The 59,244-nt window shown below is 34.0% G+C and overlaps 6 protein-coding genes and 5 non-coding genes across 20 annotated transcripts; 10 read left to right on the plus strand and 1 right to left on the minus strand.

The window, feature by feature from the left end:
- The first annotated feature begins 5,190 nt into the window (after positions 1–5,190).
- LOC130986272 (mitochondrial carrier protein CoAc2-like) lies at positions 5,191–9,100 on the plus strand. Its single transcript, XM_057909631.1, has 7 exons — positions 5,191–5,593; positions 6,964–7,049; positions 7,188–7,395; positions 7,763–7,889; positions 8,097–8,281; positions 8,362–8,484; positions 8,553–9,100. Exons 1-7 carry the CDS (start codon positions 5,450–5,452, stop codon positions 8,706–8,708), a joined length of 1,029 nt encoding a protein of 342 aa, XP_057765614.1. The 5' UTR covers positions 5,191–5,449; the 3' UTR covers positions 8,709–9,100.
- A 4,909-nt stretch (positions 9,101–14,009) lies between these two features.
- On the plus strand, positions 14,010–20,954 carry LOC130986279 (protein EFFECTOR OF TRANSCRIPTION 2-like). The gene is made up of 4 exons (XM_057909642.1): positions 14,010–16,227; positions 17,424–17,625; positions 18,369–18,740; positions 19,806–20,954. The coding sequence occupies exons 2-4, from the start codon at positions 17,512–17,514 to the stop codon at positions 20,529–20,531; spliced, it is 1,212 nt and encodes a 403-aa protein (XP_057765625.1). The 5' UTR covers positions 14,010–16,227; positions 17,424–17,511; the 3' UTR covers positions 20,532–20,954.
- A 248-nt stretch (positions 20,955–21,202) lies between these two features.
- LOC131007373 (U1 spliceosomal RNA) lies at positions 21,203–21,361 on the plus strand. Its single transcript, XR_009096075.1, has one exon. It is a non-coding gene; the product is annotated as a U1 spliceosomal RNA (small nuclear RNA).
- Positions 21,362–22,301: 940 nt separating this feature from the next.
- On the plus strand, positions 22,302–22,420 carry LOC131007461 (U5 spliceosomal RNA). Its single transcript, XR_009096160.1, has one exon. It is a non-coding gene; the product is annotated as a U5 spliceosomal RNA (small nuclear RNA).
- Positions 22,421–24,415: 1,995 nt separating this feature from the next.
- On the plus strand, positions 24,416–24,574 carry LOC131007361 (U1 spliceosomal RNA). The gene has a single exon (XR_009096064.1). It is a non-coding gene; the product is annotated as a U1 spliceosomal RNA (small nuclear RNA).
- An 887-nt stretch (positions 24,575–25,461) lies between these two features.
- Positions 25,462–25,581, plus strand: LOC131007462 (U5 spliceosomal RNA). The gene has a single exon (XR_009096161.1). It is a non-coding gene; the product is annotated as a U5 spliceosomal RNA (small nuclear RNA).
- Positions 25,582–28,086: 2,505 nt separating this feature from the next.
- On the plus strand, positions 28,087–28,206 carry LOC131007463 (U5 spliceosomal RNA). The gene has a single exon (XR_009096162.1). It is a non-coding gene; the product is annotated as a U5 spliceosomal RNA (small nuclear RNA).
- A 7,189-nt stretch (positions 28,207–35,395) lies between these two features.
- On the plus strand, positions 35,396–38,909 carry LOC130986286 (serine acetyltransferase 5-like). The gene is made up of 2 exons (XM_057909655.1): positions 35,396–35,920; positions 38,136–38,909. Exons 1-2 carry the CDS (start codon positions 35,537–35,539, stop codon positions 38,625–38,627), a joined length of 876 nt encoding a protein of 291 aa, XP_057765638.1. The 5' UTR covers positions 35,396–35,536; the 3' UTR covers positions 38,628–38,909.
- A 631-nt stretch (positions 38,910–39,540) lies between these two features.
- On the minus strand, positions 39,541–41,251 carry LOC130986296 (uncharacterized). The gene is made up of 2 exons (XM_057909668.1): positions 40,661–41,251; positions 39,541–40,583 (listed from the first exon to the last, which is right to left on the minus strand). The coding sequence occupies exons 1-2, from the start codon at positions 40,976–40,978 to the stop codon at positions 39,753–39,755; spliced, it is 1,149 nt and encodes a 382-aa protein (XP_057765651.1). The 5' UTR covers positions 40,979–41,251; the 3' UTR covers positions 39,541–39,752.
- Positions 41,252–42,730: 1,479 nt separating this feature from the next.
- Positions 42,731–47,473, plus strand: LOC130986322 (probable acyl-[acyl-carrier-protein]--UDP-N-acetylglucosamine O-acyltransferase, mitochondrial). 7 transcript variants are annotated; one of them, XR_009089236.1, is made up of 12 exons: positions 42,731–42,950; positions 43,070–43,170; positions 44,732–44,856; positions 44,935–45,043; positions 45,430–45,522; positions 45,623–45,739; positions 45,833–45,916; positions 46,325–46,429; positions 46,701–46,787; positions 46,877–47,009; positions 47,186–47,296; positions 47,388–47,473. XR_009089236.1 is itself a non-coding variant. In XM_057909721.1 (11 exons), the coding sequence occupies exons 1-10, from the start codon at positions 42,836–42,838 to the stop codon at positions 46,994–46,996; spliced, it is 1,056 nt and encodes a 351-aa protein (XP_057765704.1). In that variant the 5' UTR covers positions 42,731–42,835; the 3' UTR covers positions 46,997–47,009; positions 47,186–47,473. The 7 variants fall into 7 exon arrangements, 2 of the variants coding, with proteins under 2 accessions (XP_057765704.1, XP_057765692.1); XR_009089235.1 differs by having other exon boundaries at positions 42,732–42,950; positions 47,131–47,296; XR_009089238.1 differs by having other exon boundaries at positions 42,907–42,950; positions 43,070–43,165; positions 47,131–47,296.
- Positions 47,474–47,968: 495 nt separating this feature from the next.
- On the plus strand, positions 47,969–53,393 carry LOC130986301 (protein FAR1-RELATED SEQUENCE 2-like). Of its 4 annotated transcripts, none has more exons than XM_057909687.1 (10): positions 47,999–48,284; positions 48,369–50,571; positions 50,671–50,730; positions 50,829–50,891; positions 50,983–51,042; positions 51,124–51,195; positions 51,346–51,402; positions 51,488–51,559; positions 51,640–51,721; positions 52,824–53,393. In XM_057909687.1, exons 2-9 carry the CDS (start codon positions 48,568–48,570, stop codon positions 51,679–51,681), a joined length of 2,430 nt encoding a protein of 809 aa, XP_057765670.1. In that variant the 5' UTR covers positions 47,999–48,284; positions 48,369–48,567; the 3' UTR covers positions 51,682–51,721; positions 52,824–53,393. The 4 variants fall into 4 exon arrangements, 2 of the variants coding, with proteins under 2 accessions (XP_057765670.1, XP_057765662.1); XM_057909679.1 differs by having other exon boundaries at positions 48,003–48,284; positions 50,823–50,891; XR_009089232.1 differs by lacking the exons at positions 51,346–51,402; positions 51,488–51,559; positions 51,640–51,721; positions 52,824–53,393 and having other exon boundaries at positions 47,969–48,284; positions 50,965–51,042; positions 51,124–51,178.
- The last annotated feature ends 5,851 nt before the right edge of the window (positions 53,394–59,244 follow it).

Raw genomic sequence — 59,244 nt, forward strand, 5'->3', positions numbered from 1 at the left:
TGTTCGTAATTTTTTTTACGTCTGTTCGAAATATTTTATGCTAAATATTTTATGTTAGTAAGAAACATTCAAATAGTTTATTTTGGTGTTTGTAATTTTTTTACGCCTGTTCAAAATATTTTATGTTAATAAGAGAAATTCAAATAGTTTATTTAGGTGTTCGTAATTGTTTAAAGCATGTTCAAAATGTTTCATGTTAAAAAAACAAACAAAAAATAAATAAATCAGAATTCATAGTAGAACCGAAAACAAAAGCGATTCGTCGATTTACTTAAGAAACCCTATCTTTCGTGCATAACTTTTAGGAAGAATGGAAGCGATAAAGGGGTGATTTTAGATGAAACGATTATCAACCTATTAAATAGTATTTCAAAAAGAATCACAATTTATAAACGAACAGATCACCATTTATAAACGAACAGATCACAATTTCTAAATGAACAGATATATTCAGATTTACTACAAGCATGAATATCCCAAAATTCCAAAAAAAATCATTCAATTTGACAGGGAAAAAAAAAAGAATGCAGATTAGAGATAAAAACTAGATCTTGTGTTTCCAAATTTCTTCAACGAATTAGAGCCGAATCTGCCGCTCCACCGCCGCAGCGCCACCAATCGTCATCCAAGTATGCATAATCATCTACCAACAACAAAATTCCCCAGACAAAAAATTGCACACCAAAAGGATTCTCCCAAAATTCCCAAATTCCAGATCTAAATTTTTAGGGCTTGAGTTGATGGGGAAGAGTCGAGGGAGTCAGGGATTGCGGCGGTTCTAATTGATGTTACCCGGAGGATTAGACTCGAAAAAGGAGGTGGCGATGGTGTGGATGGTTGGGGGCTCCGGCGAGTAGTCGGGCGTCCTGCGAGTAGTCTGGGCTCCGGCGAGTAGTCTGAGACAGCGGCGATGCTTCGAGATCTGGGCCGTTTGGTCTGTTCAGGGGGAGAAGAGGGAGCGACTCAGGGAGAATCAGAGGTGGTGGTGATGGTGGTTCGTCGCGGCGGCGATGATAGTTGATGGTCGCTACTTCAGACCGATGGAGAAGGGGGCGGCGTCGATTCTCGCCGCTCGCCATTGAAATAGAGAGGGAGATGAGGTTTTTGATGGGGGAGTGATTTTCCGTTCAAAATCTGTAAATGAGAGAGAAAGAGAGAGAGAGAGAGAGGTTTGTAGAGGAGAGGCCGCAGAAAATGTGGGAGTGATTTCCGTCCTTTCAGTTTTTAGCCAATAGATAGTTACTTTAATGCCCTGTTCTAATTAAAATTAATATTTCAAAATTTGGTTTAATACATTAAAAGCTGGAAACTAAATTAATCTCAACCGCATGATTAAGTGGTTTGAATGATGGAGATTAATTCTTTATTCTCTATACTTAGGGTCATTCTTTGTTTAACTTGACCCTAGGGAGAGATTCAAGAAAGAACCACTAAATTAAAAAAAAAAACGGAGAACCATTTTTAGTCATTCGATCATCAAGATCTACGCTGGATGCATTAGATTTGATGGTTCTCACATTCTCACAAATAATGTAGTTCTCTCTAGAACCACAAATAATGAGAGAAGATCCATAGAGAAAGCTAAGTAATTTGAGAAGAGAGAATGATTATAATCCCTTAGAATGATTATAATCCCTTAGATTAGTTTAATCCCACGGTCCTTATTAATTCTTCTATCATTGACCGATTTTTTCATTAAGGGTAATTAAGTAATTTTTGTGTTTTTAATGTAACCGTCTATGCTTAATTTAAGATTGACCGAATCTCTTTCCTTCATTAGTTATAGTTTTGAAGATATCTTCCATTAATTTTTAATTATTTATTTCTTAATTAGTTTTTTTCCTTTAGGTTTGGGTTTCAGTTTCTTCAAACCTATACGTTCAGAATAGTAAGTTAAATATTTTATATCAATAAGAAAAATTCGAATATTTTATTTAAATGTTCATAATTTTTTTATGGCTGTTCGAAATATTTTATATTAAATATTTTATATCAACAATAAAAATTCAAATATTTTATTAAGGTGTTCGTGCTTTTTTTATGCTTATTCGAAATATTTTTTATAAGCAAGACCAAATTCGAATAATTTATTTAAATGTTCAGAATTTTTTTATGCTTGTTCAAAATGTTTCATATTAAATATTTTACAATTATGAATCAGATATCAATAATATCATTCTGGATTATAATATATATATATATATATATATATATATATATATATATATATGGAGAGGTTCAAATAAGAACCACTAAATAAAATTAGAACGGAGAACCATTTTAAGCCATTCGATCATCAAGATCTACGGTGGATGCATCATCTTGGTGAATGAATGCAGATCCTGGGTTCGAATCCTGAAGGGAACAAAAATTTTATTATTTTCGGATGCATTAAATTTAATAGCGAATGCATTAATTTATATAGCTTATGTTCTCACGATAAGTGTGGTTCTCATTATAACTGCACCATATATATATATATATATATATATATATATATATAAGGAGAAATCATAACCATTAAAATCTAATCTTGTACGACTGAGATTAATTTCCTATGGGGCGTTACATTCGTTTTTTGTGTACCTATAATTCATACATAATTTTCGCTGGAGGGTATAATTGGGTAGTGTAATTTATTCTCTTTCTATCTTAATTATCTGTTTCCGAAATTAAAGCCATATTTTTTGGGAATAAAAATGTCATCATTGACGTGAAGAATGGGAAAAGATCTCATTGCATATTCAAAGATAATTCTGGAGAAAATCATTTCAGATTCTCTATATCTTTGGAATTCCATCTGATAATTATTACTCGACAAGAAATAACACCTAATCTAATAATTCATACTGTACATACAAATATACTTGCCTAATAATTCATACAGTACATACAATGATACAAATATACTTCTCTGATAATTCATACCATATAATTCATACAATACATTCAAAAATACTTGCCTAATAATTCATACGAATATAATTCATACAGTCGATAATTCATACAATATATTCAAAAATACTTGCCTGCCTAATAATTCATACGCATATAATTCATACAGATGATAATTCATACAATACATTATAATTGCTTAATAATTCATTGCACGTCGACATGTGTCAATTTCAAAGAATGAGTACATGCAAACTCGTTCGTAATTCTATTAATTTGTTTGGTTTTTTTTGGATGATTCCAGTAGAATTTTAAAATGTATAGAAGGTGTTCAATTATTGTGTTTATTTCCAGTTTCCTAATTAACGTGTTTAATATGTGATTTATGAATTGAGAAAAAAAAAGATACACATTTGAATGTAATCCCCACAATTTAGGAAAATATATTTATTAAAACTATAAAATTACTTGTTTACCCAATACACATATGAACCGAAAAATTGCTAGAGAAATCATTAACTAAATCAGGCCATTAATTGATTAAGATCTAATGGCCTAGATTAGTTCTTATTTTATAGTCTAACTTTAGTTTTTATTTTAGCCTTATATATATATATATATATATATATAGGAATTGGTTCAATTGAGATTTATATATATTTTGAGATTTTGAGATAAATGAACATATAAGTACATTTTGATGAACTTGTCAATTAATTTTTATGAACGCGCGTTGGTCTGGGGTTCAATCCCTACAAGTGGCGTGTTTTTTAAATAAATTAAATAGATTCATATGTTCATCAGTTATATTGGTTATGTTCAAAGAATTTATTGATATATATATATACATCCAATCTTGACCATACATTTTTTGATATGTGGCGCATCAAAATTATGACATGTGGCAAGAAGCTTCCAAAGCCTTCTGGAATATGAAAGATCATGATTTTAATTCGCGAGATGAAGAATATTGATTTGCTGCAATTCGTAAGGGTGCAGAAGAAATGAGTAAGAGGGCATGCGAGTCACCAAATTTGTATATGGATTATTGTTCAAGAAAAGAATATTTATCGAAGGGTGAAAGCCCGTTATATACTGATAGAAAAAGAGCCTAAGGTAGTTTAAGGCACAATTTGTGGATTGCATATTTTACCTCTGTTATATATTTATTATTATATTTATAAAATATAAATTTATTTTGATATACATTTATTTGTCATCCAAATCTATAAAGAATACTTTATATCCATAGCTATTGATAAGACTTATAAATAAATATATCCATCCAATAAATTATCTAATAAAAATAATAAATTAATAGATTTTTTTAAATAATAGATTATCAATTAAAATAATATTAATTACACGTACAACGTATAAAAATGAACAATGATTTTCTTTCAAATCGAACTCTTATCTGGAATCTTTTTATTACATATCTAGGGAGCGTTTACTTTACATAATTTTTTTTGATAAATTAACCAGTATGAAATAAAGAAATTTAAAGATCGCGTCACAGGGAACTCGAACTCAAGACCTTTGGTCTTAGACATTAACCCCTTTGAGTATTTTTTATCTTCAATAATAGGATTTCTTCAATCTCATTTTTTTGATAGGATAAGAATCAAGCAAAATTAGTTCAAGTAATAGAAATAATCAAGGACTTTGGAATATTTCAAAGTTTCAATTCATTAATATAAATAAATGATTAATTTTACTATTTCTATCTATCAAAGCTAATTCTCGAAAGTAAACCCCCCCCAAAATACTAAACATATAATTAAGCCTAAATATATTTCATATCATGATTTTATCTTATCTATCGAAAAATGCCTAATCATTGTCTTTTGGGATTCCAAGATAGGATTGGCAAAAGAAAATCAAACCAATATATACTAATACTATTATTGTGCAATCAAAATCAAATTCCTTACATCCCTCTTCCATTAACTTTTTACATCGCATACATTACACATGAAAAACAAGTCTTTGAAAAAATCGTGATTGACTCATTCGCTTCGCTTGTAGGGGGAGAAAAATATTTTATTCACAAAACTAGACTTATACTTACAAAAGTAAGACCTCATAAAGAATTTATTATATACTCGTAATATCTAGTGAAAACTGACAAAACTAAAACATTGAAAACAAAAATAATTAAGTTGATGAGCGCCAAGGTTTAACATTAATCCGACTCCGACGTGTAAAAAATGCGCAGAACATTTATGACTTGTTGAAAAGTGAAAAAAATAAGCACACATTTGTTGCTAAACAAATCAAGCATCGCATCTGTCTCGTTGGATAACACCTAATAAAAATTCCCTTTTCTATTAAATTCCGAATATTTCTTTAATGAATCCAACCAAGATTGAAACTCTGTCCTAAAGAAACGTATATATATTCAGTTTCGGTTGCGTTGCGTATTAACCGCTGATTCTTTTCCCAGAAAACTCCACAACTCAGTTAGCACCTTCTATTTCTTCAAGGTATCTAAAGAGAGAGATAGGTTTGTATTGGGGAGCAAGTCAAAGGGTGTTGTGTTGTGTTGTGGGCAATGGGAGAAGAGAGAGATGGTGGGGTGAATGGATTAATAGATGGGATGCCTGTTTTTGTGAAGGAGCTAATTGCTGGTGGTGTGGCTGGTGGATTTGCCAAGACCGTTGTTGCCCCTCTCGAACGCGTCAAGATCTTGTTCCAGGTTTGTTTCCTTCATCATCATCATCAACGATGCTTTCTTGCTTCTTCTCATTCTTTAACTCAATTTTCTCACTTTCAACTTTATGCCCCTTTTTACTCTCATGTGGAGATTGGATCAAGGCTGTGTTTGAGAGATATAATTTTTGGAAATACTTCAATCTCAGCAAATTTGTTAACCCAATTTCTGCCGTGGAATTAGGGTGTTGAGAGCATTGGTGAATCTTGCTGCCAAAAATTACAGTTCAAATATGTGCAGAGCCTGATTAGTACCTACCAAGTTATTATTCAGAATAAATTGTATGAAGAATATCAAATATTTTTATTGCTTCCACATACATAGAGTGGGTAACTCTTGATTTGAAGGGCTGGTTTGCATTATTCAGAGGTTGATGAACTTTTATGAGCTTTGCTTGGATGCTGCATTTGTTTTCAAAGTCTATTTGTTACGCTGTAATAGGTGGTTGCCCCATGATTACATGAACTTTACCTCTTTGGGCCTTAACTAACAGTGTTTACTTCTTAAATAATGAATTTTAGCAGTGTGTTTCTTGTTCAGTGTTTCTCTTTTATTCGATATATAGTCCACTCCTCGTTCAGTCTCTCCGTAACTTGCTGAGAGAAAAACTTGGCTTCTTAGATTTTTCCCTGTCTCCACGGATGGCATACATGTCTCCTCTCAATTATCGGACGGACCACAGAAGCATCTGCATTGTCCTTGGCCATTTAGGTCGATCGTTAGATTTTCCTAGTACAGCTTCTCTCCTACTAACATTGTGCCTAGCCCCTAGCCCTATTATGTCCATCAAAATTTTGTCCAAGAAGTTCATGTGCCTGAAAAAACATATAGTAGCATTTATGCAGATTGGCGGTGTTGCTCTTTCTCTGTCTCTTTTATTTTGTTACTCTTCTCCTTGAATACAAAATGAATAGCTCACTTCCATTTTTGATGCATGGAAAATAGGCTGTGTTCAGTCAATATGACTAAGGAAAGGTTAATTTACTGCTTTACAGAATTTCTAGGTTAGCATGCAAATTCATCCTAGGCCTCATTCAATATTCTTCACTCATTGCTACCTCAGATGACTGGAAGAAGGTTTAGTGAATCTTGCCTGCACTTGTGCCCAAACTTTTGATACATCATTCCTATGACGAGCATCTCATGCTGTATATTTTAGTGGACTTTTAGAATTTGTTATGAGCTTGTATATCATCGTCATGAAAATTTGGCAAGTCTGGTAGCTTCTTGTGGGCCGGGTTAACTATATTGGTTCCAAGTTTATCGGGCTGGTTCTTGCTCTCTCGGGAAAAGTAACACAGAAATATGTGATGGGGGAAAGAAAATAACATTTGTCTATTTCATATTTTACCCAGACCAGAAGAGCTGAGTTCCATAGTCTTGGTTTATTGGGATCCTTCTCAAAAATTGCGAAAACAGAAGGGGTGCTTGGTTTTTATAGGTAGAACTTTATCTTTATTGTTTCATCTATAACTTATCTAATAGTGTTTTCTTTCTTTCTTTTTTATTCCTTCTTTGTGTTCTCCTTTAATTGTCTTGTTACTCTCACTAAACATGTGTCATCATATTTTGTTATTAGAGGGAATGGAGCTAGTGTCGCACGCATTGTTCCTTATGCGGCACTGCATTATATGGCCTATGAAGAATATCGAAGATGGATCATCTTGGGTTTTCCCGATTTTGGGAGAGGCCCTGTCCTTGATCTTGTAGCTGGATCATTTGCAGGAGGAACAGCTGTGCTCTTTACTTATCCTCTCGATTTAGTTCGGACAAAACTGGCTTATCAGGCAAGTTCCTTGAAACTCGTCTCTTTCTTTTATAGAACCTAAATAGAAAAGATTGCATAATTAGGGAAGATGGAGCAAAGTTACTTTTTGAAAAAGGCTTTCAACCAACCCTGATTTCATAATTGTGCCCATAGACAGCCAAATCCCATAAAAGAATTTCACACCCTTCTGTTTGAATATATAAATAATTCGAAAATGGTAGACCAAAAGGGTCGAGGGATGGCGAAAACAACGACCCTGCTACTTCCGTACAAGGGCTTTATCATCAATCTTTGGTTGAATATTTGCTTGTTATTCAAACTTGAACATATACTTCATTTAAAAGAATCCCTTTTTGTTAACAACGAGTGCATATAGAATGGTGCAGGTTGTTGAATCCTCAAAAATCGCTGTACAGAGGCATGCTCAGAAAGATATATTCTACAATGGAATTCGGGATTGCTTCTCCAAGATATACAAAGAGGCTGGCATGAGAGGCCTCTATAGAGGTGTTGGTATGTTTCCTATGATCGAATAGCTTAAATTTTAAAAGCATAAAAACTCGTGTGAGTCTGTTTTATTGGTCAAATTCGTAAGACGGGACAAACTCTGGATCCAAATCCATATCAAATGGCTTAGATAGTATTTGAATCTGGATTTTGACATATAAGATAAGATAGTCTCACACAAGAGCCCCCATTTTAATTGTCTTTCCTTTTCAGCTCCGTCTCTCTATGGAATCTTTCCTTACGCTGGACTGAAATTCTATTTCTACGAGGAAATGAAAAGGCACGTCCCCGAAGATCACAAGAAGGACATCACGGTTAAGCTCGTGTGTGGCTCAGTTGCAGGCTTACTCGGACAAACATTCACATACCCTCTTGATGTTGTCAGGCGGCAAATGCAGGTAATGTACATTCATCTAACTGATCAGAGTCAGACTTCCGTGTTTTTTAAATCCAACGGCTAAGATTTGTCGGGTGGCAGGTCCAACGGTTGATAATATCCGACAGCAGTCCTATGAAAGGGACTGTTGAATCTCTTGTCACGATTGCCCGGACGCAAGGGTGGAAGCAGTTATTCTCTGGGCTCAGCATCAACTACCTCAAGGTGAGAGCTAGTGTACCTCTTTCGTGACTTTCGACTCATTTTAAAACCCGAGAGTCTCCCATTTTCAGGTCGTGCCTTCAGTCGCAATCGGATTTACTGTTTATGATGTTGTGAAAGCATCACTGCGAGTTCCGTTGAGAGACGAGGGAGTTGCATCGGAGCAAAGGCATAGTCAGCCATCATCGCTGCCTTCGTCGCCTTCATTATCTCAAACTCAACAGTAGTTCTCTCATTCTTTGCTAAGGTATTGTTGAATGCCAGCTCCAACATATAGGATCATTTAGATAAGTACACATTCATAGTGTATTACTTCAAGATGTAGTATATGCATTTATTTACATTCTAATAAATCATCATGAGATGAGAAGATGTTCAATCTCATAATGAGAGAGGTATGAGCATAATCACTCTTGATCATCATATTCTATACGTAAATCCCAAGTAGTTTAGGTTGCGAATTTGCCCGTTTCTATGTTGATAAACCTTTTATCGAACTCGAGCTCAGCTCATGCATATGCTTTTGAGTCCTATTTTAAATCTCGAAATGTAAGAGCATCCACATGCAGAGTCCCTTGCTGCTCTATGAAAAGCTACCCCCTCCACAATAGGGGCTTTATGAGGAAGTTCTAAAGATTTTTTATTTTATTTTTAAAAAAATGAATTTTAAATCAAATAGATATAAAATTTTAAAATAAAAAATTACATTAGAAATTGAAAATTTATATCAATTGCATCTAGAGCTCGATAGGACCGAATCATATGACCAAATACGCTTGATCAAATCTTGTTCGAGTCTCAAGTGGATTTGTTTATCGCGGATGCTTGTATCTCGAGCCAAATATGTTCAAAATTCAGGCATAACTCCTTGCATAGCTTCATGAGTGTAGTTTGACACTCCGTTGTTCCCCTCATCTCCCCATTCCATAGCATATCCCTTATCATCGATTATCATGTTGTGCAAAATAATGCACCTAAACATGACATCGTTGAGTTGCTCTTTATGCCAGAGCTGAGCAGAACTTTTGATAATAGCCCAGCGTGATTGAAGAACGCCAAAAGCTCGTTCTATGTCTTTACTTTAAGCTTCTTGCATCAATTTAAACTTTTTCTTATTTTCGTCAGTTGGAAATGGAGGATTCTTCACAAACGTTGACCAATCTGAGTAGATGTCATCGGTTTAGTAGTGCCCCATACTGTAACGAGATATGTTTACCTTGCATTGCACCGGCGAAGCCCTTCCTGCAAGAACATTGTTAAACAATCGTCACATACCCTCAATCGTGTCCTAAATTTGGAAAAAAAATTCATCAATATCAATCTCTGGAGCATCGTGAGTACAGACGTTGGTAGAAGAAGACATATTTTTTAAAGCAATATGGAGTAGGAGAAGAGAATAAAATGAATTTGGTATGAAAAATGAATGAAATGAGTTGATATTTATAGAGAGATTTTGGATTGAAAATAAACAAAAAAAATTAATTGTTCAACGACATTCTTGAATTAGAAAAAAAATAAAGAAATCAAAAGGTGAGATAGTAGAATTTTAAAAAATAAATAAATTATATAGCGCGTGCATAGCACACGCCTTGTATAAAAGTCTTCAAGCCAGCTCTAATTTTCGAGCCGCCTACTCGAACAACCAGGCTCGGCAGTGGGGCGGGACTCGAGCTCCTTAGTCGAGTCCGCTATGGATTCTCTAACGAGATAATTTACAAAGCTCAAATCATTGGGTTTCACTTAACACACGATATAGATATTTATAAATTTAATTATTAAATTTTTCCAGGGTTAGATAAATAAATAATTATTTAACTGCTATTGGTTAAAAATACCAGTCTATATTTTTTTATTAAAAATTGAATAAAACAATTATGATCATATTAAATAAAGTGAAATTATTTATACATGTCTAAATTACATTTAGAAATAAATATTTTAAAAGATTGTATAGTTGTAAACTCGAACCTAAGATCTTTTAAGTTACACGTAATTGCATTTGACCTAAACCATCTTTATTTATCAGAGTCTGCAATTCATGAGTTATTTTCTGGTGTTAAGTTTATATGGTGAATTTGTTGTCTCCTAAAGGATTCAAACCAATGTTTGAATAACTATTCATGCATTACAAGCGGTTTATTCATAGATTTATATGACTTATCGGTAGATTTATACTGGTTTATTCGCTATTTTCCTTTTACACAACAAATTTGAATACATTAATATCGAAGATTTGAATATCTGACGTTCCATATTCATTCTCATTTCTCACCACATTTGATTGTTCTCACTAAACCCCTTTTAGAATACAAGCTACAAACTCATGAATTCGCTATAGAATACGTATGAATTCAAAAATTAACATCATGTAAATTTTTGAATTTAAAAAAAAAATAAAACTCTTGCTCATATGTGATTCAAACATAAAACCTTGAATTCATCCAACAATGTTGTATATCTTTTAGGGGAGGGCTAAAATAAAAACACTTTTTAAAATATAAAATATAAACAATTTTCATCCCTTAGATCATTAAGATCTACGGTTGATTCGTAGCCCCGTTGAATGAATTTGTGGTCCTGAGTTCGAATCCCAAAAGTAGCAAAAATTTATTTTTCACAATTTGTAACCCTGTTGGATGAATTCATACATGTTCTACATAAAAGTCATACATTGAAAAATATTTTTATTTTTATTTTAAGAAGTGTTTTCACGGTAGTCCTTCCCTATATATATATATATATATATATATATATATATATATATGGGAGAGTTCAATGGAGACCACTCCCTTAGACAAAGAATAAAGACCAAATCTTGTGCGTAGATTTTGCTTAATCTAACGGACAAAAAAATTATAGATTTTTCTTGTATTTAAATCTGTAAAGGTCAAATAAGTAAATGCATAATATTCTGTAACTGATATCGTCCATAATTAAATTCATTCAACACTATTTTATATTTGGCAAGATATACTAAATCCCTAAAAATTAGTTAAATATTGTGTATCAGCCGTTTTTGTATATGTTCAGTCACTCCTAACAAATGAACATACTAATATTCGTCGATATGTTCGTATAAAAATAAATGAACATACTAATGTTCATCGATATGTTCGTATAAAAATAAATGAACATATTAATGTTCATCGATATGTTCGTCGAAATAGATCAGGTCCCAGAATGGGAAGAGATGACTTTTCAGGATTTGTTTAACGGGATGAATTCGGTCAATTTGTTTTTTACACATTTGACCATTTTTCGATTAAATAAATGCTAATCACCAATTTTTAATTACATGAAAAATTAAATTCGGATGCAATCTAGATCGTTAATTGGGATTCAATGAATGGCCTTGATTTGGTCTTTATTCTCTATCTGGGGGCGCGCTCCAATGAGACCCCCTATTTTTCGTGAGACATTGAGTACAATGAATAAGACATATATATTGATGCACAAGGGCCACAAGACAGTATATACTGATGAATAACGAAATTTAAAAAACTGGTAATGAATAAGACATATAAACTGATGAACAAGACAATATATATGTAATATCCTGAATTTTTCTTATTAGAATTTTAGAATAATTGAGTTTAGCATTAAGTCAATTCGCACCCCAGAGAAAAAAAAAATCCAACAATTATTAATTAAAGTTTTAATACAAATTTATCTTTGATATTTATGATTGACATTTGAGTTAAATTTTATTATATGCTACTATGGTGTATAAGCAATCATTTTTATGAGATGACTCAAAGATTTATGATTTTATTGGAGTTTTGAATTGGACTTAAAATTTTATTTAAATCAAATTCAATCTATGGGCCTTACTTAATTAAGGTATAAATCAAGGGGTGATTCTATTCATAGCCCTTATTTTACTCTTTATAACTCCCTATTTAATTATTAATTAAAAATAATTAAAATTTTACTACTTTGCCTTATGCTTCATAGCCCCTAAATTGAATTTATTCACCCTACGCCAACCCTCAACTTCACCGCCGCGGGAGTCCTTCCAACAACAACAATCAACTAGAAGAACCACAAGAAGAGCCGTTTACTTGAACAATCCAACCCCTCCTCTGATGGCTACTCTGTGATTTTTTAGGGCCGTTTACTTGAAGGCTCGGATAGCGTCATAGTATTAATCTTGAAAATCTCCAATACTACAAGCATAATCATAGAATTAAACCACTACAGCAAATATGATCATAGGGATAGGATTGCAAAGTATGTGATAAACTCAATCCCGTAGCCGACACACCACATTTTTTCCAAAGCAAGCTTGGGCTCGTTGTTCCCAAATCTAGTGACATTCGCCAAGGAAATTCCGGATCTCAATCGCAGTGCCGCTACTGGTGATGGATGCATTTTTACCAAATTTTGCATTGATCGCAGTGCCACTACTGTTGAAAAGATGCAACCTAAAACTACTCGGATTTTTTCAAGTAAATTAATTTAATTTGGGGGCTATGAAATATAAGATAAATTAGTAACATTTTAAATATTTTTAATTATTAATTAAATAGGGGGCTATGAAGAGTAAAATGAGAGCTATAAATAGAATCACCCTAAATCAAGTTCTTTTATGTGGGCCAGATTCCTAATTCAGATGCCCAGTTGTATTACTACTATTCCAGATATTTTCATTTTTACTGATTTAATTATTGGTTGGAGAGTGCATCCACTTCCCCATTTTCCTACTATTTCAAGATGATTCATCATCGTTTCTAATCACCCTCACAGATCTTACTCCAATTCGATTTCACTATGAAACTTCTTCACAATTTTCCAGCAATGTTATAACAGACGCAATTCTCTTGCCATCAAATCCCAGCTTATTTTCTTCATTTCCAATTTGAAGAACAACTTTCGCAATCCCTTCAGAATTTCTTGCAAAGTCGAATACCATCACAAACATCAATTTACAGCAACCCACTCCCACCCATAATCTGGAGAAATCAATTTATTTCACAAGAGGAAGAGGTAAACCAACTCACACATCCATTCAATAATCAATAATCTACTTCAAGAACCATCATTTTTTTTTGCAGAGGACCTTGAGACATAATGCAACGGATGACGAATTGACTTTGAGCACATATATTATATATATATATATATATATATATATATATATATATATATATATATAATCTATCCACATTTATGTAGACAGATGCATTTTTTTGCAATTGAGCTAATTAATTGATGTAACAAAAGAAGCTACTCCCTCCGTCCCATTAAAGTTGGCAACATTTCTATTTTGGGCGTCCCATTAAAATTGGCCACTTTCTAAAAATGGCAAAAGTTTACTTTAATTAAGTCAACACTTACTCACTAATTTAGTCAACAATTGTAGGCCACTTTCTAAAAATGCCAAAATTACTTTAATTAAGTCAACAATTACTCATTAATTTGGTCAACAATTGTAGGCCACACTCTATTAAAACATATAACACTCAATTTTCTTAATCTCCGTGCCGAAACGAATGTTGCCAACTTTAGCGGGACGGAGGGAGTATTTTTGTGTGTGTGTGTGTGTGCTGCTGCTGTGTGCGTGAGTTTTAGAAGCTGTTGTTGTTGTTGCGAGTCGGGCAGGTTGGGGTCGAGGGAGAACAGAGGAGGCAGGCCTTCAGCGGCTTTGCTGCTGCTGTCGGCAGCGGCGTTGTGGCCGCGACGCCGATGGATGGCGGCGGGTTCTCGCCGAGAGAGAGGGGTGAAGATTAGGAGGGAGGATCGGCGGCGGAAGCGGCAGCGGCCGATGCTCCTGCTGGCCGTCTGCCAGAAATAGAGAGAGAAAGGGGAGGCGGCTGGACGGCGGGTCTGTTCGGCGGCCTCGGCCCTTGAGGTCCACCGGTGGTAGCCGATGCCTGCGGCCGTTCGTCTGTCAAGGAAAGGGGCGGGGCGGCGATGAGTTGGAGAGTCAGATGAGGGAGGCGGCGATGGGTACGGTCCGGCTGACCGTAGCTGTCAGCTGAAGGAGGGAGGCGGTGGCTAGCTCGCCGGAAATCGAAGAGGAGAGAGAAGCTAGGGATTTTTGGGGGTTTTCGTGATTTTTAAGGGGAAAAGGAAGAGCGAGAAGAGGGAGTGGTCGTGGTGGCCGTATCAACGGCGAGAAGAGGGTAGGCGGTGGTAGATTGAAGGGAGAGATGAGGCAGATGATGAGAGGTGTGCATCTGCAGAAAGAAAGAAAGAAAGGAGAGAGAGAGAACGAAGAGGAGAGAGAGAGAGAGAGGGATTGGGCTAAAGTTTCTGGGCCGTTTTTGTTCTTATAAGTTGAGATGGGATTAATTTTTAGTTGGGCTCATGGTTTGGGCTATCAATTAGATAATTGGGCTGCATCTTTATTTGTTGGATTTGCCCATTTAAATTATTAATTGAACCAATTACTTAAGTTAATTTGGATTGTGATTTAATTAATTAAATTCCTCATTATTTATTTTTCTACAAGTGTTATTGTATGCATATAATTATTTAATTACATGTTTTAATTTATATACTAAAGTCTTACAAATTTTTGTAAGAAAAATATTTTCCAGATGATTTAATGCTCAAGTTGAGTTTTTAAATAAAAAGTCAAATAAGGATATTGTTGAAGCCCGTAGCCAAAAACAAAATGATTTTCAAGTTTTATGTTGAATTCTTTTGAAAATCCGGGTAATGCGAATCTAGTTAGAAAGTGATGACGAATTATGAATAAGGTTAAGGTTTACTTTAGAACTACGAGCTTAAGTTGAGAACTTATCTTGTAGGACTTACAGAAGAGGATACTTAGGATTTTGATCAACTCGGTTTAATTGTTTAGATTATCAGCAATCAAGTGAGACTTTATTTATGAAATGTATGTTTGAGCTAATAAGCTCGTTTTTATGAAATGTTAAAGTTGATGGTTCATGCTTAAAATGTTTTTGTTCTCTATTGGTTATTGCTTCTACCAGAACATTGTTGGCTTCGCCAACCAGAACTTTGTTAGCTCTGCTAACCAGAATTGTGTACGTACACCAGAACTTGTTGGCTTGAGAGATCGATGACGACTGGTTGTAGATACCGCCCAATAGATGAGCCAAGAAAATATGAGCTCAGATTATTTTTAGTATGCATGGAATGACACGTTTTAAATTTTTTTTGTGTTATATTGATTAAATCATGAATTATCTTTTCAGTAAATAGCTTTCAAAATGTTTTTAAATGGCTCAACCCACTGAGTACACTAGTATTCGGTCCTGCAAATGTTTTCAAAACCTTTTGCAGATTGAGCAGCTGGTGGTGAAGTGCGAGGCTGAGAAAAGGTTGTTTCTGTGATATTGAAGAACGCCATGTTTTACTTCCACTAAAATAAATTCACTTGGTGAATACAATCTGATGCGCAACTATGTTGATACTTTTGGATTGATTTAATTTGAATTCCATTTTCCATCATTTTCCCTAGCGATTGATATCTCGCATATATTATATGCCTAGTAGGAAATGTTGTTTTTAGTATAACGTCGTACTTGTTGTCTTTTAAATACAACATATTTTTTTATTAATGAAATGTTGACCGACGCTAAGGGTGCATTACCCATTTAATTAAGTAAAGCCTAATATTCCTGTCACATAGCCCATTTCTTATTCTCCCGGAAAATCAGAGCTGTTACAAATGGTATTAGAGCAAAAGTTCTTGACTCTGAGACCTCTAGTTCTTTGATGTCTAAGCTACACAGCAACCTCAGCTCGCCTTCACACCACTCTCAAGTAAGAAAGGTACGCAATTTTAACCAATTTTACTTAAAATGCATACAAGTGTTCAAAGTGATTTCAAAAGCAAAAGTTCTTGTTAAAGGAAAAGATTTTAGTTTATTGTACAACTCAATACACATAAAGATGTTATTTCGAGCTTTAGCTCGAATAGCCAGAAAGATTTGTCATATATTTATATGACCAGAAGTTTTGTCATATTTTTATGACCAGATTGATTTGTCATATATATATATATATATTTATATGACCAGAAAGATTGTCATATTTTTATGATCAGTATTTGAGCTTTGACTCAGAAACAATTATAGTTTACAGCCAGAACAGTCAGTAAAATTGTCACAATGATTTTATGTCTTTATGACCAGTAGCTATTAGTAGGTAGGCCTAGTTTGTCTCCTTAGCTATCAGTTCATAAAGGTGTAATTTTCTTGCAGATAGAGAAATACACTAGATAGTAGCATGAGAATCTTATGAGATAGACTCCTAGCATGAAGTGCTATAGGAGAATCAAGAAAAACTTAGTGCTCAATGGAAGCACGTATAGCTTAGAATGCTTGAATAAAAAGATAGAACGAAGCAAGACAAACATAGAAAGACATCATATGAAGAGACAGAACATAGAAGTGCACAATTTAGAAAGATGAATCATGAAAAGACAAAAGAGAAGAACGAGACATAAATGAACGAGTCGAAAATAAGTGAAACAACGCATGAATGGTTTCACGCATTCTACAAGTATGGAAGACTCAAGGACTTCACAAGAACATGTATCAATCAGAAAAGAAAGGTGGAAGGGAGCTACAACAACCTCGCCAAAAGCTAACAAAAAATTTGAAGCTACAAGAAAGAGAAATACCCCACTATATAGTAGGGTTACTTGATATATATTCTAAGCGTAAACCTTTTGTTGTAAAATAATAATCATTTTCAAGCGTTAGATCATCAAGATCTACGGTTGATTCATCATCCTGCTGGATGAATTCATGGTCCTGAGTTCGAATTCCAAAGGTAACAAAAATTTATTTTTTGCAATTTATACATTTATACATAGAATTCATACGTGTTTTACATGGAGTTCATACATTTTTTCTAATTCTTATTTCTTAGTTTACAAATAAAAATGCATGAATAATTTTTCATCTACCCACCATAATTTACTTTCCAAGTAGTATTTGATTTGATGAAGAGCGGGTTCGCAGGGGCTGATTTGTCTTTCAAATTGGAAAACTATAAAAAGGGGCCCGAAAGCAACGGTCAGCTCCGGTGATAGGCTGAGGAGCGAGCTGAATGGGACTGGGAGCGCGCAGCTCCGCTTCCGACACCTCTTCAACCACCACCACACGGCTCAAGAGAGAGGATTTCCGGCGCACCAAACACGACTCTGCTTTCTCCCAATGGAAGGTCCTCTTCTTTCCTCAACACACACTTATCGCCTGCTTCCTATCTCTTTCAATGTGTTTACTGCTTGTTTCTGAGCTGTGAAAAAACTCTGCTATCTTTCTCTTGGAGTAAAAGAATTAACACAAATGGCTTCTGTTAAGTCGCGATTTGTGCTCTTGATGAATTAATTGGTCTGGTTTCTCTGATAGTAACATGTTGACCGGACAGAAAAGGGGGAATTTCTCCTATGGGGCTTGAGGAGTTTGAGTTTAGCTGCATTGAATTTAGTAGAGGGCTTAGATTTATTTTGGTGAACACTCAAAATACTAAGAGGCTGATAATTCGTAGTTTATTTCTAAAGTATTTGTGTTTGCTTGAGAAAGAAGTTTTCCCGATCTATCCTGCTTTTTGATTGAAGGATTCATGATGTTGAGGAAGTAATTGAACTGAATTATAATTGACAGTATTTTCAAAAGTAGACACTTATAACCATTGCAAGAGAATGAAGAGATCACTATTAGTGTTTGTTCTGTTAGGTCCTATTGAGGGCTGTGATTTACTTGTATCAGCATCAGCGAGGTGCGAATGGAAAATAAAAGGATGTTCTGAATGAGATGGACCAACAAAGTTTCTAATTTTCGAAGCGATAGTTGAATGAGTTTAGGTTCAGCAAATAACATAGTTTTCGGTTTTGGAAAATAAAAGGATGCTCCGAATGAGATTGACCAACAAAGTTTCTAATTTTGATGCTGATGTATGACCAGATCCTAATAGGAGCCTTTGATTGGGAAGATTATTCGATGGGAAAAGAAGGAGTAGAAAGGTATAGGACAGAAAACCTCCCAAACTGGACTTCATGTCCAGGAGTTTATGAGCTTGGGATTGCTACATCACGCCCACAATCTGGAAGGGAAACCAGAAAGCTGGACTCAAGTTCTGTCATTCCCGTTTATCTTGGACAGGCCGATAATCTTAGGAACCGACTGCAGCAGTATGGCCGTGATGGTGCCCATTTGGAAAATGGATATACAAGTAGCAAAACTGTTAGTTGTCAAAGTATTTCTTCTCATAAGGGACCTGGATTATTTACAGATATATTCTCAAGAGGGCTGCCAATCGTTTATAGATGTGCTCCTGTAAGTACTATATCTATGAGACTTCTAATTTATTGATTGCTTCATTTAGTGTAATTGTTCATTTGCATTCCAACAGGCGCAGTTGCATGAATGAGTGATAAGTGACTGAAAATTGAAAAAATAAGACTGGATACACATTTTCTACAAGAATAAAGCAATAAAAGAAGTTTTTTTTTTTTAATTCCTATGCCCTATTTACTTTTTAGGTCCAAATGACTGCAGCATCCCTTATCTCCCCTTAGCAGAAAATTGAAAAACTCGCACCGACTGTATTATGATTATGTGTATTAAGAGTATGCTCTTCATCTTAATCTCTCATAAGCTTTCTTATTCAGCACACAGATAAAGAAAATTGTGATCCATTCCCCAAAATCAGTAGAAGTTTTCTGCTACAAGAAAATTTTGGTGCATCTCTTTACTATAAAGAAAAGAGAAGAAAAGAAAAGAAAAGAAAAGAAAGGTATTTTTTTAACTAAATTAACTGAATCTATTCCCAAGTTTTGTGGTACCTGAAACTCGGGATGGCAAGCTGGCTGATTCAAAATCTTAGAGGTACTTAAAATTGTCAAAATGATGCAATCTGCATATGTTTACTTGTACTGATACTTGGTCCTTCTCCAGAAAAGCATAGGAGTGTGTTGTGTGTGATTCAAAAGTGTTAATCCAAATTCAGTCCTTGGTTAACACATCACTTGTGATGATGCTAGTTTGTCTTATTATAGGACTCAGTCCATTTAACCAATTATCATCTTATGGCAATAAAGATATCTTATCTTATCTTTTTTTTTTTTTTTTTTTTTTTTTTGATCGGGCAAAGTCATGTTAGATGTTAGTAATTAGTTCCCTCCATCCACTCCAAGAACCACCTTATCTCTCCATTTACCAAATCCACCTTATATCTCCAATCTCCAATTCGCTCCCAAGAGGGATCGAACCCGGGTCACTTCACTTAAGTGAGGACCCGGTGGCCAGTGGGCTAAGCCCCCTGGTTATAAAGATATCTTATCTCATCATGCAGGATCTAATTTTTCAACGTTAGTCTCATTTCTTCAATTATTTTCACAGATAAAAAGTAAGAATGATGCAGAGATAACTGAGAAACAGCTGCTTGACAAATTTGATTATGCATGGAATAAAGGCAGCAATGTTTCACGCCGCCAAGATGATATCCACAAAAAACTTGAACGTCTTGAAAAAACGTCCAAGTTTTCTCTTCTTGCAAAAGAGTTTCTTTTCTCCAACAAGAGGGAAGTGGGCATTAAAATCAGAAACGGCTCTAATATGAATGGAACTGGTAATAGTACAATATTCTCTAGAATACATGGAGTTAGGAGGTTGCAGGAAACACCAATGCACTCTGGTTATGGTGATTGTGGTGATAATATTTGTGGAGTTGCCACTGGCCATGGATCTGTTTGCACTTCACCACCTGTTGCAGGAAGAAAACGATGTGCTGTGCACAAAGGACTGAGAGTCAACGGCTACAATTCAAAGTTGGCTACAGAAGGAAAACTCCCTCTTGCTGCCAACCCAAAATCTGGTGTAGAAACTTATCAAGAGTATTCTGATAATCAAGATCAGAAACAGAGATATATCACAGAGAACCATCATCCTTGTGAGCAAACCTCCGGCAAAAATTTTAACCTCACTTGTGGAATTATCTTGGAAGACGGCTCTCCTTGTAAAAGAAGTCCTGTTCGAGGAAATAAAAGGTGTTTGGAGCATAAAGGAAGGAGGATCCGCAGATCCAACCTAAGCTTCCAAACGAAGAATTATGAGAACATTGCATAATGATCAGTCGACTGAGCTAACCAATGCAAATTCTTCGACTCCCAAGCTCTGGTAGACAGCTGATTGTAAGCAAGATTGATGACATTACATACCAGGTTGATGCAGGAATGGAAAGGTTCGTATTGAGAAAGAAGATATGAAGGCGAAGGGTCCACCTTTGAGGTTTCCTATGCCATATTCGTGTGTGTTTTTACTGAAGATGATCCTAGAAACTGTATATGAAGATGAGAGAGAGCCATTCGAAGCTGCAAAATAAAATAAGCACTTAAACTGGTTTCGTATTGTGCAACATTTGCCCATTCTGACAATAGCTATGGCTAATTTGAAGGGTGTTGTCATGTATTATGAATGAGTAAATACCACAATATGTTGTATTTAATTGTAACAAATTTGTTGTATTAGAAAAAGAATAAGGTTTGTTTCTGTCTCTCTGTTTATGGCGGAGCACCGAGGATGTTAACCCTCAATACTCTAAAAATCAACCTGAATCCAAAATGATATCAAAATCGATCCAAATCGAAATAAATTAATGTCGTTATAGACGTATACACTTCAAATAAATTTGAAACAAAAAATTATGTAAAGCAAATGTCAAAAATGCAAAGGAGAAAGAAGCAATTTTTTTTAATAAAGTGTATATCCCACATAGGTATCCAAGTAGATGGAGCATGGAACTTACCTGGACGGGGTCGATGGGTGATCTAGAAGGCTCATGGCTTAGGTTTGTAACCTCCATTGCATTTAGGAGGGTGCTTGCCTAAAGTCGATCCAAGTGGTCGAGTTTACGTCATAATTTGTGGTAGAGGGGCTTGCGTTCGCGCAGCCCCTAACTAATTCAATGCAAATTTATAGGAACATGATATTTGACTTGTTGAAACTATCAAAGTATCACATAAATGTATCGAATATATTTCTTTTAATAGAAATGTTTATGATGTTAGATTAAAATACCTCTTAAAAATAGTGCAAGGACCTCATGATTTTATTAAAAAATAAAGGATTAATTGCATATAAATTATTGAACTTTCAACAAATTTTCATTTTGCACGTGAACTTTAAATACCTCTATTAAGATACATTAATCAACTATACATTACAATCAGTTCTATTTTTCCACATAGTTGTATTTATGCTACGCAAGCATATTCATGCCATAACAACACGATGAAAAATGGACAAATATGCAAAATGAGAAGAGATTAATAGTTGAGTAATTTTAATAAAGATTTTAAAGTTTGTAATAAAAATTTGTTGAAAGTTCAATAATTTATATACAATTAACCCAAAAATAAAAATAGTGTAAGAACCTACTGAAATAAATATTGAAAGGTATAAGAACTTAAAGATGTATTTTGCCAATATGAAAATAGTGATACATATATTTATAAGATTATACGTTTTGTTAAAATTGAACTAAAACATTACATCGCGAAGCCAACATATTGGATTTCAGGAGTCAATCAAAATAAATCAGTGATGGAACTAGAGAAAGAAAATGGAAAAAGTAAATAGCTAAAAACGATATACAGAAACTCTTTTAAAGGACTAGAATGTCATGTTATTTTAATATCTTTCTTGCAGGTATACATTCACTTAAAAAGTGTTAGTACCAAAATTTTTGTTAGAGCAAATCGTGAAAGAAAATGCAGGCAGTCATTTAATTAAATTAATGAAGAAGACGCAGACACATCCCACATCGCAGACACACCCAAACAAAATGCTACGCCAGTATTAATAAATATGGAAAATTTGCAAAGTTTTAAAATACGCAGCTGCGCGTTGAGCACATAGCGAACTATTCTTTCGCCTTTTACTAAAGAATACCGTGTGCTCGTCGCAATTCAAGCAGCATACGCTACTTTTTGAAGGGTGTTTTTTTATTGGAAAACCCCAAAAAATTAAGTCAATTTTTGTAGGATACTTAATCAGCTATTTGATGTCGTTTTTCATTGGCCAACCTCAATTATTTGATACAATTTATAGGTTTTTTAGTGTGTGTTTTCTTCGTTGAAAAACATAACAATTTCAGTCGAACTGATTAATGATCTTTTCTATTCTAATCTCTTTTCCTTTTGTGTCAATTATTTTATTTTATTTTATTTTGATGATAAAATTGAAAACAAGATTGAACAATCAATGATGTTTCAAAAGCTCTAACTGATAAATTTTAAAAATTGAGATATTAACAAAAACGAGACTATGAAGAATTGGAATAAAAAATGATAACCCAATTTTATAATCTGTGTTGGTTCTATTTCAAGTACATTTTAGATGAACTACATTTCAACTAAGATGTTATTTTTTCTTCTGTCTCTCCCTTTCCAGCGGAGCATTGAAGATGATAACCCTCATGTTGCGTTGGTTTACCCTTTTTCCTAACTTACTAACTCTTTAACATGCACATAATTCATGCATTTAGACACATAATTATATAATAATCAAGTAAGGTCTGTGTTCAAGTTTAACTCATACTCAACGCTTTAGCCAGTTTTTTGGCAAATTTTTCAAAATGACTACTGTTTTAATTCAATTTTTTTTTAAAAATTCATTATAATTCGTAGAATGCTTGAAAAAAATACAGAAAATAGCTTTCTGAAAACTTTGAGACATCTCCAATTTGAATGACTCTATCAACTGCTATGGTTCAGAAGATATACTCATTTGAAAATGGCATCTTGAAATTGGACAGTTTCAAGTTGACTACTTTGAACTTGTAGAAAACAAGGCTAAGCTCAATGAAAATGGCTGAAAATCTCCAGATACCTAGTATACATACATGCGTATCTACGGTTAAAATTTCACAGGGAGATCCGTTCATTTGATCCCTCAATTCAAAGAGTAAACTTGGGCTCTCATCCTTTTTTTTTAAACTTGGTAGTTTCAAGTTGTCTAATTTGAGTTGTTTGAAATTAATGTATCAAACCATAATGGAAATTGATGAAATTTGGCGGTCGTAAACTATACATATAATCAAATACACTTGGTCAAAATTTGGCGCCGATGTTCGTTCAAATAGTGGCTCATGTTTTCTGAAAAATAGGACATAATGTTCTCTCAACTCTTACAGGCCAAAACATCATACTCAAAATACTCAGGAGTTTTCTTAGCAATAATCTATAGAAATTAAAATAGAAAATTATGATTTGATAGAAAAAAGCAAATCATGTTTTCATTACAATAATGACTAAAAAATCAAGAAATAAAAGGTGTTTGGAGCATAAAGGAAGGAGGATCCACATATCCAACCCAAGCTTCCAAGTGAAGAATTATGAGAACATTGCATAATGATGAGTCTATTGAGCTAACCAATGCAAATTCTTCAACTCCCAAGCTCTGGTGGACAACTGAAATTGTAAGCAAGGTTGATAACATGAGTGTTTCCGGCGGAGCATTGAGGATGATAACGATCTCAAAATCGAATCAAATTAAGTTTGGAAATCGGAAAAACTGCTGGCAGAGATCAAATTCAGAATGTGGGGGTGGAAAATGGCATATGGTTTTCTGATGCAAAGTTGATAGATTAACTCTGCAATAGAGGCACTCAAGTGTTTAGGACCCTTTTCAAGCCTCTGCTTTTGATTTTCTCTCATTTTGTAAACGCTTCTGGGCAAAGGATACCGAAGCCTATAGTTAATACTATATGATTTTTTTCCTGATAAAAAAAAAAAAATAAGTGTATATTAATGTGGTTATAGACGTATACACTTCGAATAAATTTTGAAACAAAAAATTATGTAAAGTAAATGTCAAAAATGCAAAGGAGGCAAAGGAGAAGGAAGCGATTAATTTTTTGAATAAACAAAGTGTATATCCCACATAGGTATCCAAGTAGATGGAGCATGGAAGTAGCGTGTGGATAAATGGAAGAAATAAAATCAAATCCCATACTTACCTGGACGGGGTCGATGGTTGATCTAGAAGGCTCATGGCCTAGGTTTGTAACCTCCATTGCACTTAGGAGGGTGCTTGCCTAAAGTCGACCCAAGTGGTCGAACTTATGTCATAATTTGTGGTAGAGGGGGTTTGCGTGCGCGCAGCCCCTGCCTAATTCAATGCAAATTTATAGGGATATTTGAATTCAATGCAAATTTATAGGGATATTTGATTTGTTGAAACTGTTGATGTATCTAATTCAATGCAATTCAGACTGCCACAGTGGCATTTCCAACGCCAGCTTAAGAAAAAATTGGTCACGGAATAAATTTGAGACAAAAACGAAAGATTATGTATTTAAAAGTAGAAAAATAAAATTAAGTGCAAAAATCAATTTCGTGTAAACGTTATGGATTTACAGACAATTACCCATTTATTAAATAAGTATCATTTTTTATTTTTACATCTAAATATTTATGTTAGGTATTGGATTATAAATACGGATAAGTGAAATGATGAGTATAACTTTCTAATATTGAATCAAAATACATTTCACAAATTTTTGAAAAAAATATTTTATTATACTAAATTTCATAAGCAAGGTAATGAAGTTGAAAATCAAATAACAAAAAAAAATTCACATAATCAAGCGAACACATTTTTTTTGGGTCAGCCCTATAGGGTTTCGGATCGATCCTATCGAGTGTCGGACTATTTGGTTACGGGGCTAATCGAGTTATAATTTTCATCGATTGAAAATTTTCAACCCTAATCCTCTTAGTGTAGCGAGTTAATTGAGTCAGCTCATATATTTCGAGCTGAATTGACATCTCTACTTACAAATAAATAAACATTCAATTAAAAAGTAGATTAGTGCCAAAATTTTCGTTAAAGCAAATAGTGAAAGAAAATCCAGGCAGTCATTAATTAAAATAATGAAGAAGACAGAGCAAACACCTTTTACTCTTAGGATGAGTCCCACATCGCAGACAAACCCAAACAAAATGCTACGCCAATATTAATAAATATGGAAAATTTGCGAAGTGTTAAAATACGCAGCTGCGCGTTGAGCACATAGCGAACTATTCTTTCGCCTTTTACTAAAGAAGACCGTGTGCTCGTCGCAATTCAAGCAGCATACGCCACTTTTTGAAGGGTGTTTTCGTTTTGGAAAACCCCAACAAATTAAGTCAATTTTTATTGTATTATTGGAAAACCCCAACAAATTAAGTCAATTTTTATTGTATACATAATCTTAATCAGCTGTTTGAGGATGTTCTTCGTTTCACTCAACTATTTGAATAACTATTTGAATCAATTTATATGATTTCTGGAGGGTGTTTCCTTCGTTGAAAAACTTAACAATTTTGAGTCAAACTGATTATTGATACTCCTTCTGTCCCTAAAATAACTTCCTCTTTTTCCATTTTGGGACGTCCCCCAAATAACTTCCTCTTTCTTTCCTTTCATTTTTGGAAACCTACCCCACCACTAATAATACTTTATTTATTCTTACTTTTCACCACTCTCAATACTAATTATAACACTTTTCACAATTTCCAATAATAATTATATCACTTTTTCTCCATTATCAATACACTTTACAACTTTTTATTAAAACCCGTGCCGTCCCCAAAGAGGAAGCCATTTCAGGGACGGAGGGAGTATTTTCTATTCTAAATATTGACAATATTTTCATTTTGTGTCAGTTATTTACTTTATTTTGATGATAAAATTAATAACACGATTGAACAATCATTGATGTTGATAACTTTTAAAGATTAAGATATTAACGAAAACAAGACTATGAAAAATTGGAATAGAAAATGATAACCCAATTTTATAATCTGTGTTGGTTGTATTGCAAATACATTTTAGATGAACAAAATTTCAACTAAAATAATACTCCATCCATACTCATAAAATGTATCCAATTTGTCATTTTTGTCCGTACTCATAAAATGTATTCAATATATTTTTAGTAAATTTTCCACTACAATAAAGTAGGACACTTACTCCACTCACAACACATTCATCTACTTTATTAAAACTCGTGTTATTTACAAATAATTACTTTTTATAAGGATGAAGGGAGTATTATTTTTTCTTCTGTCTCTCCCTTTTCGGCGGAGCATTGAAGATGATAACCCCTCATGTGTACTCTATAAATCAAACTGAATCCAAAATGATCGCAAAATTGAATCAAATTCTGTAATTTGATTCGGTTTATCGGTTTCAGTTCAATTTACTCTCCCCTATCATCTCAACTAACCGGCAAATAAGTGAAAAATTTCAATAAAAAAGGAAAAAGAAAAAAAATCACTATAGAAACTAGCGAGTTAGACTGTGCATATTAAAATCATTATAGACATGTTCACTTTAGAGAAATTTGAACCAAAAAATTATGAAAAGTAAATGTCACATTTCCAACAAACGCAAGTTTAAATTGAATTTTTGGTATTGAGTAAGAACCAAAGAAGTGAATAATAAACATGAAGTGAGGGAAGAAGTTCTTAGGGATAACAAGTAACCAACTTTTGTGAAAAAAGTTTAGTATATATCTCCCACATAGACATCCAAGTGGAAGGAGCATGGAAGTAGTGGTTTGCAATCTCCATTGCACTTAGGAAAGATGCTTGCCTAAAGTCAACTAAGTGGTCGAGCTTACGTCATAATTTGTGATTGTGGAGAATTGTGTTCACGTTGTATCTACCAAATTTATTGCAATTTTATAAAAGTATGAAAAAAAAAATTATGAACCGAAAACATGCATTTTGTTAATGGAGTTAATTGTCTATAAAATATGTGAACTATATCTAAATCATTTATGTTTAGTCAAAACTATTTTCTTTGCTAATAAATATATGAACTTTTAATTTTTTAAAATCAACCCCAATTAGAATTCTGTCACATTTAGTCTTACATGAAAACCGAAATTAACAACGTGACATTTTGTAAACTAGCTAGTTTTATGACGCGGACGGAGGGAGTATCATCTCTTTTCGACTTTCTCTCTCTAACTAAAATTTCTCTTTCTAGCTTATAAGCTCAATTATCCAAACACTTTGACAACTTATAAAATCTTAAGAAACTACATTTTATAAGGTCTTGAAACATCTTATAAGCTCCAAGAGCTTATAAACTCCAAATACTTATAAGTTATAAGTTCTTTAAAATAAGCTTAGCCAAGCACTATATTAATATAAATATTTTTAAGATTACATGTTTAATAAAATTGAACTAAAGCATTACATAGCGAAGCCAACATATTGGATTTCAGGAGTCGATCAAAATAAATCGCTGATGCAACTTAGAAAGAGAAATGGAAGAAGTATACACTTGTAAAACGATAAGATTTTCTTTTTAAAAGAACTAGGGGTGTGATGTTAATAATATATGGTTTTTAATATCCTTCTTGCAGTATACCACTTTAGAGTTCAAATGAAAAGTTGATTATTATTAAAAATATAGTTTCCAACTTAGAAAGATAAACTTGATTCGAAATTGTCAAATGCCAACTTTTAATTGAAGCAAATAGTGAAAAAATCGAAGCATTCATTAAATTATGGAGAAGGCAGCAAAGACCTTTTTCTCGAAGAGAATCCCACCCACATCGCCCAGAGACCAAAGAATGCTACGGAAGGGTTTATAAATACTGCAGATTTGCGAATTCTAAAACACGCAGCTGCGCAATGGGCACATAGCGAACTATTCTTTCGCCTTTTACTAAAGAATACCGTGTTCTCATTGCAATTCAAGCACCATACATCACTTTTTGGGAGTATTTTCTTTATTGGAAAACCCTAACAATTCGAATCAATTTTTGTGTGGTTAATATTACTTATTTTAATTTCAACTTTTGAAGTTTACCATTTATGTTTGATCTTTTCAATATTAAATCATTGATTTAAACTTTTCCGTCATCATTGTGTTAAATAAATCATCGTTTTCTTCTTTTCTCATATTTTATTTTATTTTCAAATTGCAATTGCAACATTGACCATGATTCAAGATACATTTGAAGAATGAAAAATTCGTAATGTACAATGTCAGTACAAAACAAATAGAAGTGGTTGCATATATAAAATTCGTAAAGTACAATGTCAATACAAAACAAATAGAAGAAGTGGTTGCATATATAGATAGGAGTAGTGATTTTCGGACACTGCAGTGTCCGGACACTGCATGAAAAACCGGTTTTTTTAAAATTTTTTGATTGAGCCGATTTTTTGCTAATTTATGGTTTTACTAAAATATCCTTTCCTTAAATTTCTCAACTACTTTTAACCTTTTCCTAAATATATTTTATTTACATTTTTATTTTCTGTAAATTTCGTTCTTTTTTTTTTGCCATTTTTTTTTCGAAAAATATTTTTTATTTTTAAATTGTTTTTTTTATTTTTTTTTATCGTTTTTTTATTTTTCTTTTAAAATATTCTTTCCATAAGTTTCTCAACTACTTTTAATCTTTTCCTAAATATATTTTATTTACATTTTTATTTTACCTAAATTTCATTTTTTTTTTGCCATTTTTTTTCGAAAAATATATTTTATTTTTAAATTGTTTTTTTATTTTTTTATCATTTTATTAATTTTCTTTTAAAATATTATTTCCTTAAATTTCTCAACTACTTTTAAAATTTATATTTTTTTCGAAATTAATATTTTAGTTGTTTTAAGAGTAAATTTTTATTTTTTTCCAAAATTATGTTTTATTAATTTGTTTCCAGATTTATTATTATTATTATTATTATTATTATTATTATTATTATTATTATTATTATTATTATTATTATTATTATTTATTTTTCGAAATTAAATATTTTTTTCGAAATTTATTTTTTTCCGAAATTAATATTTTAGTTGTTTTAAGAGTAAATTATTTTTTTTTTCCAAAATTATGTTTTATTAATTTGTTTCCAGATATTTTTATTATTATTATTTATTTTTCGAATTTTTTTTTTGAAATTTATTTTTTTCCGAAATTAATATTTTAGTTGTTTTAAGAGTAATTTTTTTTTTTTTTCCAAAATTATGTTTTATTAATTTGTTTCCAAATATTTAGGGATTCTCTTAAAAATAATCATAGATTTGTTTCCAGATATTTTTATTATTATTAATATTTATTTTTCGAAATTACATTTTTTTTAAATTAATATTTTAGTTGTGTTAAGAGTAAATTGTTTTTTTTTTCCAAAATTATGTTTTATTAATTTGTTTCCACATATTTAGAGATTATACTAAAATAATCCTAGATTTTCATTCTCCAAAGATTAATCCTATATTTGATTCCAGTAATTTAGATATTCTCCTAAAATAATCCTAGATTTATTTCCACATATAATTTATTTTGCGAATGTTATGTTAATTTTTTTATTTTTACTAATTTAGAGATTCCTTTCAAAATAATTCTAGATTTGTTTTCATTTATGTATTTTATTCGAATATTTTTTTAAAAATAACATATTGAAGATGATTTTTTTAAAAAAAAAACGAAATACAATAACAAAAAAATAAAATTGGAAGAAATTGTTTTTTTAAAAAAACCGAAATAAAAGCAAAAGTTGCGAAATTTATGTTAATTATTTTTATTATTACTAATTTTAAAGACTCCCTTCAAAATAATCCTATATTTGTTTTCATTTATATATTGTCTTTGATTTTTTGTTTTTTTAAAGAACATCTGGAAGATTATTTTTTTAAAAAATGAAATATAATAAAAAAAGAACATTTGGAAGAAGATTTAAAAAAAAAAAAACCGAAATAAAAAGAAAAAGGTGTGTTTGCGGGATTTTAACCTGAGACCTCAATAATATATGAGTAATACTTTGTCACCTTGTCCAGTAGTGACAAACGCATTAGTTATGCGTTAGAAATAAATTAAAATGAATCATACTATGGGGCATCGATTGAAAAATTAAATAATATATACTTAGATTAAATATATTATAATAATTGAAATAATACGAATAAAGTTTACTTAATTAATTGAAATAAATTAATGAACTTGAACAAAAGAAATTGTGAATACGTTGGGATATTGGTCGGAAAAGTATATAACATATCATTGAAGATAATGCATTGTAATATAGTATTGATGTCGATTTGATAATAAGATAATGAACTACTATAGTGTAAATAATGATGTCGAAATAATTATACTAAATGAAATAATGTTGAACTAATTGATTGAATGAAATTAGTGAAGTCAATAACTATATGACATATATATGAAGACAATGTATTATATTTTAGTATTAAACGCGATATAATTATAAGAAATAATTATACTCAACGTTCATCAATTTGAATTTATTAATTCAAATAAATTAGTGAAGTGGATAAAAATAAAAAATAAAACAATTAATCATACGATGGGATTTTGATCGGAAAGTATGTAACATATACTTTATTTGATTATATTATAATAAAGTACTGTAATAGATATCACAATAACTAAATAAATCACTATTGTGTGATTAATGAAGTCGAAATAAGTGTATTCATGAAATAAAGTTGAATTATTTAGTGAATTTGAAAAAAAAATGAAATAAATTGAATTGTATAAGATATATATGTAATGAAGGAAATTTTATTAAAAATGAAAGAATATATATGTTGGCCAATTAAATGAAGACATATAATATTAAATATATTATAAATGAAGGAATACGTATGTGGGCAATATAAATGATGGAAATTATAAAATTAAATATTATATAAATGAAGGAATATTTATATTGTATAAACAATTGAAGTTGTTTTGCCAAAAATAAAATTGCCTATAATATATTATATTTTAAGTAATGTATATTTTGTCAAAACAATTGAATATGTTTTAGCCTAAAAAACATAAAATTGCATAAAATATATTATAAATGAATAAATATATTACTCAATGGAATTACGTTGTGTAATTAAAAATCTTACTTAAACAAAATGAATCATACGATGAGACATCGCTCGGGAAACTATATAACATATACTTGAAGAAAATGTATCATAATATAGTATTGATGTCAATTTGATAATAAGAAAATGAACTACTATAGTTTAAATAATGATGTCGAAATAATTATACTCAATGAAATAAAGTTGAACTAATTGATTAAACTAAATTAGTTACATTTTTTAAAATAAAATGAATCATATGATGGGAAATAGATCGAAAAAATAAATATATGATGGCATTTTGCAATGTATTGAAATTAATTATTGAATTTGGAAAAAATAAAAAAATTTATACGATTGGATTTCGCTTGCAAGACCATTTAACATATACTCCCTCCGTCCCACGAATCTTGACACGTTTTTCTTTTTGGGCTGTCTCACGAATCTTGACACGTTTCCTTTTATTTTATCAATTTTATACTTTATTAATTACACATTTAAAACACTAATCGACAATATAGTTAAATTATATTAACAACTAATATTTTTATAATCAACATAAGAATTAAATTGAATGTATGAAAAAGCTAAAATGAGCTAAAATAAACATAAGTACACGACATTAGAAGGTAAGTTAATTTCCAACCATGACTTATTGCGGCTGCCACCGCCGGGCAAGGTGGCAAAGTATCATATACATTAGACGAAGGTTAGAGGTTCGATTCCCCCTTTTCCCTTAGAGGGGGCGATTTTTTTTATGGCAACAAATCGCTAATTTTTTTTTAAAAAAAACCGAACAGGCATTTTCACAAACACATGGTGTGAAATATATATGATTATTTTTAAGAGAATCCCTAAATATTTGGAAACAAATTAATAAAACATAATATTGGAAAAAAAATAATTTACTCTTAAAACAACTAAAATACTAAATTCCCAAAAAAATATTTAATTTCGAAAAATAATAATAATAATAATAATAATAATAATAATAATAATAATAATAATAAAAAAATCTGGAAACAAATTAATAAAACATAATTTTGGAAAAAAATAAAAATTTACTCTTAAAACAACTAAAATATTAATTTCGAAAAAAATATAAATTTTAAAAGTAGTTAAGAAATTTAAGGAAACAATGTTTTAAAAGAAAAATAATAAAATGATAAAAAAATAAAAAAAAAACAATTTAAAAATAAAATATATTTTTCGAAAAAAAATGGCAAAAAAAAATGAAATTTAGGTAAAATAAAAATGTAAATAAAATATATTTAGGAAAAGATTAAAAGTAGTTGAGAAATTTAAGGAAAGAATATTTTAAAAGAGAAATAAAAAAATGATAAAAAAATAAAAAAACAATTTTAAAATAAAAATAAAAATCGAAAAAAAATGGCAAAAAAAAAATGAAATTTAGGTAAAATAAAAATGTAAATAAAATATATTTAGGAAAAGATTAAAAGTAGTTGAGAAATTTAAGGAAATAATATTTTAAAAGAAAAATAAAAAACAATTTAAAAATAAAAATAAAATTCGAAAAAAAAATGGCAAAAAAAACGAAATTTACAGAAAATAAAAATGTAAATAAAATATATTTAGGAAAAGATTAAAAGTAGTTGAGAAATTTAAGGAAAGGATATTTTAGTAAAATCATAAATTAGCAAAAAACCGGCTCAATCAAAAAACCTTAAAAAAACCGGTTTTTCATGCAGTGTCCGGACACTGCAGTGTCCGAAAATCTTTATTGTATAGATAGATAGATTAAACTAGGCATTATACAAAAGTGTTGTAAAATTGGACAAATTGGCGAGAAAATTGGTTGATATGTTCAATTAGACAAAAAAAAAAAAAAACACACACACACACACACGCTCAAATTACTGCTATTTGGATCAACAGAGTCGAGTCCACTCAGATCTGAAAGAGGTGGTCTTGGGTATACCCGCGTGTACCGTACAACTGAGTTGCACCTTCACTTAGATTTTGATTTGTACCATAATTTGAACTCATATCCTGATCTAAACCATATAAATAATACTACATCTGTCCGCGATATCGTTTCCACATTGTGGACGACGCGAGTTTTAAGAAAAGTGGTGGATAATATAGTAATGGATATTGTAGTGAGTGGAGTTTGGGCCCCACCATAAAAGTGAAAATATAAGGTAAGAGAATAAAGTATTATGTGGACCCTATAACTATGGAAGTGGAAACGATATCGTGGACGAACCGCAATGGTAAATGTGAAAACGATATCACGGACAGAGGGAGTACTATTTTGGGTACGGATCAACCCGGTTGTACGGCACACCCGAATGTACTCAAGATTTTGTGTATCTGAAATATGAGATCCGATGACAAACCAAGAAAAGATGAAGAAGCATAACTATGGAGATTACTCTGCAAAGCAGATCAATTCATATCACCGATAGAGTCAAGACTACACTTGATGGAAACCCTCTGGATTAACGTCATCAAATACCAATTCAAGTTCAAGTCATCAAATCAAATCCAAGGAGATCAAGAAGGCGAACTTCCCTCCAAAAATTTCAAGAAACATATCAAATTCAAGTTCAAGTCATCAAGTCAAATCTAAGGAGATCAAGAAGACGTATTTCCCTCCAAAAGCTGGTGAATCATGATTGAACGGATGGTATTTTAATTGGTGAAATATGGTTGGATTATGGATTTTACCTAGTGTAGATTGTGGAAGTTGAGATAATAAAGTCGAATTGTTGATAGAAGAGTAAACTTGCTGTTGTATTAGAGAGCACGTAGTTATACATAGCAGGAGTGCATGGGGTATTTATAGAGTACATTTGGGGGGTAGAATAGTAATTTCATCCTAGAAGTCATGCTCCCCGCGTGGTCAGGGGTACGATGGTAATTTCGTCTGTCTTTGCTCATTCCTCTGTACATGAACGATTCCTCTGCTCTGGCCCTCCCCGGGTGAAGCGGTCACAATTTACCGTTGACTATCCTGTGAGTAAGTCATCCCTCTGACTTCAGCGATTCCTCTGACCGAGCCCGTTCCTCTGACCCGAGCCCACCGAGCGATGCCTCTGTCCCAGTTCATTTCTCTACTCTGCATACATTACTCCTCATCAGATCTCAAGTAGCATTTGAAGAGGATAATCAGAAGATCAAGTGGAGATTCGCAACCCGCAACAAATTCATCTCTATCCATATATTTTGGATTTGTACACATTTTTGTATTTCATTAAATTGAATACATTTAAAATTTGTGTTTATAGGAAGATCTTTTTAAAAGCAGTTTATAGTAAGACATTGAAACAAGTATATTTTCTAAATAAATCGTGTGTTACAACGTGGACTTCCGACTATTTATAGATTATATAACATAAGGGGAATTCTAGTAATTCCCGCTCTGATTACGGGAGGGTAATTCCGTCATTTTTAGTTTCTTCTTTCTTTATGCTCAAGGGTAGAATCGTCTTATCGACTTTAAGGCATCTTCCACGTCAGCCGATAAGTTGAGGGTTAGAGGTAACAGTTCCTGCAAAAAGGTGGAAAGGGACTGCCTACCATTCGGTTACACAACCATCTCCTAGGTGCGCTCTTTTGCAGGCGCAAAAGTACACTTCGTCCTTATTCTTTAGATCTGCCGCCCCTCGAGATCTTTTTCTCTCTTCTCTGCAACTGATGGTCCTTCGCCAGAGGCTCGAACATGCTCCTCCTTTGACTATGAAAATACTCATCCTCTGTTGATTGTCACCTTTATTCTGTTCTTTGACTTGAATTACTCTCGCCTGGTCAGCTCAGCTCTGCAGAGTTGCCGTTAGTCCTCATTTTCTCCTCCGAAGATGATTTCCCTTGTTCATTAATTCCAGTAGTTGGACTACCTTCATCTTGAAAATACGGAGGTTTAAATACCATCCTCATCACATAGTTATTTATTTTTTGAAATTATGAATCCTTTTTTCGTTTGAATGAACATACATGGATACGAAATGAAAAATTTATACAACTATAATTTTACTTTTTAAAGCATATTAATATAAAATTCTTAAATTCGTGTGAAAATTGAAAGGGACAAACAAAATTAATAATTGTCGCTTCAAAAAAACAAAATTACGAAGTTATGTGAGAATCCTTAAGAAAAATGACGACCAATCCTTTTCTCTTTAACCGATTAATTTCAATATCCAATCACAATACCACATTATTTCCCGACATTTTCAACGGCGAACCCTAAAACACAACCCCAAAACGACGCCGTGGCAATGCCTACTGGGGAAATCTGCCACCCCTCACCGCCGCCGATGCCTCCGGGTTCGGAGGGAGAGGAGGAATGGCTGTGGGGACATATCAAAGCCGAGGCTCGTATAGACGCCGAAGCCGAGCCGGCTCTGGCCAGCTATCTCTACTCCACAATCCTCTCTCACTCCTCCTTGGAGCGCTCTCTCTCCTTCCACTTGGGCAACAAGCTCTGCTCCTCTACTCTGCTCTCCACGCTTCTCTATGACCTCTTCCTCAACATCTTCTCCACCGACTCCTCCCTCCGCTCCGCCACGGTCGCCGACCTCCGTGCCGCCCGCTTCCGTGACCCCGCCTGTATTTCCTTCTCTCACTGCCTTCTCAATTACAAGGGATTCCTCGCTTGCCAGGTATCGATACTTTCTATATAAGCACTTAACCTGTTTGATTGTTTGTCTGGCCCTAAATTGGTTGTCAATAGCAACTTCCAGCTGATAGGAATCGCCTTACTTGATTTCTTTGCTTAAAGATATTGAGTTGTGAGATTTGAAAGTTTGGTCTTGGTTAGTTACTGGATAATTTGTGGTGCTTTTGCAATGCATTAATGTCTAATTTTTGCTCTTTTATTTTTTTCCTTCCCCTAATTTATTTGAAGCTTATCCTGTTAGCTAAGTGGATAATAGTCGATGAGGCCTTTGCAAAGGTGGAGATATTTCAATGAGTGCTTGTGGGTAATGATTTTCCAATATGTGATGTGTGTTGTTTGAGTTTTCACTGAATTGGTGATCTTTGCGATTCTCATTGTGATTCGTACCTGATAAAACTAAATATAAAAGTCGATGGTAATCAGGGCATTTAGTTTGAAGTTTCAGTCTGTAGGCCTTGCAGTTGAGAAATATTGAATTGCTGAAGGTGTCCAAAATATATGTTCTGATCTCATGATTTTCATGAGCCCGTACTGTACTTCAGTGTTCGCCTTTGGTCCTTTAAGACCTTGTTCAGTGGCGTTCTAGTGCTGCTAGCCTGCTACACTAGTTATGATGGTTTCCATTAGTTCTGATGCATGTTTCCTTAGAGAAGTGGTAGTATTAGGATTTCATCCCTCAGTATCGAGCAAAGAGTCACTCTGCTTGCTATTACTGTGGACGATGTGAAATCCTTCCTTTTGTATAATATCTGAAATTTGAAAGAAATCTGCTTGATTGTACTCTGTTTCTGTGTTTGAGTAAGATTTGAACGGTTTGATCATCCAATTTTTCTTGTTCTTTGCATGTAATATCTTTCTAGTCTATGCTTTTGCCCTTGTAGTAATTGATTCTGAGCTTTCTTCTCTTTGGAAACCCTCTTGGACAACAATTTGGAAGAGAAATGAACTTGGGTGTCATGTAGCTTGGCACTTGGGTCAATATGCTGGACGAAAACACGTTGTTTGATCTTCTACTTTCTCCATAGGCATTCTATTCATCTCTCAAGTTTATTTCGTTGGGCTTTCTAGTAATTGACTCTGACCTTCAATAGATCTTTTTGAACACCTTTTGGACATTTAGATAATTAGTATATTATGCTGTTATTGGAAGCTAATTGATTGGTTTAAAAAATTTAAACCAAGCCATCTTTTTCAAACCATAAAGCAAACTAAACCACATAAATACAGTTTGGTCAGGTTTGATTTACGGTTTAAACCAAATTGTGTCCATCATTGTTCACTCCTATGAATGTTTGGAACTTTGGAATATATATATGCATGTATAATTATGGACAACACTTTGAAGTATCATATAAACAGTGTATTAGTATGCTCGCGTCTGCTCTGTGGATAGAGTTCTGTGTATGTAATCATGTGTTGCATGAGTTTGATATACTATTTTATTATTTGACCATTTTGTCATGAGTTTTTTAAATTTGATTACTGAAAGTATCATGAAAGAATTTGAATGAATAACTGGGGATGGCAAACTTGAATGACGAAATACTTTCCAATGATGGATTATATGAATTAGGGGAGTTGGTTATAATTTGTATTAGATAATTCTGTAAACATTAGATCCATGAGCTTTTCTTCTCATGTAAATTGACCTCAATTCTCTGGTACGCAATTCTCAAATGGGTTGGAAAACATTCGGTACTTCCACGCAAAGCAAAGGATCATCTGGAGGCTTTCAGAAATTTGGGGGAAAAGGAGGACACTTCTTTCTTGAATACTATCTGGCTCTGTTTTGTCTGGTGCGTGTGGAAGTGGAGAAACGTTTGCAAGTTTCAGCAGGAAGAATGGAAGGCTGAAAGAGTTCTGGCAGAAATCAAAACAAGAACGTGGGGGTGGGCCTCGGCTTTTTCCAAGCAGCCGAACTCAAGGGACTTCAGGAGTTGGTTTTCAGATGCGAAAATCTAGTTTTCTTGCCTTTCTCATCTGTCCTCTTGTTTCTTTGTTTTGGTGGTGAGGGACACCTTCTCTCTCCTTTGGTGGAGTGAGTTGCTGTACGTGTTTTCGGTTTTGGGCATCTCTGGTGCCGGCTCCTTTTTCGTTTTTATAATATTGCTTTTTTCCCGATCAAAAAAAAGATCCATGAGCTTTTCTGAAGATGTGCTCAAATAACTTATCTGAAGTGGTTATATTTGTGCATTCAGGCTCACCGAGTGGCTCACAAGCTATGGACTCAATCTCGAAAGCCTCTAGCACTTGCACTTCAAGCTCGAATTTCAGATGTCTTTGCTGTTGATATCCACCCGGGTGCAAAAGTTGGAAAAGGCATCCTATTTGATCATGCAACGGGAGTTGTAGTAGGCGAGACTGCTGTAATTGGAAACAATGTTTCCATCCTCCACCATGTAACATTAGGAGGAACTGGCAAGTCGAGTGGGGACCGACACCCTAAGATTGGCGATGGAGTCCTGATTGGTGCTGGGGCGACTATACTAGGGAATGTGAAAATCGGGGAGGGGGCAAAGATTGGCGCAGGGTCAGTGGTGTTGATAGATGTGCCGCCAAGAACAACAGCGGTGGGTAATCCAGCCCGATTAGTTGGTGGCAAGGAACAGCCAACGAAGCACGAGGAGATCCCTGGGGAGTCGATGGATCATACATCGTTTATGTCTGAGTGGTCAGACTATATAATATGATTCCAACCAGTAATATTTAGGATGATTAGCTTGATAGATGGCTGAGAGGACTGTTACAAGGTAACTGCATATCTTAGTAATGAGCCCTCATTGTTTGTTTCTGTTATATTTAATTTGATTATGGTATGAGTTGGAATAAATGAGAGGGGGTGTGAAGCCGCATTGCTCATTTACCTCACAACAAGCTGTTGATTGTACATACTACGTAGTACAAAATTACAGATCATTTTAGCCCATATATTTGTTAAGTTTACTGTCTACATGTTTAGTGATCTTGCACTATCCTTAGTTATTTGTCATATAAAAAGCCTTTCGTACATTTTGTTTATTTATTACGTCGTCTCTAATGTTGCATGATCAATGATTAAAGGGTATTTATTGAGTTTCCATTGCTATAAAGAATGTGTATTGAGATTTTGTACAAATTCCCTCTGTACTAACCTAGAAAGCAAGAAATTTTATTATTTGTATAAAAAAGAGAAATAAAGTGAATATGTAAAGTTCCTAAGGGGACACCAAGCGGTGCGACCTCCTGTGTGTGAACAGTGAGGTCCCGGGTTCAAACCCCACTGCTTCCCCTCCCCAACTCCCCCAAGTCAAAAAAGAAAAAAAAAGTGAATATGTAAATGTTTGAACTGAACCGGACCAAACGAAGGTGTCATTTGACTAAGGTTTAGAATTAAATTCTTGTAAAATCCAGTGTTGATGCATGTATTTGCTTTTCAACCAAAGAAAATGACTCATGGAGATCTGGATGCCAAAAGTAATACTTTTTGTATGTTGTAATGGAAGACACCAATTTAGATATCTCACAATTTTTACGGACGGGAACAATGATCCATTAATTCTTTAGGAAAATGTAAAATTGGACAAATAAAAATGATAATATACTAATCATTTTTGTAATCCATTGTAAAGAAGGAAATTTTATCCGGTTTCGACAAGGCCAAAGCTGAATGGAGCTTTAGAATGCAACATGCAACGTTAATTTATGAGCATTCAAGAATCGCTATGATCTAATTGCTTTAAAAAAAGAATATATGGGTATATGATGTAACAAAAATAGAGCTACGTCTAATGGATTAATCTACAAAAGCGTGTGAGTGTGATTGTATTCTCCTTAACTTAAGCCTTCCCTTTTGGTTTAAATTCGGTGGGAGGCATAAAGAAATCTGGTTTCAATCCGTAGACGTTGAAATCCACCTCTTCAAGCTTCCACGTCTCCTGCATCTCTCGTTTGTGGTTTGCAGACTCCTCCCCGTATCTGAAAACGGTGAAGAAGGTCTTGCCGCCGTGGGCGATGTTGACGCCTTCGACGAGCTTGTATTCCTCGATGACAGACTCAGTGCTGGTTTCCCAGAAAACGTCTCCGTCTTCCTTGCAGGTCTTGACAGAGAGCAGCCGGGAATCCTCGAGCTTAACGAGGAGGCCCGATCGCTGGCTGAAGTAGCCCCAGATGGTGTGGTGGATGATCTCGTGCTTGGGCCCGCTCTGCGCCTCCAGCGTGCTCTGGTTGGTGTCGATCTTGAGAATGAAGCAATCCTCGTCGTTGATGATCTTCTCGCCGATGCAGACGGCGTCGATGAAGAGATTGGCGGCGGCGCGGGGGTCGAGGCCCTGGAGGAAGCGGCGGAGGAGGCGGGGCGGGCCCTTGGAGATGGGCCTGTGCTGGTTGGAGGACTGGCGCCAGGAGAGGGCGCCGTTGCTGCCGGAGATGACCTTGGAGCCGGAGATGAGCATCTCGAGGCACCACTTGTCGGGATTCTTCTGCCAGAGGACGAAGCCGCCGGCCTGCTCGTTGCTCTTGGTCTTGACGGACTCGTCGCCCTGGTGGAACTCCGACGCGCTGATCTTCACCTGCCCCACCACGCACATGCTGCTCAGGGCGTTCAGCGCCGCCTGCCCGCCCATCGCCGCTATGTACTGCTGCACGATGTACTTGGCAGTCGACGCCTCCTGCATGCACCCATCACATTAGCTACAAGACTACATTCTACATCATCATTAGAAGAAGAAGAAAGAAGACGACTGACAATGGAAGCGTGCTTGACGGCGCGCTCGATGGAGCGGTCCACCTGGATCTGGAAGGGGAGGATGGGGCAGCCCACGATGCTGAGGATGAAGCTCATCTCGTTGTAGCGCCCCACGATGAGCGGCGACGACCACTTGTCCGCCGTCTGGGCCTTCATCCAGGCGGCCATGGCCTGCCACCGCTGCGCCCCGTTGCTGCCCAGCGTCGCGAACATCTCCTCCGGGATCGGCACCTCCAGCACCGTCTCCAGCGTGTCCTCCCGCTCGAAATTCGGGCACATCTTCCTCATCACCAATTTCTGTTTGTTTTTCGACGTCATTTTTCTCACCACTATCTCTTCTCATCAATCTCAAGATGATGATGATCAACAAAATCTATTGCAATGCGATGCGATGATGAACAGGAACCAGTTTTTCCTTTTCTTTCTTCTTTTGTTTTTTAATTTGTTTGTTTGTTTGAAAGGAGTTTAGGTGGGCTGGCGTGGTCGTCGGAGTCGTGTGGGCACGATCAAATGTATATTTATTTTCACTTGGATTCATTTCTGATTTCTCGAATGTTATTCGATATAAGTTTAATTTGTGTTTCGAAAAATTTGAACATCTTTCCCTAAAAAAAAAAAGAAAAATTTGAACATCTATATGTGTGCCCTACAGCTTTTGAAATGAGAAAATTTTATAAAAACACTATTAACAAGGACCGAATTGTATGTGATACTTGTGGTTCCATTCTTGATCCAATAATTATTTTAACTAGAATACATTTTTTGTTGTGATTCTATTCACCGTCCATATTTTTCTTTCTATAACCCACACATTAATTAACGAAAAAGTTAATGTATTTAATAAATCCGTTTAAAAATAGTAATGGTAAAGAATGTGAAACTAAAAAATATTTAATAAAATAAAAATAAATAACATTTCATAATCAATTTATTTTATACGATAAGTATAAGAGTTAATAATAACCGCTTTCTTTATAAATGATCGAAGGAGAATACATAATAAAGTGAGAATTAATGATTAGCCTAGTACATTTAAGACTCGTTTGATACGGGTGATTGAGGTGTATAATATATCAATGACATCCTAATATTTTATTTTGTAAAAAATAAACAAAACATACAGTCCTTTATAAATTAATCCCACAATATTATTATTAACTTTATATAATATTAATACATCATATTTAACACCATATTATATTTTACAGATTTTTTAATGTATTTTATCAAACATGATATATAGTATTCCCTTAGTTCCATTACAATTCATTACAAATTTTTCAGATTTCATAATAGGATGTCTCTTTACAAATGTCTCATTTTTTTAGCAAATAATTAAGAAATTAATTAATTAATGGATCCATCACTTACTCTCTCTATACCTATTTTTATAAATTTAAAATTTTTTTTCTCCATCAACTCACTTTATCTATTAATTATATATTTTTTAATTTTTGTGTTAAAAAATAATAAGACATTTATAATAAAATAGAAGGACTAAAAGATATTCAATTAAATTTATCAGAATTTATCCCATACCGTGTATTAAACGAGAATAAATAAATTGAACGGCTCATATTATTACTATTGTGTTGCATGCGTTCTTTAAAAAAAGGTCAAGTTTGTAATTTGCTTTTGGGGTTATGGCAAAAAAATACACAAATTTTGAAAAAAATTGTAATTTTCACCTGACTTTCAATTAATCCAAAAAATACATGAATTTATATTTTTGTTGGAATTTTCACCTAAGTTTGACTTTCAACGAAATTAGAACTTAATTGACAGTCGAAATTAAATCAAATATATTAATTTTTCCCTTCTTAGACCTTCGAGCTTTTAAATACTCCTCATCATCCGAAATTGGACCAACATTAGGTAAATTTTCGACTACCAACTAAGCTCTAATTTCGCCGAAAGTCAATTTTAAGTGAAAATTGCAATAAAAATAAAAATTTATTTATTTTTTTGCTTAATTGAAAATTCATGTGAAAATTATAATTTTTTCCAAAGTTGGTGTCTTTTTTTACTATAATTCCTTTGCTTTTTACCAAAATCGAATTTTCTTCTCAAGTACAACTTTGACTCGCCTTTCTTTTGATTCTGGAGCTACTCCCAAAGATGCAAAGGCGACGCGAGTTCATAAATTCTGCTATTCTTCAACTATTAAACCTATGAATGCCGCAAAATCCCCAAGTTTTGGTAACGATGCTTTTGCTTCTCGGAATTCGAAGGCCATTCTCCTTTGCAGTTCAACGACTCCACCTCCGATGCTTCTCCACTTCACTCCCCTGTATTGCTTACACCTCTCCTTTTCTCTTGCATTTATGTAACATACATATAATAGACATGCTTACATAAATGTATATGTATCTCATACACCTATCAATGGTGGTGCTACATCGTTAACAGATGTTAAGGAGGAGGAGAAAATGAGTTGTATGGAAACAGGGGGCAAGTCTAGTTTTATTCATCCATCTGCCGTTGTTCATCCGGATGCCATATTAGGTCAGGTATTGACATGAATTTCCCAGTACTGATAAAGGATTGTAGCCAAGCTCTTTATTGTAACATGTGTTGTGAAATTAATGTGAATATAATTCTCGGCTGCAATACCCGCTGCAAATTGAGTCAATAAATGAAAATGAGATAACTTTATTACTTGTGCGCAAGATGAAGCTTGCAAATCTTTGTAATAAACTGAGTTGTCGAAGAATCGATCAGGTTTTACAACAGACCTTCTCTGAGGAATTAGGTAATTGGAAATAAAATCGTGGAGCTTTTCTCTGCAAGGGGGTTATTGGCAAACAATTCCTCAAAAAGCCATTGATAAGGCTAGTCTTCCTTGTGCCGATGAGTTTGAAACAGAGGACATCTGATATTGAGATACTAACTTTAGGGACGATTTCAGCAACTTAGATAAGCATGTGAATGAAATTCAATCAAAATAGCTCGGTTGCCAGCCATCAGTATTTATCCTATCAAAAAGAGAAAAATCAAGAGAAGATATGGGTCATGATTTTTTTATTTATGAAGTTGGCTTGTAGTAATTGATTTGGCCAAATGACTTATTTAATATTTTTAACTATTGAACTGATATTAAGGCCCTCTATACCTGTTTTAGTGAGTGGATCTTACCATTGGCAGTTGCAACAGAGGTTGAGTTTTTTGCTTGTAGTGTCTGGTGTGATTCCTAATGACTGAATTTGGTTAATTGCATATTGATGTTTTGATGTTTCCAAGAGATGGGTTAGCTATTAAGCATCTATGACTCATTACGTACATTTAACTGCTAAGCATCTCTGCATAACAAGCTTCAAGTTATAGAAGGTAAATGGGGAGGAGGAAGTGCTGTTTCTCAAGTAAAGTTATGTCATGCTCACATGCCACTACAAATATGGATTTGTAATAGTATAATCTAAGCATCCACTCTTTTGGTGACCTCTGAGACTCAACCCAGCCCCTATATATCCTTGAAAGAGGAAGAAAAGATGGGTTGATGCTCAAAAGACTTGTCCACTTATAGGCCGGCTGCTAAACATAGAAAGCTACAATGGGTATTAGGAGGAGAGATTATAGAATGATGTAGGGGAAGATGGACAGTTAAAAGAGGAGTTTGAAGTCCCATCTGTTGATTAAACGAGGCGTGATTTGGTTCCTCTGGGCTCTGGGTAATATTTCCTTCTCTCTGTATTATTCTTTTCTTTTTTAGTTGTAATAGTAGAGACTTAGACCCAGAGAAGAGTGTGCTTTACCAGAGACACGACTCTAAGTCAGGGAAAAGCACCAGCCGTTTGGTGTGCGGTACTATGCTAAATACTGTTAACTAGTTTGGTTATATTATAGGTTTCGACATTGAGACACTCATTTTCTACTATTGAAGTTATTGTGCTATTAAAAAAGATTAACTAATTTTTGAAAAATATTGTGTGTCAAGTGCTGGTATATAACTTCTGAGTATACTGAACCAGTATGGATTTAGTTTACCACTCGTAATGTGCCTATTCTGTACTGTTAAGCTCATTTTCTGAATTCTAAGATATTGTATATTGATGAAGTCTCATCTAAATGCAGGGTGTTTCTGTTGGTCCTTTTTGCACAGTTGGACCTTCTGCGAAGTTAGGGAACGGTTGTCAGTTATACCCGGGGAGCCATGTCTGTGGACATACAAAGATAGGGGATGGCTGCACTTTGATGATGTAAGATATTTTTATCTCACATATAAGACTGGTTTGAATTTGTCTTTAAAGCTGAAAATCTACCTACTGTGTCTATAGGGGCGCTGTAGTTGGTGATGATCTTCCTGGTAGTACTGTTATTGGAAATAACAATTTAATTGGGCATCATGTTGTGGTAGGCACTAAATGTCAAGATTTGAAATATAAGGTACGTTGCAAAACCATGACATTTTTCTTTGCAGCCAAGCATAGCTATAAGGAAAAGGAATAAAAAAAAGGTACTTGATAGTGTCAAAACTCTGGCTCTCACACTTTGATAAGTGTAAATAATTGTTAATGTTGATTTTGGAACTGCAAAGAAATGTGACATGCTTGATGGCGTGGTAGCAATTTCAGCATGCTCTGTATTTTTATGATTCCTAAAGAACTCGTTGATTTAGTATCAGCTATTTTACTGAGAAATGCTTAAATAGAACTGGGACTGGAATTGATAAAAAAAAAAGTAGATAGTTGTATATCCTTTCACTGTGGAATATAGTGAAGATACTAATTTTATATCAAATATGCATAGTCAAAATTAAACCATTTATTTAGCCAGGGAATGAATGTTTCCTTGAGATTGGGGACAACAATGAGATCAGAGAATATGTATCTATCCATAGATCCTCACGCCCAGATGAAAGAACAGTAAGTAACATGATTTTTTGCTCATTATTTTACATTGCTTTGGGACCTGAAGTGTATCATTAGTCAAATATCATATACCTCACAATACTTTCATCAACAGATCATCGGCTCTAACAATCTCATAATGGGATCTTGTCACATTGCACATGACTGCAAAATGGGTAACCATAACATTTTCGCAAATAACACTCTGTTGGCAGGCCATGTAAATGTGGAGGTGGAGCTCTAGTTCTACACCTCTCACTTGGATTCTTAGATTCTATTATTTCGTTGTTGTAATGACAAGGTTGTAAAATTTGTTAAATTGCAGAATTATACTCACACAGCAGGGGCCACCGTTATACATCAGTTTTGTCATATTGGTTCTTTTTCTTTCATTGGTGGTGGGTCAGTGGTAAGGACTTATGCTCAGAATATTCTTGATTTTAGTGATAATTTTCTTTTTAATGAGCAGTGAAGCATGCAATAAAATGAACTTCCTTGTTGATGTGCAGTTCTCTTATCTTCTTGTTGAATCTTGACTAAGAGGGTCTGTGGCTGAGCTCATAAGCTCTTTAAAAAAAGAGCTTATGATAATAGCACTTGACATTTCTCTTTGTACAGTGGTTGCTTATGACACATTATTTTTATAACTATATTTTGGCATTGATTTTGGAGAGCTGAAACTTAGAACGTTTGAAAATTCCGATTGTTTAATTGGCTTCCATTGAATACATGCCATGCCAGAACTGATGGTGTTTGATGATATATGATTGTTTGCTCACACCTCATTTTTATTTGATCTCTTTGACGTACCTTGAAGGTTTCTCAAGATGTACCCAAATACACAATGGTCTCTGGTGAACGAGCTGAGCTGCGTGGATTAAATCTCGAAGGCCTAAGGCGCCGTGGGTTTTCAGTTGGGGAGGTTGGTTTTCGGTCAGTTCATAATGCACTTATTGCATGTGATAGTTTAGTTATTCTCTAATGTGATTTCCATTAAGTGAATTAAATTTTATAGATCTTCATCTTCCTCCTTTCTAACTACTGTTCCCTGAAATTGTCGGATCCAGAATCAGTTTTTATCTGATCTTTAGGACTTTACGAGAAAATCCAACTAAGTTTTTGTGCACTCGATACTGATTTCCTATGTTTTATCATCGAGTATGACCATGAAAATTTGACCTGATATATCCCAGATAAAGAGCCTGAGAGCAGCTTATCGCAAAATATTTATGCCTGGTGAAGGAAGTTCTCATAGCATTGAAGACCGGCTTGTCGAATTGGTATTTCTCGAGCTCTTTGCTTATTTGTCCACCTGCTGGATTTAATCCAATGACGATTTTCCTCCTAAACGGTTTTCCCCCCTTCTCAGGAGAAGGATGATGAATTGGGTCAAGTGGCAGCCGTCTGTTTGATGGTAGAATCCATTCGGGATTCTTTTGCAGAGGATCGCCGTGGTATTTGCAAGTTTAGGTCACGGATTGGATCTTAATATTGAGTGCCGGGTAATTTCTTGTTATCTGGTATAAAACCATTTGCATCGTCATTATCACAGATATCAAGTTTTACTACATTGCCTGTTTTTATATCACAAGAATATATCTGGTTTTTGCCTTTTTGGTGCAGATATCATCAATCGAGCCATAATTTTGAAAACCTGAGGCTTTTCTTTGTATAACAGCATTTCAGTGTGTATCATCAGTCGAGACATTCAGGAAGCTTGGGCAAAACTAGTCTGAGCATGAAAATTTTGCATCCACCAAATGAATCCCCAACAAACATAATGAAAAAGGTTTGTTTTGTAGTTTTGTTGAGTGATGACTAAATATCTTTGCAATGAAATCTCGCATGTTACAAAAAACTTGTTTGTTTGATCATTTCAGGGATTTCTGTTGATTAAACGTTCACAAATTGTATTGATGAATTTGGGTGATGACATATTACAATGTGGGTATGATTAGAAAGCTATCATGGTAGTGTCTGAAATCTCATACGAATCCAAGTCGAGATTTTTCATCCATTTAACCCAACTTATGACATCATGGTATACATACAGCTCATAGTTTTATAATCAACTTTCCACTCATGCATATATTGTATGATATCGTTAGGTTGTTTGCCAAAAATAGATGGATGTCTACGCCAACCGATAATGAAATGTCAATTTGATCAATTTTATATAGTCCCAGAGTTCCTTTTAAACCAAAAAAACAAAAAACAAAAACAAAACTGTTTATTTGAGCTAAAATTTACTTATGTCTGGAAGAAACTAACCATATAGTTATATTTCCATTCTTAACTTAATGGTAATTTTTGTTTATCTCAAGTAAAATCCACCTTGTATTTTTCTACAACCCATTCCTCGAAATGGATTCATTAACGTCAACTTTAGTCAAACATTTCTTTGTATGATCGAAGAGGACAGAAGAACTTGCGTGACTTATTTAAATTAATTGAATCTATATAACAATGATTAAAGTATAAAAATATCAGTTAAATATCAAATTAAAAATTCTATATTTTCGATTAGCTACAAAAAAATTAGTATTATGAATCGATAAATTAGTTGAAATAAGATTCAGTCATCGACTCCCAAGTGTAGACGAAGTGGATGCCTGAGTTCTACTGCCAAATTAATTAGGGCTCAAACGGAATTAGTGCAAAATATCGAGGTCAAAATACAAGAAACCGTAAAACCTTCATCTCGATGACTATGACTATGAGCGAAGACTGGGCCTCCTCAGCTTCGCTACTGCAAGCGACAGTGAGAATTGAGAAATGTAAGTACAATATTATGCTTTTCCTTTTTTCCCCCCTTTTTTTGGGTCCCTTATTGGTGACGGAAATTATTTACGTAAATGCAGTTTGATTTTGGTTCTATATTGCTTGATTGCCTCCAAGAATGTTCCTTTTTTACTTGGCCTATACAATGAAAAGGTTTCCTGCTTTGGTTCGGAAGCGGGATAAGCAAAGATGGATTTCTTGAATTTTGTTTAATCCAGTTATACCAGGTACTTTTTGGAGGAAAATATTTGTGATATAGTTCTGATTAGATGTTTGCCTATGGAGATTGATTTAGAATTGCCATCGTTGGACATAAGAAATAATGATGGTGGTATTGGTAATGAAGAAATTGTGGCTGATAATGAAATTATGGGAGATGAAGATGGAGTGAATTTGAAAGTCTTGAGTGATAATAGAGGTAGGGTAGAGAGTTACATGCCTCAAAATGGTATGGAATTCGAGACGAAGGAAGCTGCCTATTCTTTCTATAGGGAGTATGCTCGGTCAGTTGGATTTGGCATCACGATAAAAGCTAGTCGAAGGTCCAAAAAATCTGGCAAGTTTATTGATATAAAGATTGCTTGTTCTAGGTTTGGGAGCAGGCCTCAGTCCAGCACGAGTATTAGTCAAAGGCCGTGTGCCAAGACAGACTGCAAAGCTAGCATGCATATCAAGAAAAGGTCAGAGGGGAAGTGGTTTGTGTACAATTTTGTGGAGGGGCATAATCATGAATTTATGCCTAACGATTTCTATAACACTATAAGGGGAAGGAAGAATAAGGAGGCCGATGCTGCCTGCCACAGGAAAGGGCTGCAGCTGGTTTTAGACGAGAGTGATGTAGAGTTGTTGCTAGATTATTTCATGCATATGCAAGCTGAGGCTCCGGGGTTTTACTATGTGATAGATTTTGATGCTGAAGCACGTATGAGAAATGTGTTTTGGGTTGATCAGAAAGGTAGGCATGATTATGCATCTTTCAGTGATGTGATCTTCTTTGATGCTCATTACATCAGAACAAAGTATAGAATTCCTTTTGTACCTATTGTCGGGGTGAACAATCATTTTCAGTTCATTTTGCTTGGATGTGCCTTGATTGGAGATGAAACGAAGTCTAGCTTTACTTGGTTGATGCGCACTTGGCTTAGAGCAGTTGCTGCACATAGTCCGAAAGTGGTCATCACTGATAACGACAGGTCATTTATAGAAGCTGCACATGATGTTTTCCCTAATGCTTCCCATTGCTTTTGCCCTTGGCACGTCTTCACTGAAGTTGGTCAAAATCTAAGTGGGAAATTTGACGAATCCGAACTTCTTTTGATGAAATTCAAGAAATGCACATATAGATCCCGGACTACCGAAGAATTTGATAAGAGATGGCACAAAATGGTCAAGCAATTTGATCTTGGAGATGATAAGTGGGTGCAATTATTGTATGATGATCGCAGAAAATGGGTTCCTACTTATATGAGAGAGGTTTTTCTTGGTGGATTTTGTACAGTTGAGAGATCACAAAGTGTAGTGTCTTTCTTTGACAAGTACCTGCAAAAGGAAACTACATTTCACGAATTCATCGATCAATACAAATTATTTTTGCGTGAGTGTTGTGAACAAGAAGTTAAGGCAGAGGTTGAAACTCGCAGCAGTAGACCAATATTGATTTCTCATTCACCTTTTGAGAAGCAAATGTCTAAACTTTACACAAATGATATATTTAAAAAGTTTCAAGCTGAAGTTTCAGGAACACTTTCATGCACTCCTGAAAAAGAAGGTGAAGATGAGGAAACCATTGTTTATAGGGTTTATGATCTTGAAAGGAAACAGAGCTTCACTGTCTCCTGGAGTAAAGGAATATATGGCATCTATTGTTTGTGCCGTTTGTTTGAATATAGCGGATTTCTCTGCAGACACTCCTTATCAGTTCTCCAACTATCAAGCATTTCCACTATTCCGTCAAACTATATACTGAAGCGATGGACACGAGCTGCAAAGATTATAGATATACCTCAAGCATCAGCCAGTACAAATTTTAGGGTTCAGCGCCTTAATGATATTTGTAAACTTTCTATTAAAGTAGGCGAGGAAGGTTCAATATCAGAAGAAGCTTATAAAGTTGCATATCATGCTCTAGAAGAAGCAATGGAACATTGTGCGCGCTTGAACTATTCTGCAAAGAGCATCCTGGAGACCACCAAGACTGCTGCTCATGGTCTTTTAGATGTTGGACAGAATAAAGACAAAAGCATTGCAAAGGCATCAAAGACAAAAGTTCCAAAGAAACGGAAGGTTAAATTTTGTCATGGTTTTCTGCAGGCACTGTGGCATGTTTAATGCAAAATTTTGGCTAGTGAGTTCCTGTCATAATGTCGATCATTTCATTGCTAGGTACGAGCTGAGCCTGAAACAGTGTTGTCTACTGGGATGGAAGAAAGCAGCCTGGACGTGGTTTGTTCTATTTTTGAGATCCTAATTTGTACATGTGTGTTGAGACCATGCAGGCTACTATACGTTTATGCAACACTACACCATTTTTGTAGGAGCAGCTGAACCGACAATCACATAGACTTCATGATTCTTACATTTCTCAGCAGGATTTTCAAGGGGTGGTATGTTGGATCTATATCTTCAAAACCAATCTCCTACTTTCCCTTTTCTTTTCCTAACTTCAAGGAACCATAGTGAACCTTAAAACTGCAGGAACCTGAGTTAAGAAATCCCATAGTCAATGGTTACAGTGGTGCAGAGCATGGCGGACCGGTACTATAGATCTGGTTTCTGCTTTTTCATATTAGTATGTAGATTCTTGTACTAGTAGCTAAATGGCCGTTATGTTGACAGGGACACTTGAGTTCACTATCGTCTCTGCAAGATTGCTACTACAATGACCAATCGCTTATGCAGGGTGTTCTGGTACAATGATTGAATCATTATGACCTTAAGTATCTATTACTATAAGTTGTTTGGTTAATATCCTTGGCATTCAGATGTATTTCTATGGGAAGCACAGCTCCTTTTGAGTAAACCTTAAACTTTTTTTTTTTTCCCCCTTTTCCAATCTAGGGTAATTTTTCAGCACGTGTCAGCCATCATGCTACCCAACAGAATCTGCATGCTCTGGTATATGATTGAACGGATATAAGTCGTTGGAGAAACATAATGCGTTCTTATGTATCAGCACCAACTCTTGAAACTATATTTGCAGTTGCAGGGTCAGTTTAGCTTCAGGCCCCTGTCCCTGGAAGGATGTTCTCAACTACGGGATAGCTTGCAAAATGTAATATTTGTATCAGAAAACTTCTTTATGCTTTTCTATAAGCTTATCTATTATGATTTTGTTCTCACTGGCTACTGCAGGAAAATTCTGTTAGTATGATGTCAAAGCATTTGCACGATTAACATATTTGGAGGTTTGGTGATCTGCTGCTCCAGTTACAAGGTAATTCTGCTTTTGATGAATTTTCTCTTCCAAACATGTTTTTTTTTTGTGTAGGCTACTTTTGACATAGACCAAAATTTTCGTATTAATGCATTATGCTCTGCAATGTTTTCCTTAGTTTTTTGGTGGCATATGCCGCTTATGCGAACTTAGTTTTTTGATGCTATAAATCTATTTCATTTTAACATCGCTTGGAAATTTTGTATTTTAGGAACTAATTCATCAAGGTGAATTTATATTCAAGAGAAACACTGCGCTTGTTTTTTTATTTCTCACAAGTATAATAGGTAACGGAATAGTTCTTAGATTCCTGTAAAATGCAAAATGTAGGAAACTATATGGTTGCATCGTTGTTGAAGGATTTGATATGAGGGGAGGATTGGGAAAGGAATATAAAGTAAATATACTTTTACCAGGACTGCTCCAAAATTAGTTCAACTTGAGTCATGGACATAAAATCGATTCTAGAAGGAGAACATAGTCCAACAAACCATTGATGGATTTGTTTGTGGATTTCAAATTTATCTTCGAATCCTTCGATCAGAAAGCAGCCTTATTATTCTTTCTTTAATCCTTACTGCTCATTGGCTGCATGCATACTGGAAACATTGTAATTGTGTCTATAATGATGTTTTGCACCTGCTTGTATGGATAAGACATTTACTTCCAGAAATTATATTATGCGTAAACAAATGTTTGTAACCATTTTTGCATGACTATATAATTCTTATTTGAATGGTGCCAGTCAATTGGAGATCAAGATAGGATAATATGCTTGTTCCCTCATTTCTTCTTTGAACAATATATATTGCACAGATATGCAAAAACATTAAACTTGAAGGTATGATCTAGCACGAATCAACAGTTATGTTTGTAGCCGAGTAATAAGAAAATATTCAACTAATGTCACACTTAAAGAAGTGGTGGCTCGTTCGACAATACTAGATGTGCTACAAAATAATTATCTGTCTTATCAGTGCTTTCTAGTTTTGGATACTCATTGGTTGAACTTTGTGCTTATTTCGAGTTACAATCTTTGAAACATTTGACATGTAACTAATTGTATCCCTGTTTGCTTCTTTGCTCCCTGTGCTTGTTAAAGTTTTGGGAGGTGAAGAGCTTTGTTATGCACAAATGGAGTTGTTGAAACTTTATGGAGCAACACTTTGCAAATGCCTGTTTTGCCCCTTGTTAGACGACATGATATATGGCTCATTTTCTTGGTGGATACTGCTTGGTGTGTCTATGTGAGATTGAGCTTTAGGGATGGTAGGGATGAAGACGGGCACATCATATATATCGTGCGGCAATTGAGAGCGCATGCCAAATAGGGTAAGTTCTTTATGTCCATTCTCAATTGTACTGTGCTACACCAAAATGATTTATAATATCAGATGCAATTCCATTCCTTGTAGAAATTAAGTATTAAGTTGGTTGGTTTATTAACTTTATTTTCTTGAAAGTTAACATTGTCAGGATCCAATTTAATTGCTAGTTTCTGAAAATTACAAGGTTGTGAGAGTGGATGCAGAATATCGTTTCACTGGTAAATAGAGAATATCAATTATTTTGAGGTCTTCTTTGACTGATTTATCAGAATATTGAATTCTAAAGTATGATCATCATATGTAATATAAATTCCATTTTGAGTCTCATTTAGAATATTGACCCACATGGACGACCTATCTTTTCTGTTGAATTCATACATGCATATACATATGGAAATATATATATCTCTCTCTTTTTTTGAATAGGGAATATATATATCTGACTATAAAAAAGTTTGAAGTAAATGTTTCCATGAATATTTGTTCACAGAAACCATTAGACCAACCTCATTAGTCAGTATGACTAAAAATCAATGTTGAGAATCGGTGAGTTTCAAAAGAATGCAGATCAACTTAAAAAATATTAATCAGCATAAAAAAAATGCATGATTATATATATAATAATGCATTGTATATAAAAAATGCATGAAATACAGTATATCACGATCTATCTGATCCTGGCCCTATCAATATATATGTATTTACATCTTTTTTCTTCACTATATTGCTTACAAGTACTTATAAAACATACGTGTTTTTTATGTTTAGGACGAATTACTATGTACTTTTTTAAATTTTCTCTTGTAATGTGTTCACACTCTAGAACACATGAAATCCTTACCACAAAAAAAAATTAATAAATACGAAATCCTAACGGTACTTTACTATTAAGTATGATGTGAGAGTGTATTGCCAAAAAGGAAACAGGATATAATTGAGAGCGCATGATTAAGAAATGTGTATAAAGTAGATAAAGTGGGTTGGTGGAAATTATTTAAATATTAAGTATAGAGAGAGAGTGTATTGCCAAAAAAGGAAACAAGACATTTCGTTTGGAACAGCCCAAAAAGGAAAACAGAACATTTCGTTTGGGACGGAGGGAATACAATGTATGTATCTCAGTAAAACATACTCTCTTTGTCCCTCAAATAACTCCCTAGTAGGAAACAACACAAGTTTTAAGGAAAAGTTGTTAAAGTGTGTTGGTAACGGAGAAAAAATGTTATAATTAGCATTAAAAGTGGTGAAAATGTCTTATAATTAGTATTGGAAATGTGAAAGGTTGAAAAATAAGAATAAATAAAGTATTATTAGTGGTGGAGTAATGTCCAAAATGGATAGAAAGTTATTTGGGGATGTCTCAGAAAGGAAATATATGAAGTTATTTGGGGACGGAAGGAATATGAATTAGGCCATTTATACTACTCCATATGTACCAACTAACTTGATCAATATTCCTTTTCGGACCGTCCCAACTAAGTTGATCAATTTCCTTATATGGAATGACCTTTTCACTTTATTCAATTTATTATCAAACACACTTAAAACACTAAACACTAACTTCGTAAATCTCGTGTTGAAAAGAAGTTGATCATGTTAGTTAGGACGGAGAGAATCTCTTTCAACAGGAACAAGAACATTGCTTTATAGGAGACATACAAAATCACTATTGGTTACTAATACTCTCTCCGTCCATGAAAAAACTTCCTAGGAAGGAGTGACACGAGTTTTAAGAAAAAATATTGTTGAGTGTATTGAGAGTGGTTAAAAGGTAGTTGAGTGTGTTGGGAGTGGTGAAAATGTGTTATAATTAATATTGGGAGTTGCGAAAAGTGAAAAGTAAGAGGATTATAAGTGGTGAGGTATAGTCCAAAAATAGGTAGGAAGTTCTTTTGTGGACGTCCCAAAAAGAAAAGATAGGAAGTTCTTTCGTGGATGGAGGGAGTATCTTTTTTAGCATTTCCAAATACGAGAATTAATACGCCGCTCATTAATTATTTATGAGTACCGCTGACATTCAGTCCATATCAACATTAAAAAAAGGGTTAATTGCATATAATATCACGAACTTTGCCCGAAATTCATTTTTTCCACGATCTTTAAAAATTTTGTTTTTTATCAAATACTTTGGCATTTGTTCAATTTCCCCATGTTTTTTTTTCGATGACCAGAAAAATGACATAGCAATGATGTGAATTTAATTTTAGACGTAACAATGACGTTGAATAATATTAAATAATAATAAAAAGCCATAATTTCTTTTAATTTCTCATTTTTTTAAGCTAAAGGAAATTAAATATTGCTTTTGCTGTTAGAAAAAAATGATTGCTTTCCTTTCCTCCATCTCTGTCGAATGGTTCATCTCCATACCAATGTGGAAGTCTTCGTGTTGAAGTCTTCCAAACCAGTGGTGCCGATTGCTCGCTCATTGATCACTATTTTTATTAGCAACAAAATCGCAACTCACACAACGCAATTGTAGTAACAAATAGTAAATAGAGTATCGTCTCCACAGGAACTGATAACCGCAATAACCCTAGCTACTCCCTAAACAAACTATCACAGTAGACAGACAAACATAATATGAAGAAGATTTAACTTAAGCTAAATTCAAATAGCAGCAAATAAAATTCAAGAGGAAAAATTGAAATAATGAAAACGACTGATCCTAGGGTAGTAAATTCATTAACTAAATCCACATAATCAATGTATTAATCATATTAACCAGTTTAATTCAGTTATGATGAGAGACCACTTAATTAATCAATTACTCTCGCTAGAGCAGTAACGATCGTAGATTAGTAAATTTTCCATCTCCGATAGGCCTCAAGAAAATCTACTAACTCCCAAAAGCACATAAGAATAGCTCTCTATGATCCACCTATCTCTGCTAGGTCTCAAGGTTAAGATCATAACATACATCCCTGAATCCGCTAAATAGTTATCTTCGCTAGGTCTCAAACCGAATAGCTAAACATGCAAACTATTGGCCAGATAATTCACAAGAATTCAAGCACCAGGAATTATGAATCATAAACTGGAAGACAAATAAGTATTAACAAATTAATCACATGAATTTAATTAACTATTTACAAACCCTAGAATCAGATTAAAAACCTAGCCAGACATAATGAAATAAAACAGAAACATAATTAAAAAGAACGCAATTGTAAAAACTGAATTAAATAAAACTGGAATCTTCAATCTTCGCAGAAATTCAATCCAAGCTCTAAAACTGGAAAACAATAACAATCTAAAGCTATGAAACTGAAAAACTAAAGTTGGGAACCCTAAATAGGTCAAAAGAAGACCTATATAAAGTGTCATTGTAAAATACAGAGTTTGAAACCCAGAAGAACTCTAAAAAATGGAAAAACTCGCAAAATCGCCTGACTCGGCGACCGCCGAGTGAATCGCCGTTTTTGTGCTAAAAAAACCCCAAAAAACGGCGCTCGCCGTTTCTCCAGAGCGAAGCATGAAAATGAGACAGAAAAATTGGTGATCAACTCGGCAGGCGCCGTTTTGGTCGCTGTTTTCCTTCACAAAAAGAGATGAAATCGGCGACCTAACTCCCGGTCGCCGTTTCTGGACTGCTGCGCGCGGCGTTTTTGTTTTAGTCATATCTTCCTCGTCTGAACTCCGATTTGTAATTCGTTTATGCTCACTAACTCATCTCGAGACGAACTACAACTTCTATTTGAGAACATATTTCCAAATTCGATCTCAAGATTCCTGTAAAATCCATCAAAGTTCGAGCAAATATCATATTTCACAAGATAAATCAATATACGCACAAAACAACTACTCAAACACTCAATTTCCTATAAAAGTAACATCATATGAACATTAAAAACCATGGAAATATGAGTGTTATCACTCATATAGCTCATAATTAATCTTCGTATTTCCAGCCTTCCAAAACAGTGCGCCGATTGCTGGCACTGATTGTTGGCGTCGGTGCTTCGCCCATTGTTGGCGCTGATTGTTGGTTGATGCTTCACCGGACAATACGCCGATTGCTGGCCGGTGCTTCGCCGAGCAAAACGAGAAAGAAGAAGAAGAGGGAAAGTGGAAGAAAATGGACGTTGTTTGTTTTTTTTTTAATGTGGACGCTACTTTAAATTTAGGAACTAGGGTTTTAATGTTTACACAGAACGCAACGTTTCATTTACCGGAATGGTGTGTGCCAGCGAGCCACATCAGCGCCATGTCAATTCCGATTTGAAGGAAAAAATCATGGGAAAATTGAACAAATGTCAAAATATTTGATAAAATATAGAATTTTTAAAGATCGTGGAGAAAATGAATTTCGGGCAAAGTTCGTGATATTATATGTAATTAATCCTTAAAAAAATCTTTTTAATTATGTTTTATTCTAATATCTCATAAATTGTTATAAGTAAATAATCAAACTGTTATTACATAAAATCAAAACTCAATTTCTTTTTCCTCTTCAACATTAAAGAGATTAATACAAAAAAACAAATCGGACTTTAACTTGTATATTTGATGATTTCGATAACAAATTATGAAGTATTAATATAAACATAGTATTAAAAAAAATTGACGTGTGCTTATTGAAGATAGTTACAAATAATGGATCACCTACAAATACGTATACATATATGTGCGTGTACTACACAACACACGTGTGGGTGTACGTTATGCCGATTTTTGAACACTTAATTCGCACAAAACACATTGTGGCTAAATCACACAGATTATCCAATCCTTAAAAAATAGGTTTTGCACTACAAAAAGAACTGGGAAGTTAGGAAAAGATGTTTCTTTTTAGGCAATTGTCGAAACTAGTGGAAGTACTTTTCGGTACGATAAAGATAATCTTTCGATAAAGATTTAAAAAGAGATTAATGAAGTATCAACTATTTGCTTTAAGAAGTTAATCATTTACAAAGGAAGCACTACTCAAAAAGTAAATGAAAATTTGCTTCTGCTAATTCCAAACTTAAACTATATACATGCTGATTAATTATTCTATTTAATTTAAGAGAACGTATATGTAATATTCATTAGTTTAATTCTTGCACAGTATCATCTATTGTTAATTATTTCCTTTCTTCTTCTATTAAACCCTCAAAGTTAAGTAAAAGGTTATGCTTATAATAGTTTTTTCAGTGGATTAATATATTGGTTAGCACTTTATATGAGTGGGTTTGTGTATAATTAAATGTTAACTAATTTATTATATGATCAGGTGCAAATAATAAGAGAAAAATAAGATACTTATATGATGACTTAAATTAGTAATCAAAATTAGACGAGGAAGCACAACTTAATTGGTTCAATTTATGTGAAAGGGGGAGCATGTGTGTATGTTAAAAGGGTTAATAAACAATTTTGTTCATTATTGTTCTCTTCATGAATTATGCCAAAGGTACCCCATCTAAGATTAGGCAAAAAGAAAGGACAAGATATGCTATTAAATTTACTAGATTGAGATATTGATAAGTTGTGCGGTTGTCCTGTTTTCAATTTCAGCAACGAAGACAGCACGTTTTAATGCCTAGCTCTTTCCAGAATAAATTCAATTTTATGACTTTCTCAGTCTTGGGCTGAACAAATTAACAAGCTAAGAAATTTATTTCTATATATATTGTCGTGAAAAATATAATATCATGCATTTTTATTTGGTCAACGTTGAATAGAATTGAAGAAAATAACTAAGGTTCTCCCGAGAAGTATTTTGGTCAAAAATTCAAAGTTTTGATCATCAATATTGTTCCCTTTTGAAGAAAGAATTCTTAATCAAGATTATTGGACTTAACATAAAACAAATCTTATCGATCAACCTTCCCCAGATACATGCACACACCATTATATTCTAAAGTCTTTGTCAATTGTCAGCATCTTGAGTTGAGAAAGCTAATTATCAATTAATCAGATTATCTTTAATATTTGAAATTAAAGTAAGCAAAAATTTATGGCTTCATTAGTGTATAAATTAACGATTGTAAACAACACATCCTCGGACTATTTAGTGATAAAAGTGGATAATCCCAAGGATAAAATCTCGGATTCAATCTCACAACATCTCATTTGGTTCGAGCTAATGTGGTTTGTAGATTATTACGCAAGAACAAAAGTTATTGAACATGAGCATAACTTTACCTGGGCGCGTTCGATTGTCGAGATTGAATTAGCCTAAAATAAAGTTGGCCCGAGATTAATTTTGTT

This window comes from Salvia miltiorrhiza, chromosome 1 (genome assembly GCF_028751815.1).
Source record: "Salvia miltiorrhiza cultivar Shanhuang (shh) chromosome 1, IMPLAD_Smil_shh, whole genome shotgun sequence".
Classification (NCBI taxonomy): domain Eukaryota; kingdom Viridiplantae; phylum Streptophyta; class Magnoliopsida; order Lamiales; family Lamiaceae; genus Salvia; species Salvia miltiorrhiza.

What these genes read in the sequence shown, in the direction of transcription:
- LOC130986322 (XM_057909721.1), top strand. Translation starts at nt 42,836, where the DNA reads ATGCCGCAAAATCCCCAAGTTTTGGTAACGATGCTTTTGCTTCTCGGA. An exon ending in CAGGCCATGTAAATGTGGAG is followed by an intron (nt 45,740 to 45,832) that starts GTGGAGCTCTAG and finishes GTTAAATTGCAG; the next exon opens with AATTATACTCACACAGCAGG. An exon ending in AAGACCGGCTTGTCGAATTG is followed by an intron (nt 46,788 to 46,876) that starts GTATTTCTCGAG and finishes CCCCCTTCTCAG; the next exon opens with GAGAAGGATGATGAATTGGG.
- LOC130986296 (XM_057909668.1), bottom strand. Translation starts at nt 40,978, where the DNA reads ATGACGTCGAAAAACAAACAGAAATTGGTGATGAGGAAGATGTGCCCG. An exon ending in CCGTCAAGCACGCTTCCATT is followed by an intron (nt 40,584 to 40,660) that starts GTCAGTCGTCTT and finishes GGGTGCATGCAG; the next exon opens with GAGGCGTCGACTGCCAAGTA.
- LOC130986286 (XM_057909655.1), top strand. Translation starts at nt 35,537, where the DNA reads ATGCCTACTGGGGAAATCTGCCACCCCTCACCGCCGCCGATGCCTCCG. An exon ending in AGGGATTCCTCGCTTGCCAG is followed by an intron (nt 35,921 to 38,135) that starts GTATCGATACTT and finishes TTGTGCATTCAG; the next exon opens with GCTCACCGAGTGGCTCACAA.
- LOC130986272 (XM_057909631.1), top strand. Translation starts at nt 5,450, where the DNA reads ATGGGAGAAGAGAGAGATGGTGGGGTGAATGGATTAATAGATGGGATG. An exon ending in AGGCCTCTATAGAGGTGTTG is followed by an intron (nt 7,890 to 8,096) that starts GTATGTTTCCTA and finishes TTTCCTTTTCAG; the next exon opens with CTCCGTCTCTCTATGGAATC. An exon ending in TTGTCAGGCGGCAAATGCAG is followed by an intron (nt 8,282 to 8,361) that starts GTAATGTACATT and finishes GTCGGGTGGCAG; the next exon opens with GTCCAACGGTTGATAATATC.
- LOC130986301 (XM_057909679.1), top strand. Translation starts at nt 48,568, where the DNA reads ATGGAGATTGATTTAGAATTGCCATCGTTGGACATAAGAAATAATGAT. An exon ending in AAGAAAGCAGCCTGGACGTG is followed by an intron (nt 50,731 to 50,822) that starts GTTTGTTCTATT and finishes CCATTTTTGTAG; the next exon opens with GAGCAGCTGAACCGACAATC. An exon ending in GTGCAGAGCATGGCGGACCG is followed by an intron (nt 51,043 to 51,123) that starts GTACTATAGATC and finishes TTATGTTGACAG; the next exon opens with GGACACTTGAGTTCACTATC.
- LOC130986279 (XM_057909642.1), top strand. Translation starts at nt 17,512, where the DNA reads ATGGGACTGGGAGCGCGCAGCTCCGCTTCCGACACCTCTTCAACCACC. An exon ending in CTGCTTTCTCCCAATGGAAG is followed by an intron (nt 17,626 to 18,368) that starts GTCCTCTTCTTT and finishes ATGTATGACCAG; the next exon opens with ATCCTAATAGGAGCCTTTGA. An exon ending in TCGTTTATAGATGTGCTCCT is followed by an intron (nt 18,741 to 19,805) that starts GTAAGTACTATA and finishes TTATTTTCACAG; the next exon opens with ATAAAAAGTAAGAATGATGC.